This window comes from Oncorhynchus clarkii, chromosome 13 (genome assembly GCF_045791955.1).
Source record: "Oncorhynchus clarkii lewisi isolate Uvic-CL-2024 chromosome 13, UVic_Ocla_1.0, whole genome shotgun sequence".
NCBI lineage: Eukaryota > Metazoa > Chordata > Actinopteri > Salmoniformes > Salmonidae > Oncorhynchus > Oncorhynchus clarkii.
In genome coordinates this window covers 9,458,911-9,530,999 of record NC_092159.1, presented here as the reverse complement: position 1 = coordinate 9,530,999, position 72,089 = coordinate 9,458,911, and the positions used below count along the sequence as shown (strand labels likewise).

Here is a 72,089-nt window from a genome sequence, read left to right as displayed (position 1 = left end):
GTGTGTGTGTGTGTGTGTGTGTGTGTGTGTGTGTGTGTGTGTGTGTGTGTGTGTGTGTGTGTGTGTGTGTGTGTGTGTGTGTGTGTGTGTGTGCCCCCTTGACAAATACTGAGCTATATTGTCTGCTACAAAAGATGGGAAGTCCATTGTACATGGTGTTTCACATGAAGACTTTATGCTATTTTAAGAGCTCTGAGAGCAACAGAGTGACAGTAAGAGTGAGAGTGATGAGTTGATATACTTATTTTCCACCATAATTTGCAAATAAATTCATTAAAAATCCTACAATGTGATTTTCTGGATTTTGTTTCTCATTTTGTCTGTCATAGTTGAAGTGTACCTATGATGACAATTACAGGCCTCTCTCATCTTTTTAAGTGGGAGAACTTGCACAATTGGTGGCTGACTAAATACTTTTTTGCCCCACTGTATGGATAACAGGCTACATTAGACTATATATTGATAACAGGCTACATCAGACTATATATTGATAACAGGTTACATTAGAATATATATGGATAACAGGCTACATTAGACTATATATGGATAACATGCTACATTAGACTATATATGGATAACAGGCTGCATTAGACTATATATGGATAACAGGCTACATTAGACTATATATGGATAACAGGCTACATTAGAATATATATGGATAACAGGTTACGTTAGACTTGATATTGATAACAGGCTACATTAGACTATATATGGATAACAGGCTACATTAGACTATATATGGATAACAGGCTACATTAGACTATATATGGATAACATGCTACATTAGACTATATATGGATAACAGGCTACATTAGACTATATATGGATATCAGGCTACATTAGACTATATATGGATAACAGGCTACATTAGACTATATATGGATAACAGGCTACATTAGACTATATATGGATAACAGGCTACATTAGACTATATATGGATAACAGGCTACATTAGACTATATATGGATAACATGCTACATTAGACTATATATGGATAACAGGCTACATTAGACTATATATGGATAACAGGCTACATTAGACTATATATGGATAACAGGCTACATTAGACTATATATGGATATCAGGCTACATTAGACTATATATGGATAACAGGCTACATTAGACTATATATGGATAACATGCTACATTAGAATATATATGGATAACAGGCTACATTAGACTATATATGGATAACAGGCTACATTAGACTATATATGGATAACATGCTACATTAGACTATATATGGATAACAGGCTACATTAGACTATATATGGATAACAGGCTACATTAGACTATATATGGATAACAGGCTACATTAGACTATATATGGATAACATGCTACATTAGACTATATATGGATAACAGGCTACATTAGACTATATATGGATAACATGCTACATTAGACTATATATGGATAACATGCTACATTAGACTATATATGGATAACATGCTACATTAGACTATATATGGATAACATGCTACATTAGACTATATATGGATAACAGGCTACATTAGACTATATATGGATAACAGGCTACATTAGACTATATATGGATAACATGCTACATTAGAATATATATGGATAACAGGCTACATTAGACTATATATGGATAACAGGCTACATTAGACTATATATGGATAACAGGTTACATTAGAATATATATGGATAACAGGTTACATTAGACTATATATTGATAACAGGCTACATTAGACTGCATATGGATAGTCTGATTATTTTCCAGTTTGGAATGTTGTTATTAGCCCAACAGTATTAAGGTCATTATTATTAGGATGGTGCAGTAATGTTGAGATGCCAGTAGGAGGAGCTCTAGTCTAGAACACTGGAACCTTCAGTACCACTTTGATGCAGCTGATGAGGAGAGTAAATTGAATGTGTTTGTAGAATAGAATGAATGACATCATGGAACTGACCAAATGTAAATGGAACTTTGACCTGTTCCATGTAGAACTCAGAGGGACAAGACAACACATTCTAATATATTATAAGAGGAAGGAAAGGACTTTTCTGTATCATCTACTTTAAATATGTATCAACCACAGAACTGACACTTACTAGCAGTTCCAACTCACTACCAGTAAGTTAACTCACTGTACAAGACCTCTCCCCTTCACTTCACTCTGTAAGTACTCTTGACAATATCTGTCACGTTCTGACCTTTATTTCCTTTGTTTTGTCATTATTTAGTATGGTCAGGGCGTGAGTTGGGGTTGTCAGGGCGTGAGTTGGGGTGGTCAGGGCGTGAGTTGGGGTGGTCAGGGCGTGAGTTGGGGTGGTCAGGGCGTGAGTTGGGGTGGTCAGGGCGTGAGTTGGGGTGGTCAGGGCGTGAGTTGGGGTGGTCAGGGCGTGAGTTGGGGTGGGCAGGGCGTGAGTTGGGGTGGTCAGGGCGTGAGTTGGGGTGGTCAGGGTGTGAGTTGGGGTGGTCAGGGCGTGAGTTGGGGTGGTCAGGGTGTGAGTTGGGGTGGTCAGGGTGTGAGTTGGGGTGGTCAGGGCGTGAGTTGGGGTGGTCAGGGCGTGAGTTGGGGTGGTCAGGGCGTGAGTTGGGGTGGTCAGGGCGTGAGTTGGGGTGGTCAGGGTGTGAGTTGGGGTGGTCAAGGCGTGAGTTGGGGTGGTCAGGGCGTGAGTTGGGGTGGTCAGGGCGTGAGTTGGGGTGGTCAGGGCGTGAGTTGGGGTGGTCAGGGCGTGAGTTGGGGTGGTCAGGGTGTGAGTTGGGGTGGTCAGGGCGTGAGTTGGGGTGGTCAGGGCGTGAGTTGGGGTGGTCAGGGCGTGAGTTGGGGTGGTCAGGGCGTGAGTTGGGGTGGTCAGGGCGTGAGTTGGGGTGGTCAGGGTGTGAGTTGGGGTGGTCAGGGCGTGAGTTGGGGTGGTCAGGGTGTGAGTTGGGGTGGGCAGTCTATGTTTGTTTTTCTATGATTTTGGGGATTTCTATGTTTCGGCCTAGTATGGTTCTCAATCAGAGGCAGGTGTCAGTAGTTGTCTCTGATTGAGAATCATACTTAGGTAGCCTGGGTTTCACTGTTTGTTTGTGGGTGATTGTCTATGTTAGTTGCTTGTGTCAGCACAGTTCTTATGATAGCGTCACGGTCGTTATTTGTTTATTGTTTTAGTACAGTTTACTTTGTGTTTTTTGTCATCTATTAAATGATGCATTCACACCACGCTGCGCTTTGGTCCGCTTCTTACGACGATCGCGACATATCTTGAAATATAGTTTATTTGTTTTTAGTCATATAGTGCTGTGTGTCTGTGCGTGCGTCATTGCTGTTTATCCTCACAGCTTGGGGATAGGTACTATGATTGAACCTGGTTGTCACGTCATCTAGGAGTAGTGGGTTTGGAGTCAGAGAGCAGAGGCTTCGGACAATCGGATTTTAGTCCGGTACAAATGGTGACGCCAAGACACTAGGAGCATAAAACTGACCTGCCCAAACACAGGACCCAAACACAGGGCCCAAACACAGGACCCAAACACAGGACCCAAACACAGGGCCCAAACACAGGGCCCAAACACAGGACCCAAACACAGGACCCAAACACAGGACCCAAACACAGGACCCAAACACAGGGCCCAAACACAGGACCCAAACACAGGGCCCAAACACAGGGCCCAAACACAGGGCCCAAACACAGGACCCAAACACAGGACCCAAACACAGGACCCAAACACAGGACCCAAACACAGGGCCCAAACACAGGACCCAAACACAGGGCCCAAACACAGGGCCCAAACACAGGACCCAAACACAGGACCCAAACACAGGACCCAAACACAGGGCCCAAACACAGGACCCAAACACAGGGCCCAAACACAGGTCCCAAATACAGGACCCAAACACAGGACCCAAACACAGGACCCAAACACAGGACCCAAACAGTCTGGAGAAAATAAAGTACAAATGCACAAACTAACAGAGGATCCCGCACAAACATAGTCGGGCCTAACAGCCGTAAATAGACATAAATCAAGAAACAAAATAAGAGACAGGTGCAACCAATAAGACCAAACAAACAGAAAGGAAAAGGGGATCGGTGGCGACTAGTAGACCGACGACGACGACCGCTGAGCGCCGCCCGAACAGGCAGGGGAGACACCTTCAGTGGGAGTCGTGACCCTGGTGGTCAGTCTTTAGTCACTGGCTGTTTAGCCTCACAGCTTGGGGATAGGTGCTATCATTGAACCTGGTGGTCAGTCTTTAGTCACTAGCTGTTGAGCCTCACAGCTTGGGGATAGGTGCTTGAGGATAGGTGCTATCATTGAACCTGGTGGTCAGTCTTTAGGCTGCTGTACAGCTTGGGGATAGGTGTTATCATTGAACCTGGTGGTCAGTCTTTAGTCACTGGCTGTTTAGCCTCAGCTTGGGGATAGGTGCTATCATTGAACCTGGTGGTCAATCTTCAGTCACTGGCTGTTTAGTCTCACAGCTTGAGGATAGGTGCTGTCATTGACCCTGGTGGTCAGTCTTTAGGCTGCTGTACAGCTTGACGGACCGTAGAGGATTGAACATTTATCCTCCTATATTTGGGGTTCTGAGAATAAAACAGCTTCAGAACAATCAATGTTGAAATATGTGTTTACAGTTCTACAGATCTGTTCAATAAGTGATTGTTGTTGTTGTTGATGATGACTATTGTATACATTAGGAAATTTATTTTGTATCACACAACATGTCATCTTAAATAGACAGATGTAGACAGACATGCAACACATCACACACATTACATACATAGTGCAATAGACTTACAGACAGTATTCACATAGACAACCATATAGCACAATACAACACAACACAATATGAGCCTGGTTCATTTTCAGTAATGAGGCCCTGTACCCCATTTACAGTTTATACTTTAATGTATCAGGTGGAGTTATTCACCAGCTATAGAGTGAGTTGTTGTTTATGTTTCTAAGACTGCAGTGTGGGAGATGCAACAATGTCCTTGAGAACAGCAGGAAGTGTGTTGGTGGTCTTTCTCTGGTCTGTAGCAGGTACGGGCTCATTCATATCTTTAAGTTGCCCAGTTTGTCAAACTACAGACATTTCTAAAAGCATAACCATTTTTATGTTCTACTGTCGACACATTCGGCATCTCCACTTCACTTTAAATAGTTATCTTTCACACCTCACTGAGTGATGCTTATCTGTGGTTTCCATTCACACTCAACTCAGCAACTATGGAAACAAAGTGTTAGTGTGAGTCACAAGACCTTGAACTTAATGTAACATCCTTGTGATGTCTAACTGTGTTTCAGTTGTACTGGGGCAGAATGTCTGGAGTGTTACATACACCACTCAGAGTATCTGTACCTTGAAGGGGTCAACAGTGGAGCTGACCTGCTCTTACACATATCCCAGTGGTACAGTCACAACAACCTTGTGGTTCACTAAAGTTTATGATGTGGAGAATTATGTGAGTCTGTTAGATGACCCAGACTACAAAGGACGTGTGACGTACCGTAGTGATAGGACGAATGGCCACACCCTGACAATCACAGACCTGAGAGAGAGAGACTCAGCTACGTACAAGTTCAGATTTATAACAGATCAGACCAGAGGGAAATATTTTGGCAAACCTGGAGTCACTTTGTCTGTTACAGGTACAGTGATATTATATATATAATGCTAATCTGTTTAATTGGTTCTGGAAAATTGTGTTGATTTGTATTGAAATAATATAATTAATATGTAAGTATGTGTAAAATAGGAATGTCTGAATTAATAATTTGAGAACGTCCACTCCTGCCTCATTTGAACTAGACAACAGGTCATTGATGGATTTAATGTTGTTATCTACTCCAGACCTGCAGGTGAAGGTGATCACTACATTGTTGTCAACGACACTGACCTGTAGCACCACCTGTACTATGACTGACAACCCCACCTACATCTGGTACAGGAACAGTAAGATTGTACAAGAGGACTCCTCCCCCTCGTACTCAGTCTACTTTAAAACTGAAGACAGCTTCTACTGTGCTGTAAAAGGCATCAATTCTCCTGCAGTGTGTGAGTGTGACTAAATACACTTTTAAAGTCAAAATCATCCAATACATCATTGGTCAGTGTTGATGTTTAGTGAAACAGACATGAGATAGAGCTACTATTCCATTTAGATTAATGGTGGTTGATTTTACAGTTCTAAATACTGACACCATTTCATAATGAGAAGACTAACTTTCACGATGTTATCCAGACGGCCCAAAGAACACCTCAGTGTCAGTCAGTCCCTCTGGTGAAATAGTGGAGGGCAGTTCAGTGACTCTGACCTGCAGCAGTGATGCCAACCCACCTGTGGACAAATACACCTGGTACAAGATAACATATAAGAAAATGTCAATGAGACATTCTGGACAGAGTTACACTATCCATAACATCAGCTCTGAGGACAGAGAGGGATACTACTGTGAGGCTCTGAACATTATAGGGAGAGAACATATCCCTGTCCATATTAATGTTACATGTAAGTATGACACATTCTGTCCATTGTTGGTGCTCTGTAATTTTACAGATTTCATTCTGACATCATGCATTAATTAACCCATGACCCTGCAGCAGTGTTTCCCTGGGTTCCTGTGGTGGGGGTGGGGGCTGTCCTGACTGCTGGAGCTCTGCTACTCACCATCTACTGCACTCTGAAGAGGTGACTCTTTCATTTACATATGCTGTCTAAGTAACATATCAACTTCCACTAGAGGTCAGTAGAGAGCAGAACTCAATCTGTCCCTCATTACAGGAGACCCACAGGAGGAAGTGATACCACTGCAGACACACAGGTAATAATGTCAACAACCAAAGTTATTTCAATCCTAATACCATTGACAGTAAGCAAATTAATTTACATAACAATTTGAAGGGAGGGGTTCGTAAAGAGGGGTTCGTGCTCATTCAGTGTCTTCTTTCAGAATGTGAGAGACTCTCCCAGTGACACAGCCCCTCAGATAGATGCTGAGCCCTCCGATTATGAGAACTGGAGCGAACCACCACAGGACCTGGACAGTGACACAGACCCTCAGATAGATGCTGAGCCCTCCGATTATGAGAACTGGAGAGAACCACAAAAGAACCTGGACTGAAGAGAACCACCACAGAACCTGGACCAAAGAAAACCACCATACAACTTGGACTGAAGAGAACCACCACAGAACCTGGACTGAAGAGCAACAGCATCAAACCAAAGCTAGGCCTCACAATGCTATTATCTTACTATCATAATGCTTTATAGTCTAGAAGGTTTGAGACAATGAGCTTTAACTGTTGAGTTGAGTGTCTGGAGCATTAGCATTTGTGGGTTAATTTACAGGTTCAAAATGTCAATTTATCTGTTTACTATCTATAGATTGTATTGCTTATCTTTTTTATGGGATTTTGCCAATTTCAGATTTTTTATAACATATAAAGTTTTGTCTTGTCTTAGTGACACAAAAATGAATAATATTGACAAGAGATTTTAAATATTTGTATCTCTGGAGATGCTCCTGATGTTTTAAAATATGTTTTACTTTGTATTGCTGTCAGTCATTACTGGTCATTTTATATTTTATATTATGTAATACTATATTCTTCAGTGTCATGATATTGCTTGTTTCATTATCAAATAATTAATAATTACGTATTTTAGACACATTGAATACAGTATAAGCATCATGTTGTAAATAAGCTCAAAGGTAGACAATAAATAGACAACAAAGAAATTGATTGTTTGACTAACATGCATTGATTCATAACTAAATCCATTCTGCTCGTTTCTTGTATTTCTTCCTATTGGAGACATGATGGAACCATTGAACCACATAGCTAGGCTATAGGCAGGTCAGGGATACTACATTACTGTCTGGAGATACACTGTCAAAGATCAACACCAAGCACTGTTCATCACCTCCCCGTCTCCCCCCTCTCTCCCCCCCCCCTCTCCCCTCTCTCCCCCCCTCTCTCCCCCCCTCTCCCCCCCCCCTCTCTCTCCCCCTATCTCTCCCTCTCACCCCCTCTCTCTCCCTCCCTCCCCCCCTCTCTCCCCCTCTCTCCCCCTCTCTCCCCCTCTCTCTCTCTCTCTCTCTCTCCCCCTCTCTCTCTCTCTCTCTCCCCCTCTTACAGATTACAAATTACAGATAACTGACAGAAGGTGGGGATGGGAGCACTTGTGTGGAGGTGCTTGTGTTTTCATACTGTTTGTGTGTCACTCTCCCAGGCCCAGGAGGATGGCTCCCATCAATGGTGATGAGTGTTTCTTCTGGAGGACCACTGGCTGCCTGTATGGTGACAAATGTCGCATCAAACACAAGCCTGACCATAGAGGAAGAGACAGGAAACCATGGCAACCCTGAACACCCTGACAACCCTGACCACCCTTACCACCCTGACTACCCTGACCACCCAGACCACCCAGACTACCCTGACCACCCAGACTACCCTGACTACCCTGACCACCCAGACCACCCAGACTACCCTGACCACACTGACCACCCAGACTACCCTGACCACCCTGACTACCCTGACTACCCTGACCACCCTGACCACCCTGACCACCCTGACTACCCTGACTACCCTGACCACCCTGACCACCCAGACTACCCTGACCCACTGACCACCCTGACTACCCTGACTACCCTGACCACCCTGACCACCCTGACCACCCAGACTACCCTGACCACCCTGACTACCCTGACCACCCTGACCACCCAGACTACCCTGACCACCCTGACCCACTGACCACCCTGAACACCATGTACCGTCCAGATATAACAGAGGGAATAAGAAGAGGAGGAAGAGTAAGAACAGAATAATGAATATGAAGATTGAGGTAGAGGAATAGGGACCGTGTACCTACCTTAAAAGGGAACAGGAAGCTTGGACAGAATGGGGGTGTTGGGGGGTGCCACCACTTTTGTAGTCCTCTGACACACAGCACAGACAGAACACTGGACATACAGTATGAGTGTGTCAATCAAAGTGAAGAGGAGTGCTCCTCTGATTTCTTTTCCCCGCTCCCTCAGCCTGAGCTGATTTTGAATTGAATTGCAGATTAATATAGGGCCTGTTCCAGGCAGACTATATTACAGTCGCCTGCCAGATCTCACAATGCCTGGATAGGTGTTTGTGTTTAAGATATCAGTTAACCTGCGTTTCCTGACTGCGTAATCAATGATGTGGCACACAACCATTGGTTGCTGCGCACAGCTTGACTGCAATATAGTCAGCCTGGAACGCCCTCAGTGTCCATGTGGTGTTCTAACATCCACACCAGACCACCTTAACTGAAACAAGTAGTGTGCTACTGTGGATATTGGATCAAGGCCCGTATCTTCAGTTCAGTGATGTTATACTGTACATGATGTTCAGTGGACTAATTCAATTCAAGTTGACTAAAGTGACAATATGAGGAGCACAGAATGATTGATTGAGAGCATCAATGTAAAAAGACAATCTGTCTGTATCCTCTCAGCATGTGGGGGAGCTGAGTGTACAAATGACTACTGGTTTATTATGTCAATCAGTTGTATTCATTCATAATAAAATACAGTTGTATCAAATCAGATGTAGTGTCATTATTAATGTAATGTCATTATTCAGAAAGGCTATGGATACTGGTGTTATAAAAACCAAAACTGTTTTACCAACATGTTTGGGGAACGAACAGCACCCACACCAGAACTAGTGTTTCTCAAACCTCTCAGGAGGGACCCATCTATCCACTCTCCATATTGTAGCCACCAATGAAGAAATACAAGTAGCCTATGACATATCAGACAGACATTTCTTGTAAAGTCCCTCTCTCTCCTCATGAAGATGTTCACACATTTCTTAAAGCCCTTCACTGATGTGTTCGTTGCCAGGAAGAGGCATCATGAAGACAGGAAGCCAGCTCTGCAGCACCTTTCAGCCCCTCAGTACATCTAGTTGCTGTCAACCACAGAACTCACACCATTCTGTTTCATTCTCTGTTTGGACAGTGAGCTCACCTCCCCTCTCTCTCCTCACGCTGTAAGTACGCTTGATGATGTCTATCTTTTCAATAGTATTTGTTTCTAGTCATCAAACTTCTGCCAGGCATAACAATGTTTTTATACTGCTGTTTTGTTTGTTAACCTAGATATATATAATGTAGACCAACATACAGTATGTTTCTCTGTTAACCTAGATATATATAATGTAGACCAACATACAGTATGTTTCTCTGTTAACCTAGATATATATAATGTAGACCTACATACAGTTTGTTTGTCTGTTAACATAGACATACATAATGTAGACCTACATATAGTTTGTTTGTCTGTTAACCTAGACATAGATAATGTAGAAAATTTGAGTATGAATTGTGTTTTGCATGTGAATCTATGCTTAAGATATTTGGATGGTGTTTCATGTATTTTGGATTAATATTTGACATGCATTTTAAGTGCAGAAAAACAGCATGGGCTGTGCCATTCAGGGTTGTCTCCATTTTAAAGTAGTTCATTTTTTCGTATTCGGTGAGATTGATGACGTGGTTTCAAGTATAAGACTTGTGCATGCAATAGATTTGTTGGGAAGACTTTTTTGTAAGAGTGAAAGTAGGAGTAATAGTGATAGAGTGGATACTTCATAAGAGCCTTAGGAGTAGTGTTAACATGAGACACAGTGATGGTGGGTTGTGTTTAGGAGTAGTATTAACATGAGACACAGTGATGGTGGATTGTGGTTAGGAGTAGTATTAACATGAGACACAGTGATGGTGGGTTGTGTTTAGGAGTAGTATTAACATGAGACACAGTGATGGTGGGTTGTGTTTAGGAGTAGTATTAACATGAGACACAGTGATGGTGGGTTGTGTTTAGGAGTAGTATTAACATGAGACACAGTGATGGTGGATTGTGGTTAGGAGTAGTATTAACATGAGACACGGTGATGGTGGGTTGTGTTTAGGAGTAGTATTAACATGAGACACAGTGATGGTGGGTTGTGGTTAGGAGTAGTATTAACATGAGACACGGTGATGGTGGGTTGTGTTTAGGAGTAGTATTAACATGAGACACAGTGATGGTGGGTTGTGTTTAGCATTAGTATTAACATGAGACACAGTGATGGTGGGTTGTATTTAGGAGTAGTATTAACATGAGACACAGTGATGGTGGGTTGTGTTTAGGAGTAGTATTAACATGAGACACTGTGATGGTGGGTTGTGTTTAGGAGTAGTATTAACATGAGACACAGTGATGGTGGGTTGTGTTTAGGAGTAGTATTAACATGAGACACAGTGATGGTGGATTGTGGTTAGGAGTAGTATTAACATGAGACACGGTGATGGTGGGTTGTGTTTAGGAGTAGTATTAACATGAGACACAGTGATGGTGGGTTGTGGTTAGGAGTAGTATAAACATGAGACACGGTGATGGTGGGTTGTGTTTAGGAGTAGTATTAACATGAGACACAGTGATGGTGGGTTGTGTTTAGCATTAGTATTAACATGAGACACAGTGATGGTGGGTTGTATTTAGGAGTAGTATTAACATGAGACACAGTGATGGTGGGTTGTGTTTAGGAGTATTATTAACATGAGACACAGTGATGGTGGGTTGTGTTTAGGAGTAGTATTAACATGAGACACAGTGATGGTGGGTTGTGTAGAATTAGTATTAGCCTTGTGCGTGGAGGAGGCACCGGATAGAACGGACCGTGGAGGCGCACTAGAGGTCTCCAGCACCGAGCTCGCCCAACCCTACCTGGCTGGATACTCCCTGTAGCCAGGCCAGTGCGGCGAACCGGGGACACCATGCTTAGGGCTGGTGCAATGTACCCCAGCCTGAGGAGACGCACTGGAGACCAGGTGCGCTGAGCCGGCTTCATGGCACCTGGCTCGATGCCCAATCTAGCCCGATACGAGGCGCTGCGCTGTAAAGCACCGGGGACACCGTGCGCCTCACGGCATAACACGGTGCCTGCCCGCTCCACCTCTCTCCACTGTAAGCACGGGGAGTTGGCTCAGGTCTCCTACCTGACTTAGCCACACTCCCCGTGTGCCCCACCCCAATAAATTTTTTAGGGCTGCCTCCTCATACCACCGATATTCCTGCTGTACCCAGGGTCCCTTGCCGTCCAAAATCTCCTCCCATGTCCAGTAGTCTGCGATTTTGTCCGCTGCCCGTTACCACACTGCTCGTATGAAGGAGAAGACCAAAGCGCAGCGTGGTAAGTGTTCATCTTGTTTTTAATAAGGAAATGTGAACACTGAAAAAAAAACAATTTAACGACAAACGAACAGTCCTGAACGGTGAAATGAAACACAGAACAGAAAAAAATCACCCACGAAACACTGGTGGGAAAAGGCTACCTAAGTATGATTCTCAATCAGAGACAACTAACGACACCTGCCTCTGATTGAGAACCATACCAGGCCAAACGCAAAATACAACATAGAAAAACAAACATAGACAACCCACCCAACTCACACCCTGACCATACTAAAACAAAGACATAACAAAATAACTAAGGTCAGAACTTGACAGGTCGGTTGTGTTTAGGAGTAGTATTAACATGAGACACAGTGATGGTGGGTTGTGTTTAGGGGTAGTATTAACATGAGACACAGTGATGGTGGGTTGTGTTTAGGAGTAGTATTAACATGAGACACAGTGATGGTGGGTTGTGTTTAGGAGTAGTATTAACATGAGACACAGTGATGGTGGGTTGTGTTTAGGAGTAGTATTAACATGAGACACAGTGATGGTGGGTTGTGTTTAGGAGTAGTATTAACATGAGACACAGTGATGGTGGGTTGTGTTTAGGAGTAGTATTAACATGAGACACAGTGATGGTGGGTTGTGTTTAGGAGTAGTATTAACATGAGACACAGTGATGGTGGGTTGAAACGTGTCCTTTCCAACAATGCAGAGTTAAAGATAAAAATAGAGTGCATTCGGAAAGTATTCAGACCCCTTGACTTTTTCCATATTTTGTTACGTTACAGCCTTATTCTAAAAAGGATTCAATTGCTTTTCCCCCTCATCAATCTCCACACAATTATCCATAATAATAAATACAAAAACAGTATGTTATACAATTTTGAAAATGTATTAAAAATGTAAACTGAAATATCACATTTCCATAAGTATTAAGACCTTTTACTCAGTACTTTGTTGAAGCACCTTGTCAGCGATAACAGCCTTGAGTCTTCTTGGGTATGATGCTACAAGCTTAGCAAACTTGAATTTGGGGAGTTTCTCTCATTCTTCTCTGCAGATCCTCTCAAGCTCTGTCAGGTTTGATGGGGAGCATCGCTACACAGCTATTTCAGGTCTCTCCAGAGATGTTCGATCGGGTTTGTCCTGCCTTTGTCTTGGCTGTGTGCTTAAGGTCGTTGTCCTGTTGCGAGGTCCTGAGCGCTCTGGAGCAGGTTTTCATCAAGGATCTCTCTCTACTTTTTTCATCTTTCCCTCAATCCTGACTGATCTCCCAGTCCCTGCAGCTGAAAAACAACCCCACACCATTATGCTGCCACCACCATGCTTCATCGTAGGGATGTGCCATGTAACCTCCAGACGTGACACTTGGCTATTGAGGCCAAAGACTTCCATCTTGGTTTCATCAGACCAGAGAATCTCATTTAGGTGCCTTTTGGCAAGTTCAAGCTGGCTGTCATCTGGCTTCCATTTGGCCACTCTACAATAAAGGCCTGATTGTGCTGCAGAGATGGTTGTCCATCTGGAAGGTTCTCCCATCTCCACTGAGGAACACTGGAGCTCTGTCAGAGTGACCATCGAGTTCTTGGTCACCTACCTGACCAAGGCCCTTCTCCTCCGATTGCTCCGTTCTTCCATTTAAAAATGATGGAGGCCACTGTGTTCTTGGGGACCTTCAATGCTGCAGACATGTTTTGTACCCTTCCCCAAATCTTTGCCTAGACCCAATCCTGTCTCGGAGCTCTACAGACAATTCCTTCGTCGTCATGGCTTGGTTTTTTTCTCTGACATGCATAGTCAACTGTGGGACCTTATAAAGACAGGAATTTACCACAGGTGGACTCCAATCACATTTTAAGGACGATCAATGGAAACATGATACACCTGAGCTCAATTTCGAATCTCATAACAAAGGTTGTGAATACTTGTGTAAAAAAAAACGTTTTTGCTTTGTCTTTATGGTGTATCCTGTGTAGAATGATGAGGGAAATGGTTTATTTATTCCATTTTAGAATAAGGCTGTAATGTAACAAAATGTCAAAATAGGTAAGGGGTCTGATTACTTACACTGTGTAAATGTTTTGAGGGAAATAGTGACACAAGGAATAAATTCAGAGAGAATAACGAATATCAATAACGAGTAAAAATAACATCTGTTTCACAGTACCGAGTCGTTGTGCAGGGTTACGAGGTAATTAAGGTGTTTATGTACATACATATAAGAGAAAGGGGGATACCTAGTCAGTTGCACAACTGAATGCATTCAACTGAAATGTGTCTTCTACATTTAAATCAACCCCTCTGAATCAGAGAGGTGCATGGGGCTGTATTATTGGACGTAATCGATGCCCGGGAGCAGTTGTTGTTTTGGGTTAACTGCCTTGATCAAGGGCAGAACTGCAAAATTTACTGCTTTTGCCAGTTCAGGAAGTCAAAACAGCAACCTTTACTGGCCCAACGCTCTTAACCGCTAGGCTACCTGCTGCCCCATAGGTAGAGGTAAAGTGACGGCATCAGAATAGATAATAGACTAAGTGAGCATAGAAGTAATTTACTGTAGCTCGTCTGGTGGACTTGTGTCACTGGGCAGCTCGCGGCTGGATTTCCCTTTGTAATCCATGATAGTTTGCAAGCCCAGCCACATGCTTCTCGCTTCAGAGCCAGCATAGTAGGATTCAGCCTTAGTCCTGTATTGACGCGTTTCCGGTTTGATTGCTCTTTGGAGGTTGTAGCAGAATTTCTTTAACCGTCCGGATTAGTGTCCCGTTGCTTGAAAGCGGAAGCTCTAGCCTTCAGCTCTGTGCAGATGTTTCCTGTAATCCATGGCTTCTGGTTGGTACGTCTGTAGGTCACTGTGGTGACAATGTCGGCGATGCACTTATTAATGAAACGGTGAAAGACGTGGTCAATTCCTCAATGTTATTGGATGAATCCAGGAACTTATTCCAGTCTCTGCTAGTGAAACAGTCCTGTAGCTGAGCATCCACTTGATCGGACCACTTCTGTATTGAGTGTGTCTCTGGTACATCCTGTTTGAGTTTTTGCTTGTAGGCAGGAAGCAGGAGGATAAAAATATGGTCTGATTTGCCAAAGGGAGGGCTTTTTATGCATGTGTAGAGTATAGGTGAACTAGAGTTTTGTTGCCCCTAGTTGCACAGGTGAGGTTCAAAAAGGAGGAGCACAGGTGAGGTTGAAAAAGAAGGAGCACAGGTGAGGTTGAAAAAGAAGGAGCACAGGTGAGGTACAAAAAGGAGGAGCACAGGTGAGGTTCAAAAAGAAGGAGCACTGTTTTTGGTTCTAGATAGAATTATTTTTTTGTTCCAGGTAGAACCTTTTTGTGTTCCATGTAGACCCTCTGTGGAAAGGGTTCTTCATGGAATCCAAAAATGTTCTACCTGGAAAGATAAAGGGTTCTTCAAAGTGTTATCCTATGGGGAGAGCCAAATAACCCTCTAAGGTTCCAAATAGCACCATTTGTTTTCTAAGAGTGTAGACAAATCAACAAGATGTATATCCACGTCCTCGTTCAGCCACGACTCTGAGAAACATATATTACAGTTATTCAGGTCCTGTTGACAGGAGAGGCTCGAGCTCTTCCAGTTTGTTGGTCTATTTGGGGGTCTATTTGATGACTGACGTAATCTCATCAGGATGCCTGCTCGCTTGACTCTCTGTTGCCGGGGATCAGGGTTGCCGGGGATCAGTGTCTGGTCCGTAGTAAATAGTGTACTACTTTTAACTAGGGCACATAGGGTGCCATTTGGGACACATTCAGTGTAACAGAATATCACCGTGGCATTATATTACTGCCCAAATGTATAAGGACATCGTTTGAAGAGAGGACGCTGCAGTAATGTTGAGATGCCAGTAGGAGGAGCTCTTGTCTAGAACACTGGAACCTTCAGTAGCACTATGATGCAGCTGATGAGGAGTGATGGGTTTCAGTCACATTTTGCCTGTTTTAAAAATGTAGGTCCACTCCTCAACATAAGAAATATAACTGTGCTGACTTTCGTCCATTTTCAATTTACACTGAAATGCTTCCTATTCACAAGAGACCTCACCACACATAGAATAATGCAGTCCTGAACTACAGTCAAAGTATAGCCGTGTGTGTGTGTGTGTGTGTGTGTGTGTGTGTGTGTGTGTGTGTGTGTGTTTGTATGGTTTTACTATCCTTGTGTGGACCAGATGTCCTGACAAGGACTGTAAAACAAAGTTGGACAAGTGGGTGCATTTCACAGGTCCCCACAAGTAACAAGGCTATTTTTGGTTGAGATTAGGATGAAGAGTTAGATTTAGAGGTTAGAGGTTAAGGTTAGGATTAAGATTAGGGTTAGTGGTTAGGTAAAACATGTTTTGAATGGGAATAACTGTTTTGGTCCAGGACAGTAACACAACATTTTGTCTGTGTTTGTCATTAGTTTACTCCAATTAGAGGAGAGGAGGTAGGGTAAGGGGAACATAATAAAGATTCAGATTGTTTAATAGTCACATGCACAGGTTTGCAGGTGTAATTGCAGGGTACAGTGATAATCTTAGGCTTGGAGCTCCAACATGCAGGACTATTGAAATAAAATGATGAAAAATGGAAATGAAAACAACAGAAATAGAACTAGCACTATATAGATAATAACTCTGGCAGTGATGAATAATGACCATTGGGGTGGAGGCTATAGAGGGGGTGGGGTGGAATGACCATAGGGGGAGCAGCAGCATGATCCTTGGGGTGGAGGCTGTAGAGGGGGTGGGGTGGAATGACCATAGGGGGAGCAGCAGCATGATCCTTGGGGTGGAGGCTGTAGAGGGGGTGGGGTGGAATGACCATAGGGGGAGCAGCAGCATGATCCTTGGGGTGGAGGCTGTAGAGGGGGTGGGGTGGAATGACCATAGGGGGAGCAGCAGCATGATCCTTGGGGTGGAGGCTGTAGAAGGGGTGGGGTGGAATGACCATAGAGGGAGCAGCAGCATGATCCTTGAGTGGAAAATATATTTACAAAAAATACATATAAAAACTGAAACGGCCTCTCACTGTCAACTGCGTTTATTTTCAGCAAACTTAACATGTGTAAAAATTTCTATGATAACAAGATTGAACAACTGAGACATAGACTGACCAAGTTCCACAGATATGTGATGTATAATGTGACCCTGAACAAAGGGAATAATGTGACCCTGAACAAAGGGGGGGTCAAAATCAAAAGTAACAGTCAGTATCTGGTGTGGCCACCAGCTGCATTAAGTACTGCAGTGCATCTCCTCCACAGGGACTGCACCAGATTGGCCAGATCTTGCTGTGAAATGTTACCTCACTCTTCCACCAAGGCACCTGCAAGTCCCCATTTCTGGGGGGAATGGCCCTAGCCCTCACCCTCCAATCCAACAGGTCCCATACGTGCTCATTGGGATTGAGATCCGGGCTCTTCGCTGGCCATGGCAGAACACTGACATTCCTGTCTTGCAGGAAATCACACAAAGAAAGAGCAGTATGGCTGGTGGCATTGTCATGCTGGAGGGTCATGTCAGGACGAGCCTGCAGGAAGGGTACCACATGAGGGAGGAGGATGTCTTCCCTGTAAAGCACAGCGTTGAGATTGCCTGCAATGAAAACAAGCTCAGTCCAATGATGCTGTGACACACCGCCCCAGAACGTGACGGACCCTCCACCTCCAAATCGATCCCGCTCCAGAGTACAGGCCTCGGTGTAACTCTCAGTCCTTTGATGATGAACGCGAATGCGACCATCAACCCTGTTGATACAAAACTGCGACTCGTCAGTGAAAAGCTCTTTTTGCCAGTCCTGTTTGGTCCAGTGACGGTGGGTTTGTGCCGATAGGTGACGTTGTTGCTAGTGATGTCTGGTGAGGACCTATCTTACAACAGGCCTACAAGCCCTCAGCCCAGCCTCTCTCAGCCTATTGCGGACAGTCTGAGCACTGATGGAGGAATTGTGCATTCCTGGTGTAACTCGGGCAGTTGTTGTTGCCATCCTTTACCTGTCCTGCAGGTGTGATGTTCGGTTGTACCGATCCTGTGCAGGTGTTGTTACACGTGGTCTGCCACTGGGAGGATGATCAGCTGTCCATCCTGTCTTCCTGTAGCGCTGTCTTAGGCGTCTCACAGTACGGACATTGCAATTTATTGCCTTGGCCACATCTGCAGTCATCATGCCTCCTTGCAGCATGCCTAAGGCACGTTCACGCAGATGAGCAGGGATCCTGGGCATCTTTCTTTTGGTGTTTTTCAGAGTCAGTAGAAAGGCCTCTTTAGTGTCCTAAGTTTTCATAACTGTGACCTTAATTGCCGATAGTATGTAAGCTGTTAGTGTCTTAACGACCGTTCCGCAGGTGCATGTTGATTAATTGTTTATGGTTCATTGAACAAGCATAGGAAACAGTGTTTAAACCCTTTACAATGAAGATCTGTGAAGTTATTTGCATTTTTACAAATAATCTTTGAAAGACAGGGTCCTGAAAAAGGGACTTTTCTTTTTTTGCTGAGTTTATATGACATATATGATGTATACTGTATATATACTAATATATATTAAATATAATGTATATATATATTTATATTTGATATGTATTGTATACATTCACAACAATTATAAATAGGGAATTGGAAAAGATTCAGACAATTTCATTGATTGAAGCCACAATCTATCTGCAATATTGAAGCTGAACAACCCCCTTAAAAAAGTGTGTGTGTGTGTCACTTGCTGTTTATCCTCACAGCTTGGTGATAACAGCTATCATTCAACCTGGTGGTCAGTCTTTAGGCTGCTGTACAGCTTGGTGATAGCAGCTATCATTCAACCTGGTGGTCAGTCTTTAGGCTGCTGTACAGCTTGGTGATAGCAGCTATCATTCAACCTGGTGGTCAGTCTTTAGGCTGCTGTACAGCTTGGTGATAGCAGCTATCATTCAACCTGGTGGTCAGTCTTTAGGCTGCTGTACAGCTTGGTGATAGCAGCTATCATTCAACTTGGTGGTCAGTCTTTAGGCTGCTGTACAGCTTGACGGACCGTAAAAGATGGAACATTTATCCTCCTATATTTGTGGTTCTGAGAATAAAACAGCATCAGAACAATCAGAAATATGTGTTTACAGTTCTACAGATCTGTTCAATAAGTGATTGTTGTTGTTGTTGATGATGACTTTATTGTATCCATTAGGACATTGTTTTGCATCATACATCATGTCATCTTAAATAGACAGATGTAGACAGACATGCAACACATCACACATGTTACATACATAGTGCAATAGTCTTACATACAGACAGTATTCACATAGACAACCATATAGCACAATACAACACAATATGAGCCTGGTTCATTTTCAGTAATGAGGCCCTGTACCCCATTTACAGTTTATACTTCAATGTATCAGGTGGAGTTATTCACCAGCTATAGAGTGAGTTGTTGTTTATGTTTCTAAGACTGCAGGGTGGGAGATGCAACAATGGCCTTGAGAACAACAGGAAGTGTGTTGGTGGTCTTTCTCTGGTCTGTAGCAGGTATGGTCTCATTCTTATATTTTTGTTGCTCTGTTTATCAGTCTACAGACATTTCTAAAAGCATAACCATTTTTATGTTCTACTGTCGACACATTTGGCGTCTCCACTCCATTTTAAACAGTTGTCTTTCTCATCTCACTGAGTGAAGCTTATCTGTGGTTTCCATTCACACTCAACCAAAGAGTATCAATGTCTCAACTATGGAACAAAGTTTTAGTGTGAGTCACAAGACCTTGAACTTAATGTAACGTCCTTGTGATGTCTAACTGTGTTTCAGTGGTACTGGGTCAATATGGCTGGAGTGTTACATACACCACTCAGAGTATCTGTACCTTGAAAGGGTCAACAGTGGAGATGTCCTGCACTTACACATATCCTAGTGGTTATATCGTCACATCAACCTTCTGGTTCACTAAAAATGATGCTGAGGGGAATCCTGTTAGTCTGAGTGGTGAGCCAGACTACAAAGGTCGTGTGATGTACCATAGAGATAAGAAGAATGGCCACACCCTGACAATCACAGACCTGAGAGAGAGTGACTCAGCTACGTACATGTTCAGCTTTATAACAGATCAGACCAGATGGAGATATACTGGCAGTCCTGGAGTCACTCTGTCTGTAACAGGTAACATTCTATATACTGGCAGTCCTGGAGTCACTCTGTCTGTAACAGGTAACATTCTATATACTGGCAGTCCTGGAGTCACTCTGTCTGTTACAGGTAACATTCTATATACTGGCAGTCCTGGAGTCACTCTGTCTGTTACAGGTAACATTCTATATACTGGCAGTCCTGGAGTCACTCTGTCTGTTACAGGTAACATTCTATATACTGGCAGTCCTGGAGTCACTCTGTCTTTAACAGGTAACATTCTATATACTGGCAGTCCTGGAGTCACTCTGTCTGTAACAGGTAACATTCTATATACTGGCAGTCCTGGAGTCACTCTGTCTGTTACAGGTAACATTCTATATACTGGCAGTCCTGGAGTCACTCTGTCTGTAACAGGTAACATTCTATATACTGGCAGTCCTGGAGTCACTCTGTCTGTTACAGGTAACATTCTATATACTGGCAGTCCTGGAGTCACTCTGTCTGTTACAGGTAACATTCTATATACTGGCAGTCCTGGAGTCACTCTGTCTGTCACAGGTAACATTCTATATACTGGCAGTCCTGGAGTCACTCTGTCTGTTACAGGTAACATTCTATATACTGGCAGTCTTGGAGTCACTCTGTCTGTTACAGGTAACATTCTATATACTGGCAGTCTTGGAGTCACTCTGTCTGTCACAGGTAACATTCTATATACTGGCAGTCTTGGAGTCACTCTGTCTGTCACAGGTAACATTCTATATACTGCCAGTCCTGGAGTCACTCTGTCTGTAACAGGTAACATTCTATATACTGGCAGTCCTGGAGTCACTCTGTCTGTAACAGGTAACATTCTATATACTGGCAGTCTTGGAGTCACTCTGTCTGTAACAGGTAACATTCTATATACTGGCAGTCCTGGAGTCACTCTGTCTGTTACAGGTAACATTCTATATACTGGCAGTCTTGGAGTCACTCTGTCTGTCACAGGTAACATTCTATATACTGCCGGTCCTGGAGTCACTCTGTCTGTAACAGGTAACATTCTATATACTGGCAGTCCTGGAGTCACTCTTTCTGTAACAGTTAACATTCTATATCCTGGCAGTCCTGGAGCCACTCTGTCTGTAACAGGTAACATTCTATATACTGGCAGTCCTGGAGTCACTCTGTCTGTAACAGGTAACATTCTATATACTGGCAGTCCTGGAGTCACTCTGTCTGTAACAGGTAACATTCTATATCCTGGCAGTCCTGGAGTCACTCTGTCTGTAACAGGTAACATGCTGTATACTGGCAATCCTGAAGTCACTCTGTCTATAACAGGTAACATTCTATATACTTGCAGTCCTGGAGTCACTCTGTCTGTAACAGGTAACATTCTATATACTGGCAGTCCTGGAGTCACTCTGTCTGTAACAGGTAACATTATATATACTGGCAGTCCTGGAGTCACTCTGTCTGTAACAGGTAACATTCTATATACTGGCAGTCCTGGAGTCACTCTGTCTGTAACAGGTAACATTCTATATACTGGCATTCCTGGAGTCACTCTGTCTGTCACAGGTAACATTCTATATCCTGGCAGTCCTGGAGTCACTCTGTCTGTAACAGGTAACATTCTATATACTGGCAGTCCTGGAGTCACTCTGTCTGTAACAGGTAACATTCTATATACTGGCAGTCCTGGAGTCACTCTGTCTGTAACAGGTAACATTCTATATACTGGCAGTCCTGGAGTCACTCTGTCTGTTACAGGTAAGATTCTATATACTGGCAGTCCTGGAGTCACTCTGTCTGTAACAGGTAACATTCTATATACTGGCAGTCCTGGAGTCACTCTGTCTGTAACAGGTAACATTCTATATACTGGCAGTCCTGGAGTCACTCTGTCTGTTACAGGTAAGATTCTATATACTGGCAGTCCTGGAGTCACTCTGTCTGTAACAGGTAACATTCTATATACTGGCAGTCCTGGAGTCACTCTGTCTGTAACAGGTAACATTCTATATACTGGCAGTCCTGGAGTCACTCTGTCTGTAACAGGTAACATTCTATATACTGGCAGTCCTGGAGTCACTCTGTCTGTTACAGGTAAGATTCTATATACTGGCAGTCCTGGAGTCACTCTGTCTGTAACAGGTAACATTCTATATACTGGCAGTCCTGGAGTCACTCTGTCTGTAACAGGTAACATTCTATTGTCTGATGTCTGATGTTCTGTTTAATCTTCATTGTCCCTTTAGGTCTAGAAATGGTCTTAATTTGTATTAATCTAATAAAATAATGAGCTGGTGCACACCCATATAAAATGATTTAGTGTCGAGGTGCTGACTAATGGAGAATAAACTGGAAGCTCTAACAACAAAGAGAGTCACACTCCATGTGTATAACCTCCCAGTCATTTGTTGCTTAAAATACACCAATGTTTCGACATCACCTTCTTCAGGGTAACTGTATTGCATCATGTGACGACACTAGACAACAGGTGATTCAAGTTGATGTTGTCTACTCCAGACCTGCAGGTGAAGGTGACTCCTTATTCACAGACGTCAACATGGAAGACACTGACCTGTAGCACCACCAGCTGTCCTCTGACTGGTAACCCCACCTACATCTGGTACAAGAACGGACAGGTTGTAACTGAGAACACTTTACCCTACTCAGTCTACCCTAATGCTGTGGACAGCTACTTCTGTGCTGTAAAAGACCAAGAGGATCTTCACTCTCCTGCAGTGTGTGAGTGTTTATTTCATTCATACTGTAATACTGTTTAACCTCTGTGTGTTTTGGTTTCACTATGAGAACTTTGAGCATTTCTAGAAAGAACTGAGAATACAATCCAGTTGACCTCTTGTTATGTCACTGTGTTTCAGGTGTTCAGGGTCAGAGCTGCTACAGAGTGACTTACACCAAGAGGATAATCTGTGCCCTGAAGGGGTCAACAGTGGACATATCCTGTACTTATGTTGGTTATTATTACACAACATCATCATTCTGGTTTAGAAGTGATAAGTCGACCCCTGAAGACCTAACCACTGACCCAGGGTATGCAGGTCGTGTGGAGTACACTGGAACATACAGAGGTCCCTTCACCCTGAGAATCACAGATCTGAGAGAGGAGGACTCAGCTGAGTATCGCTTCACTTTTAAAACAGACAACTTTGAATGGGGTCATAGTTTCCCAGGAACAACTCTGACTGTCACAGGTAATACTACACTTACAGAACATGATGATATACTGGTAATACTACACTTACAGAACATTATGATATACTGGTAATACTACACTTACAGAACATGATGATATACTGGTAATACTACACTTACAGAACATTATGATATACTGGTAATACTACACTTACAGAACATTATGATATACTGTCACTACTTTATCTCTAGTTGTTGGAGGTTGAAATGATGAGGTTTGTTCTTTCATGTTGTTATTCTCTCTTCATTCAGACCTGCAGGTGAAGGTGACTCCTGGCACCGTGACAGAAGGATCATGGGTTATACTGACATGTAGCACCACCTGTACTCTGACTGAAATCCCCAACCCCACCTACATCTGGTACAAGACTGGAGAATATCTATTTTCTGACTCCTCTCCCCAGTATCAATACTCAGTCAGTAGAGGAGGTTCTGACAGCTACTCCTGTGCCTTAAGAGGCCATGACAGACTCAGCTCTCCTGAAGTCACAGTGGGTGAGTGTTGTGATTTACCTCCAGAGTTTTACCTCCAGAGATTTCCTCTCTTATGGTAAACAGACTTGATATTTTCAGTCAATTCAGATTGCTGATTTATAAGTAACTATAGCTCATTACTATCTAACATGTTAGTCATACTGAGAATCATACAAATAAGCTAATACCATCACCTTCTTCACCATCACTGTCATGATCATCATCATCATCATCATCATGTGCTTCATCATTTGTTCCAGATACTTCTTCTCTGAGCTGCTTAAGGGTGACCTACACCAGTATAGGCATCTGTTCCTTGATACCATCCGTGGACCTGCCTTGCACTACCATATATCCCACAGGTTAGACTCTGTTTTAAGTCTGGTAGATTCATTGTGTCAACTACAGAAGGAAACCAGAAAGTGTGTTTTTATTTGCTCTCATTCAGACCTGCAGGTGAAGGTGACTCCTGACACAGAGGCAGGGAAAAGGACACTGACCTGTAGCACCACCTGTACTCTGACTGGTAACCCCACCTACATCTGGGACAATAACGGACAGTCTCTTGCTTGGCTCACTTCCCAACAACACTCTGTCTGGAGTTCTGAAACAGAGAGTTACTCCTGTGCTGTTAAAGGCCATGAGGATCTCCGCTCTCCTGCAGTGTGTGAGTCTGGATTCTATTGGGATAATTTGTAGCTAACCTTTCTTTATAACAAAGTAAGGCAACTTTCTAACTTCAAGGTATATCTGAACAAAACTATTTCATGTATTTTCAGGTGTTCAGGGTCACAACTGCTGGAGGGTGACTTACACCAAGAGGAGAATCTGTGTCTTGAAGGGCTCCACAGTGGACATATCCTGCTCTTACACTCATCCCACTAGTTATATAGAACAAGGTTCATTCTGGTTTACACAGAAACACCCTGTAGATGTCAGGTCATATCCAGAGTCTGCAGGTCATGTGGAGTACAATAGGAACACAGAGAACCACCACACCATGACAATAACACACCTGACAGAGAAGGACTCGGCTGAATACAAATTCAGATTACTAACGACAGATGAGGGGAGATTTTCTGGCCTTCCTGGTGTGATGTTGACTGTCACAGGTAATACTCCACCTACAGTTATTACTGTAATAGGACAAGTCTAATCACATGACAAGCCAGTCTGGAGTCAAATATGACTGATGTTTCCTCTTAGATATCCTGTTGGAGATGGATCCTATGTCTGTGTCAGAGGGGGAGAGAGTCACACTGAGATGTAGAACCAAATGTACAGTCGGTCTCAACCCCACCTACATCTGGTACAAGAACGGACAAAGTCTGACCAACCCAGTCACCAGTTATAACAGCCTGATCCTAGACCCAGTCACCAGTTATAACAGCCTGATCCTAGACCCAGTCAGCAGTGAGGATGCAGGGAACTACTCCTGTGCTGTAGAAGGCTTAGAGAGAATCCTCTCTCCAGAAGAGACTCTCACTGTCAGATGTGAGTACATGGGGTGTTGATATATCTACAGTGAAAGTCATTGATATCATCTCTGTAATATATGGTTCTACATGTCAGTGTAATATACTAATCTCTACTAATTTACATCATCGCTCTAATACATGGTTCTACATGTCAGTGTAATATACTAATCTCTACTAATTTACATCATCTCTGTAATACATGGTTCTACATGTCAGTGTAATATACTAATCTCTACTAATTTACATCATCTCTCTAATACATGGTTCTACAGTCAGTGTAATATACTAATCTCTGCTAATTTACATCATCTCTATAATACATTGTTCTACATGTCAGTGTAATATACTAATCTATACAATTTTACATAATCTCTGTAATACATGGTTCTGCATGTCAGTGTAATATACTAATCTATACTAATTTACATCATCTCTTGCTTACTTACATGGTATATGAGTTCTTATTTGTTCTGTCATCTTCAACACCAGATGGCCCAAAGAACACCTCAGTTTCAGTCAGTCCCTCTGGTGAAATAGTGGAGGGCAGTTCAGTGACTCTGACCTGCAGCAGTGATGCCAACCCACCTGTGCAGAGTTACACCTGGTACAAGAAGAACGTAACCTCACCAAAAGCATCAGGACAGAGTTACAGCATCACTAACATCATCTCTGAGGACAGAGGAGAATATTACTGTGAGGCTGAGAATAAATATGGACGTCTCAACTCTTCTTCTGTGTCTGTGGACGTTCAGTGTAAGTTCACCTAACTTCATCTTTTAATCAGAGGATCACATTTAAATTCATATTTCAATAACAAGAAAAACACTATTTAATACACTGTTGTTACATATTGTCCACCAGACGGCCCAAAGAACACCTCAGTGTCAGTCTGTCCCTCTGGTGAAATAGTGGAGGGCAGTTCAGTGACTCTGACCTGCAGCAGTGATGCCAACCCACCTGTGGACAAATACACCTGGTACAAGAAGAACGTAACCTCACCAAAAGCATCAGGACAGAGTTACAGCATCACTAACATCATCTCTGAGGACAGAGGAGAATATTACTGTGAGGCCCAGAATAGAAGAGGATCTATGAACTCTACAGCTCTGATGATCATTGTAGCAGGTAAAGTTACATCTTCAATACAAATTGACAGGTTTCAAGCTGATCTTAATCATTGTGTTTTGACTGATTACACTTTGGTTTATAATTATGTGTTGTCTTATGATGTCACAAGTTTTATAAGAACCCAAAGTATTAACACGTATTGTGTTGATATTCTATAATGTGTTCGATTTTAGATTATAAGAACATGACATGTACTCATATCATCCATATTTTATTATAGGGAAACAAATATCAGTTCTGACTGCAGCTGTAGGAATCATTGTTGTTGTTCTGGTTCTCATCCTCTGTCTCTCTGGACTCATGTGGTTCAGGTGAGTGAGATGGCATATATTTTTATATAATTTCACTTTAGTCATTGTACATTTGAATTTGTTCTTAACTAACTTGCCTAGTTAAATACAAATAAATAAAAGTAACTTAATTTATTAATATCTTCATACATTCATTCATTTACAAAACAGGAAGAAGAACTCCACATCCACCTCCAACACAAGAGACACAGCAGATGATGGACAGGTGAGTCTGTTGGAATCAGAAGGTGACTGTGATGACTGTGTATTCTTTGTGGAACATTTCCACTCCTCATGTTGTCTGTTCTCTCTCTCCATCAGGGAGACTCTAGTCCAGTGTATGACAATGTCTCAAACATGGCCATGACCCCTACTGCAGCACAGACAGAGTCCACATACGACCAGGATGATGTTCACTACGCCAGCGTCCACTTCTCTCACTCCAAAAAACAGGAAGTGCCTCTGTACTCCACCGTCCAAGTGCCTCAGCCCCAGAAACAGGATGAGGATGTCCAGTACGCTGCTGTGAAATTCAACCTCCCCTGTTCTGCCACCCAGTGAGCACATTCTGCCATTACAACAACATAGTCAATACGAGAACATAGGGAACACACAGCATTAAAGGAGAAGTTTGCTTGTTTACAACCAAATCTGGATGGGGGGGGGGGGGTGGGGGGGGTGGAAAGTTGAATCTCATTTACTGCATTTCTACACAATTAAAACACTTTTAAATGGTATTTGGAAAACAGAAAAAAACAAGCAAAAATCACCTCAGTCCATTATCACCTCGGCTGCTGAAGGTTATCTCACCTCAGTCCATTATCACCTCAGCTGCTGAGGGTTATCTCACCTCAGTCCATTATCACCTCGGCTGCTGAGGGTTATCTCACCTCAGTCCATTATCACCTCGGCTGCTGAGGGTTATCTCACCTCAGTCCATTATCACCTCGGCTGCTGAGGGTTATCTCACCTCAGTCCATTATCACCTCGGCTGCTGAGGGTTATCTCACCTCAGTCCATTATCACCTCGGCTGCTGAGGGTTTTCTCACCTCAGTCCATTATCACCTCGGCTGCTGAGGGTTATCTCACCTCAGTCCATTATCACCTCGGCTGCTGAGGGTTATCTCACCTCAGTCCATTTTCACCTCGGCTGCTGAGGGTTATCTCACCTCAGTCCATTATCACCTCGGCTGCTGAGGGTTATCTCACCTCAGTCCATTATCACCTCGGCTGCTGAGGGTTATCTCACCTCAGTCCATTATCACCTCGGCTGCTGAGGGTTATCTCACCTCAGTCCATTATCACCTCGGCTGCTGAGGGTTGGCTCACCTCAGTCCATTATCACCTCGGCTGCTGAGGGTTGTCTCACCTCAGTCCATTATCACCTCGGCTGCTGAGGGTTGTCTCACCTCAGTCCATTATCACCTCGGCTGCTGAGGGTTGTCTCACCTCAGTCCATTATCACCTCGGCTGCTGAGGGTTGTCTCACCTCAGTCCATTATCACCTCGGCTGCTGAGGGTTGTCTCACCTCAGTCCATTATCACCTCGGCTGCTGAGGGTTGTCTCACCTCAGTCCATTATCACCTCGGCTGCTGAGGGTTGTCTCACCTCAGTCCATTATCACCTCGGCTGCTGAGGGTTGTCTCACCTCAGTCCATTATCACCTCGGCTGCTGAGGGTTGTCTCACCTCAGTCCATTATCACCTCGGCTGCTGAGGGTTGTCTCACCTCAGTCCATTATCACCTCGGCTGCTGAGGGTTGTCTCACCTCAGTCCATTATCACCTCGGCTGCTGAGGGTTGTCTCACCTCAGTCCATTATCACCTCGGCTGCTGAGGGTTGTCTCACCTCAGTCCATTATCACCTCGGCTGCTGAGGGTTGTCTCACCTCAGTCCATTATCACCTCGGCTGCTGAGGGTTATCTCACCTCAGTCCATTATCACCTCGGCTGCTGAGGGTTATTTCAGCTCAGTCCATTATCACCTTGGCTGCTGAGGGTTATTTCAGCTCAGTCCATTATCCCCTTGGCTGCTGAGGGTTATCTCACCTCAGTCCATTATCACCTTGGCTGCTGAGGGTTATCTCACCTCAGTCCATTATCACCTTGGCTGCTGTAGGTTAATTCACCTCAGTCCATCTACAAACACATAACCTATTAGCTATACAGTTGTAATGTTATACACCTGAAAGGGAGGAAATATGGGAAATGATTCACACTGACACACTAATCAGAGAAGAAATAAAAACATGTGACATTTTTAGAACTGTGTTGTTTGCATGTTGATAGTATTATAATGTAGAACTATAGGGAAGATCCCTGTGGAGACGTTTATATTGAAACATATCATATATATATATATATATATATATATATATATACAGTGCCTTGCGAAAGTATTCGGCCCCCTTGAACTTTGCGACCTTTTGCCACATTTCAGGCTTCAAACATAAAGATATAAAACTGTATTTTTTTGTGAAGAATCAACAACAAGTGGGACACAATCATGAAGTGGAACGACATTTATTGTATATTTCAAACTTTTTTAACAAATCAAAAACTGAAAAATTGGGCGTGCAAAATTATTCAGCCCCCTTAAGTTAATACTTTGTAGCGCCACCTTTTGCTGCGATTACAGCTGTAAGTCGCTTGGGGTATGTCTCTATTTTTGATTTGTTAAAAAAGTTTGAAATATCGATACTTTCGCAAGGCACTGTATACATATGGAAGATAGGTCCTGTGAAGATGTTCATATTGAAAAATGTATTTTTTTTATGTTCCTAAAGTGTTTGATTAGATTAGTACAGATTTTCACAGGGGACCCCACATGGGGCCCTGACCCCAAGTTTGGGATCCACTGTAAAAACCTCTCTCTCTGCTTGCTTCCTCTCTCTCTTGGTCTCCTCTACTTCTACCTGCATTGCAGCCTGCCTCAGCCTCTCCACTGAGCCCCACATCACTGTCTGTCTCAGTAGCCTGTTCTCTGTAAAGGACTTAGTAGTGTATGGTTTGCTCCTGCTGAGGTTGGCTCCATTTAACGTAAGCTTCTTACTTCGTCCTTCTAGCTGGCTAACATGCTAACATGCTAACATGCTGACCAGACTGGACACGTCCTTCTAGCTGGCTAACATGCTGACCAGACCGGACACGTCCTTCTAGCTGGCTAACATGCTTACCAGTCCGGACACGTCCTTCTAGCTGGCTAACACACTAACCAGACACGTCCTTCTAGCTGGCTAACATGCTAACATGCTAACATGCTGACCAGACCGGACACGTCCTTCTAGCTGGCTAACACACTGACCAGACCGGACACGTCCTTCTAGCTGGCTAACATGCTAACATGCTGACCAGACCGGACACGTCCTTCTAGCTGGCTAACATGCTGACCAGACCGGACACGTCCTTCTAGCTGGCTAACATGCTAACATGCTGACCAGACCGGACACGTCCTTCTAGCTGGCTAACATGCTGACCAGACCGGACACGTCCTTCTAGCTGGCTAACATGCTGACCAGACCGGACACGTCCTTCTAGCTGGCTAACATGCTGACCAGACCGGACACGTCCTTCTAGCTGGCTAACATGCTAACATGCTGACCAGACCGGACACGTCCTTCTAGCTGGCTAACATGCTGACCAGACCGGACACGTCCTTCTAGCTGGCTAACATGCTGACCAGACCGGACACATCCTTCTAGCTGGCTAACATGCTGACCAGACCGGACACGTCCTTCTAGCTGGCTAACATGCTGACCAGACCGGACACGTCCTTCTAGCTGGCTAACACTCTGACCAGACCGGACACGTCCTTCTAGCAGGCTAACATGCTGACCAGACCGGACACGTCCTTCTAGCTGGCTAACATGCTGACCAGACCGGACACGTCCTTCTAGCTGGCTAACATTCTGACCAGACCGGACACGTCCTTCTGGCAGGCTAACATGCTGACCAGACCGGACACGTCCTTCTAGCTGGCTAACATGCTGACCAGACCGGACACGTCGTGTGTGCGAACGTCACAAAATAAATGTAGAAATCCATGTTATTAAATTATAGCACCCACACTGCTCCCGCACGCCAAGGAGCATCTCCTCATTGGTTTATAGAAGCAGGTACCCACGTGTCATCTCCTCATTGGTTATACCCACGTGGGTGATTGAAAGACTAACTTTTTTGCCGGTCTTCGTGGTAATACTATGAAAGTTTAGATGCGATCACCATATAAGTTCAAAGATGAAAAGGCCTAGAAGGAGGAGAGATGACTAGAAATGATTCAGTTGGCCGTTTATGTGTAGATTAATTGTCGGAGTAGAGGACCTTGTGCATTTCAGGTAAAATAACAACTCAATGTTTAAATCCCAGGACAAATTATTTAGCAAGTGCAAGCTCACTAGCCAAATTGCCATACATGTTCAATGCTTTTCGACCTGTCCCCAAATTAATGTCATTTGTTTTGATATTTTAACCTGCGTGTCGTGATCGCGTTTGGTGTGGGGGGGAAAAATAAATGTATGCACGATAGCGCACGATGGCGCAAAGCCGGTTTGGGTTCCGTGTAGGTAAAATTAACCAGACCCTTCAATGTTCCTGCAATAGAAATGTCAGCTGGCAGCTATGCCCCCGACCTGACTGACACATCTATGAGCGACTACTTACCAGTTTGTGCACTCATTCTCCGAGAGTGATGTTTTTGTTTGGTGGATTTCTGTAGAAGCGGCAGGAGTTGCGAGATAGATTTTTAAAAAATGCCTTTTGTTTGGCATCTCGCAAACAGATTGTCAGCAGAGCTATCTGCTAGTTGGGGTATTTCGTTTCACGTCGCCCTCGGCCTGTTCAGCGAGAAGGGGAATTAGCCGTTTGAGAGAATGGTGAATGTGCTGCTGAAAAGGAAATCAGGGAGGAAGATCCGGGGGCAAACATAACGAACAAATCACAGTTCATGATTCCAATCGTTCGCAAAGAGGCAGGAGCGATTAGTCAGATCAAGAAAATAAACTGGGAGCAATGTTTAGATGTTCATTTCTTTATTTTCATTTATTCATAATTATTCATTTTCTTTGTGTACAGTATATGTATTAGGCTATTATTATTATTTTCAAAATAAACATTCGGTGTCCTCATATGTAGTTACGGCCATGTGCTCATTGGAGGAGTAGACAATGATGATGTCATAAATAATGCATATTCTGCTTTAAGGTAATTCATGCCTCAACACCATAAACAGGACGAGGATCTGCAATAAACTGCTGTGAAATGTAACCGCCTCACTGCTGCCCCCCTGTGACCATATTCTGCATTAAGGTCATTCATATGCTGCTGCTTATTGTAGGAGATGTCATCAATACGCAAAACAGTTGACCCCTAGTGACTACTAGTGATGTCATTTCCTTAATCTACCAACCCAAAAATGGACATCTCAAGACAATTACCATGACATGACTATAATGAGGGAGTAATGAGTTCCAAATGGCACTCTATTCCCTATTTAGTGCACTACTTTTGACCGAGCCCTATAGGCCCTGGTCAAACGTAGTGCACTATAAAGGGTATAGGGTTTCTTTGTTTCATTTCTGTTTCTCTCTCCTCAGACCAGCAGCAGCACAAGCAGCTGAGGTGGATGCCTCTGAGATCTACAGTACAGTCAACAAACCCAGAACCAAGAAGACTTGAACATAACAAACCCAGAACCAAGAAGACCTGAACACAACAAACCCAGAAACAAGAAGACATGAACAGAACAAGTTTGACAAAAACCTTGTATAAATATAAATATAAATAAAACCTTGTATCAGGGGTTTGTGGTATGTGTCCAATATACCACGGCTAAGGGCTGTATCCAAGTACTCAGTGTTGCGTTGTGCATAAGAACAGCCCTTAGCCATGGTATATTGGCCATATACCACACCTCCTCAGGCCTTATTGCTTAAGTTTATAATAGCAATAACAAACTTCAGGGGTTTGTGGTATATGGACAAGGGCTGTTCTTGAGTGAATATGCCGTGGTATATTGACCATATACTGCAATCCCCTGAGGTACCTTATTGCTATTATAAACTGGTTACCAACATAAATTGAACAGTAAACAAGTATTTTTGCATCATACCCGTGGCATATTGTCTGATATTGTTACGGTTTTCTTCGGTTGAAGTAGAGTCGGACCAAAATGCAGCGTGGTAATTTTCATACAAGTTTAATAATGATGAAAAAACGAACAATACAAAAACAACAAACGGAACGTGAAAACCTATACCGCCTATCTTTTTTAATTTTTTTTTTAGAAAAAATAATTTATCACATTCAATACCATTCATTCTTTACAACTCATCATTTTCATTCATACTTCAATAATGGTATTTTAATTTAACTAAACAAGAAACCCCAAACAAAACCTCAGGGGAGCATCTTCCCTCCCCGTCATCCTACAAACTACCTTTCCCTATCTCCCCGTCCCTAATCTATCCCCTTACAAATCTAAATGACACCCAGCCCTAAACCCCCCTTCCACCTCTCCCGGGCAGCATGCTGCCCCCACTTCCTCTCCTCCCTCTTCATCCTCCCCTTCAAATCTCCTTCCACCCTCCTTACTATCCCTTCCATCCCCCCAATCTCTCCCTGTCTTCACCATGTTCTGCCTGGCTTCCCACAGCCCCCGTTTAAAGAGACTCATGAGAAGCCAGAGCAGAAACCTGTCCCTATCCGTCCCTCTCGCTCTCCCTACACCTCTCTCTAACCTGGCCTACGTCAATACAAAATCCCCCCTTACCAAACCTAACAACACCCGTGCCCTAGCCCATACTACTCCGGCAAAGGCACAGTCCCAAAAGACATGGCGCACAGTCTCCTCCCTGCCACAAGAGGATCTTGGACAGGTGGGGGATTGCACCAAACTATACCGGTACATGATGGAACGTACCGGCAAGCACTTATGGAGGCTCAACCAATTCAGGTCCTTGAGCCTGTTGTCCAGACCCCGCGCCTGCACTCCCTCCCAGACCACTTCCGAGATGCCCACTACAGGTGCCGGACTCCCTGCCTTTCTGACCTCCTCGTACAGGTGCCTGTGATCTGAACCTACTCGGGCAACTTCAACCTCAGGGTGCGCACGCAGCCACTTGGCCGCATGACCAAAGTGCCACGGCAGCTGTTCCGCCCGAGGACCCGTGTTAGACCACACCATTACACTTCTCGCCTGATACGAGAAGAACACCCGCAGGAGGTAACCGGACGGGTGTATCACTGGATGAGCAAGCTCCGTTAACAAGAAAGAAACAAAAATTGCGTCCAGCTTGAGGGGGAAATGTGGTACCCCCCTACCTCCCTCCCCGATGGGACAGAGCATGCGCGCCCTGGCGACCCACTTGCACCTGCCACTCCACATGAACTGAAACACAAGCCTCACTAGAGGCCTCCTCAGACTAGCCGGCAATGGGTAGATGTACGCCAAATACAAAAGAGACGGCAACACATCTACCTTTAGGACCAGGACTTTGCCCATAAAAGACAAATACCTAGCCTTCCACATTGCTAGCTTCCTCTGTACCACTGCGATACGCATGTTCCAGTTTAGCGTCGCTGAGCCGGAGGTCTCAAAATGGACCCCGAGAGTCCTCAGGGCCCCCTCACAGAGAGATAACCCTCCGGGCACATCCGTTCTACCGCACCATCTTCCGAAAAACTTGACGGAAGACTTTGCATGGTTCAGAACTGCTCCCGACGCTCGGGTGAAATCCCCAAAGATGGCAAGGGACCTTGTCAGGCACGAGTCCTTGCACAGCAGCAAGGAAGTGTCGTCGGCGTACTGCGTCATCTTAACACGCAGCCCACCACTTCCAGGGATCAACAAGCCTTCCACCCCTGTGTCTGCCCTAATGGCAGCCCCCAGAGGCTCCATGTACAGAACGAAGAGGAGAGCCGAGAGTGGGCACCCCTGCCTGACCCCAGACGAGAGGTCAAAAACGTCACCCAAGTGACTATTTACACAAACTCGGCACCCCGCTCCGACATATAATGTACGAATCCATCCTATGAACTTCTCCCCAAATCCTAATCGACCTAACACTCTGTATAAAAAGGATCTATTCACGCGATCAAAGGCTTTCGCCTGATCTAGCGCTGCTACCATTAAAGGCAGTCCTCTATCTTCAACCCAAGCGATGGAGTCCCTGATTAACTGTAGGTTCCATCTAATAGAGCGGTCCTCTACCCCGCACGTCTGATCCTCATGGACGACGTAGGGAAGGGCTGTGCGCAACCGGTCTGCTAAAACCTTTGCAAGTAGCTTGTAATCTACACACAGCATGGTCAACGGCCGCCAGTTGCCAAGGTCTGTTACTTCCCCCTTCTTATATAAAAGTGACAGCACACCAACAGCCATTGATCCCCACGGGACCCCCGTCTCAAGGATGGCCTTCAAGACTTCGAGGACCACTGGTCCAAGTATACCCCAAAACTTGAGATAAAACTCAGCAGGCAGCCCATCCATCCCAGGCACTTCCCTTTTCCCATCCTCCTAAGAGCGCTCTCAACCTCTTCTAGTGAGATCTGGGCCTCCATAACTTCTCTAATGTCCTCCGGCAACCGCCTGGACAAGTGTTCTAAAAACACATTTCCCTGCTCTACATCTATTTCCCTTTCCTTAAATAAACCTTGGAAATGATCAGTTGTCACCCTGACCATATCCTCTGGTTCTCTAACTATACTACCATTTTCTTCCCTAACGCCATGCATTACCTTCCTACTCTGTCTGGCCCTAACCGACGTAAAGAACATAGCAGAACAAGTCTCATTGTGTTCTAGAAAGCCACTATGCGCACGCTCCAGGAAAGCTCGAGCCTTCCGCTCCTGCAACTCCCTGAGCTGCGCCTTTAGGGTTGCGGATCTCTCCCAGTCAAACGACCCGCCGAGTTTGCCTGCCTCGTACTCGAGTTCAATTAACCTTTGGATACGATCCACCTCCCTCCTCTCCTCCCTTTTTTTCCTCTTGCAATACCCTATTATAAAAGCCCTAATCCTCACCTTAACTAATTCCCACCACTCTAACACCCCCTCGCACATGGACCGGAGGCCTTCAAGCCTCCAAAAGAAAACAAAAAACCCGTCAACAAAAGCCTGCTCCTCCAGCACATCCCGATCTAACTTCCAGTACCCCCTACCAAAGAGGCAGACTGGCGACCACACCTGCAGTAACACCCCGTCATGATCCGAAAAGAAAACAGGCAACAGCCGCCCAGACAACTTACCCAAAGACCTGGGTACAAAAATATAGTCGAGCCTCCGCGCAACCCCCCTGGAGTTGCGTCATGTAGGACCGGCCATTTTCGGAGTAGTGCCACCATCAACCAGACCATGGCAAGCCATTAGCCCGGTGATGGCGCCTGCACTGCTATCCCCCCCTATTCCTAAATCTGTATTAAAATCCCCCCCTATCACTAATTTCCTATTTGTGACACACAGGGGCGCCAGACAGTCCACCATCTCCCTCCTGTCTGCCACCACCTGTGGCCCATACACCACCACTAATCTAAATTTACAATCCCTTATCGTGACATCCACCCCTATAACCCTCCCCTGCATCACCACAAAAGAACCCTCCACTTTTACGTCTCTGTGCCCACACAAAATCCCTACCCCCGATGAGTGCACCCCCCCAATACCCCAAACCGACTCCCCTTTGTCCCACTCCTTCTTAAACCTACTAACATCCCCTCCATCCCTCAGGTGAACCTCCTGTAAAAAACAAAAATCAAACCCCACACCCTCCAAATAACTAAAAACCGCCCTCCTCTTAACAAAATCCCTTAAACCCCTTACATTTAAACTAACAAAAGTAAAATTAGACCCCATGAAAGAATAAAATAAAAACATGTAATACACTCAAATACTAAACCCAGACAGAAAAAAACAAAAACAGGAGACTCACCCGATGCTCCCCTGCTCCATATCTACCGGTGATAACACCATCTGTACTCCCGACGTCCCCCCCTCTTCCTCCATCTCACCAACCCAGGATGCAGGAATAGTGTTTGGCTCCGGGGTGCCCTGCACCCTGGGTCTACCCCCACACTCCTCCCCCTCCCCAGCGCTGCAGCTGTTTTGGAAAAAAATAGGGGAGGCTGAGTCCCCAAACAAAAAACTCCCCACCTCCTCCTGCACCCAGTCCTGAGTCTTGTTAGGTGTGTCCCCACCCAAAAGAAGTTGAGGGCCTGGGGAAACCAGCAGCAACCCAGAGGTTTCTCTCACCCCCATCACTCTCTTGGCCATCCCCTCCCTCTCACTGTCGGCCAATCGCACCCTCCTCTTCATTCTCTTCTTTGGTGATGGCGGCAGTGGAGAGATACCACCCTCCCCCCCCGCCAGCTCCTCCACCATACCCCTCATCTCTTCCACCAGGGCACTTTCCCCCCACTCCACTTGCTCTTCCACCGTCTCCTTCTCCACCACTCCTCCCTCGCTTTCTTCTCTCTCATGCTCCTCCACTCGCTTGCCTTCTTCTGCCACTTTTCCTGGTTCTCCTACTCCCGTGCCTTCCGTTTCCTTCTCTCTTCCATCCACCACTTCTTGCTCCTCCTCCTTCCTTGCGACCCTCCCCTCTGGACCTGTACTCTGGTCATGAGGCATTCTTCCTTCCCCTCCTCTTCTTCCCCCATCCTCCGCTCCTGCCCCCCCCCAGCCACAGACGCGTATGACCTCTGACGAGCCGGACACCCCCGCCACAGGTGTGCTAACGAGCCACACCCGTGGCACGCCTTAGGCTCGTCACAATCCTTCGCCTCGTGCTCCCCAGATCCACAAAATCTGCATTTTCTTGCGCTGCACGAGGCGAAGATGTGGCCATAGGCCATACAGCGCCTGCAAAATGGAGGCTGACGTGCATAAAACAACGTCCCCCTGTCAGCCCCCAGGGAGAACATAGCAGGAGGATGGAGGTAGCCACCATGTCCCTTTGGATCCTCCCTGAGGAGGGCCTGGAAGCCTCTCCTCCCATTCCAAAACCCAAGGGAGTCTTTGAGGTGCCTTGCTGAGGAGACGTTATCCATGTATCTCCCCAGAAAGGCCCTCACCTCTTCATCCTTAACGTATGGGTTGTAAATATTGACAGTTACAACCCTAAAGTTGTTCCTCGCCAGGCTTGTTATTTCATAGTAGCACATCGGCCTCTCACCTCCCACTGCTCTTGCCCTTCTCAGGATATCATCGTGTTTCTCCTCTGTATGTAGTGCCACGTCGTATGCTCCCTCCAACGAGTTGCCTTGGAAGCAAAACACGTCCTTCACCGTCAGTTTTAAAATCCCCATCAAGATTGTCTTTCCAAAAGTTTCCCGTCCTAAAGGCTCCAACTCCTTTTCCTTCCAAGCAAACCGAATCGTGTTGGCCAGCCAAATCCCAGGGACCGACGTGTTGATGTATTTTGCACCATCTCCGCAAGGAGAATGGCGCTCGTTCTCTTCTCTTCCAAAACAATGAAAAAAGAAAAACCAAAGTGACTGAGCCCTATTTTTTTTTTAAATAAAAAATAGTTTATTATCATCAATACCATTCATTCTTTACAACTCATAATTTCCATACAAACTCAAATAGTGGTATTTTAATTTAAACAAAACAAAAACCCCAAACAAAACCTCAGGGGAGCATCTTCCCTCCCCGTCATCCTACAAACTACCTTTCCCTATCTCCCCGTCCCTAATCTATCCCCTTACAAATCTAAATGACACCCAGCCCTAAACCCCCCTTCCACCTCTCCCGGGCAGCATGCTGCCCCCACTTCCTCTCCTCCCTCTTCATCCTCCCCCTCAAATCTCCTTCCACCCTCCTCACTATCCCTTCCACCTCCCAATCTCTCCCTGTCTTCACCATGTTCTGCCTGGCTTCCCACAGCCCCCGTTTAAAGAGACTCATGAGAAGCCAGAGCAGAAACCTGTCCCTATCCGTCCCTCTCGCTCTCCCTACACCTCTCTCTAACCTGGCCCACGTCAATACAAAATCCCCCCTTACCAAACCTAACAACACCCGTGCCCTAGCCCATACTACTCCGGCAAAGGCACAGTCCCAAAAGACATGGCGCACAGTCTCCTCCCTGCCACAAGAAGATCTTGGACAGGTGGGGGATTGCACCAAACTATACCGGTACATGATGGAACGTACCGGCAAGCACTTATGGAGGCTCAACCAATTCAGGTCCTTGAGCCTGTTGTCCAGACCCCGCGCCTGCACTCCCTCCCAGACCACTTCCGAGATGCCCACTACAGGCGCCGGACTCCCTGCCTTTCTGACCTCCTCGTACAGGTGCCTGTGATCTAAACCTACTCGGGCAACTTCAACCTCAGGGTGCTCATGCAGCCACTTGGCCGCATGACCAAAGTGCCACGGCAGCTGTTCCGCCCGAGGACCCGTGTTAGACCACACCATTACGCTTCTCGCCTGATACGAGAAGAACACCCGCAGGAGGTAACCGGACGGGTGTATCACTGGATGAGTAAGCTCCGTTAACTTCTTGAGAATACTTGACACGCAGACGTCCCAAGTATGCCCCTGGAAATGCAAATGCGCTACGCTAAATGCTAAATGTACTCGTTACAACTCAATCTTTGATCAAAATTCACAAGCAGGGTATTGAATTAAAGCTACACTCGTTGTGAACCTAGCCAGCAAGTCAGATTTTTAAAATGCTTTTCGGCGAAAGCATCAGAAGATATTATCTGATAGCATGCACCCCCCAAATTGCCAGCTCGACACGTAAACAACAGATTTTGCGATAGCCGGCGCTACCCAAAACGCAGAAATAAAATATAAAACATTCATTACCTTAGACGAGCTTCTTTCTTGGCACTCCTATATGCCCCATAAACATCACTATTGGGTCTTTTTTTCGTTTAAATCGGTCCATATATACCCAAAATAGCTTTGTATGGAAGTTGTGTCATTCAGAAAAAATCATCGTTTTTAAACGCTGCGTAATTTTTTTAAATTAAAAAGGTCGACGATAAACTTTCACAAAACACTTCGAAATCCTTTTGTAATCCAACTTTAGGTATTAGTAAACGTTTATAATCTATCAAAATGATTACAGGGCGATGTCTCTTCAATAGGTCTTCACTTCAAAAACCATGCCATCTGATCTCTCCCTCAACTGCATCCGGGTGAAGACTGGGAAAATGGAGGTCAGACAGAAGGATTTTCCAACAATTAATTCAATTGAAAATTAGGACAATGGCGCCATCGTGCGGAATTTGTATGAATTGCAGGCAGATTCCCATTAAATTCTGTTCTCTTTTAACAACTGGTGGAAGTGACTTATGGAAATTATTTTTTGCTTTCAGAGAGCAGTTTTTCTTGCGTTTTTCAATGAAACACACAATCTGTTATAGTCACAGCCGTGATTTAACCAGTTTTATAAACTTCAGAGTGTTTTCTATCCACACATACTAATCATATGCATATACTATATTCCTGGCATGAGTAGCAGGACGCTGAAAAGTTGCGCGATTTTTAACAGAATTTTCAAAAAAGGAGGGGGTAGAAGTAAGAGGTTTTAACAAGAAAGAAAGAAATTGTGTCCAGCTTGAGGGGGAAATGTGGTACCCCCCTACCTCCCTCCCCGATGGGACAAAGCATGCGTGCCCTGGCGAACCACTCGCACCTGCCACTCCACATGAACTGAAACACAAGCCTCACTAGAGGCCTCCTCAGACTAGCCGGCAATGGGTAGATGTACGCCAAATACAAAAGAGACGGCAACACATCCACCTTTAGAACCAGGACTTTGCCCATAAAAGACAAATACCTAGCCTTCCACATTGCTAGCTTCCTCTGTACCACTGCGATACGCATGTTCCAGTTTAGCGTCGCTGAGCCGGAGGTCTCAAAATGGACCCCGAGAATCCTCAGGGCCCCCTCACAGAGAGATAACCCCCCGGGCACATCCGTTCTACCGCGCCATCTTCCGAAAAACTTGACGGAAGACTTTGCATGGTTCAGAACTTCTCCCGACGCTCGGGTGAAATCCCCAAAGATGGCAAGGGACCTTGTCAGGCACGAGTCCTTGCACAGCAGCAAGGAAGTGTCGTCGGCGTACTGCGTCATCTTAACACGCAGCCCACCACTTCCAGGGATCAACAAGCCTTCCACCCCTGTGTCTGCCCTAATGGCAGCCCCCAGAGGCTCCATGTACAGAACGAAGAGGAGAGCCGAGAGTGGGCACCCCTGCCTGACCCCAGACGAGAGGTCAAAAACGTCACCCAAGTGACTATTTACACTAACTCGGCACCCCGCTCCGACATATAATGTACGAATCCATCCTATGAACTTCTCCCCAAATCCTAATCGACCTAACACTCTGAATAAAAATGATCTATTCACGCGATTAAAGGCTTTCGCCTGATCTAGCGCTGCTACCATTAAAGGCAGTCCTCTATTTTCAACCCAAGCGATGGAGTCCCTGATTAACTGTAGGTTCCATCTAATAGAGCGGCCCTCTACCCCGCACGTCTGATCCTCATGGACGACGTAGGGAAGGGCTGTGCGCAACCGGTCTGCTAAAACCTTTGCAAGTAGCTTGTAATCTACACACAGCATGGTCAACGGCCGCCAGTTGCCAAGGTCTGTTACTTCCCCCTTCTTATATAAAAGTGACAGCACACCAACAGCCATTGATCCCCCCGGGACCTCCGTCTCAAGGATGGCCTTCAAGACTTCGAGGACCACTGGTCCAAGTATACCCCAAAACTTGAGATAAACTCAGGCGGCAGCCCATCTATCCCAGGCACCTTCCCTTTTCCCATCCTCCTAAGAGCGCTCTCAACCTCTTCTAGTGAGATCTGGGCCTCCATCACTTCTCTAATGTCCTCCGGCAACCGCCTGGACAAGTGTTCTAAAAACACATTTCCCTGCTCTACATCTATTTCCCTTTCCTTAAATAAACCTTGGAAATGATCAGTTGTCACCCTGACCATATCCTCTGGTTCTCTAACTATACTACCATTTTCTTCCCTAACGCCATGCATTACCTTCCTACTCTGTCTGGCCCTAACCGACTTAAAGAACATAGCAGAACAAGTCTCATTGTGTTCTAGAAAGCCACTATACGCACGCTCCAGGAAAGCTCGAGCCTTCCGCTCCTGCAACTCCCTGAGCTGCGCCTTTAGGGTTGCGGATCTCTCCCAGTCAAACGACCCGCCGAGGTTGCCTGCCTCGTACTCGAGTTCAATTAACCTTTGGATACGATCCACCTCCCTCCTCTCCTCCCTTTTTTTCTTCTTGCAATACCCTATTATAAAAGCCCTAATCCTCACCTTAACTAATTCCCACCACTCTAACACCCCCTCGCACATGGACCGGAGACCCTCAAGCCTCCAAAAGAAACCATAAAACCCGTCAACAAAAGCCTGCTCCTCCAGCACATCCCAATCTAGCTTCCAGTACCCCCTACCAAAGAGGCAGACTGGCGACCCCACCTGCAGGAGCACCCCGTCGTGATCCGAAAAGAAAACAGGCAACAGCCGCCCAGACAACTTACCCAAAGACCTAGGTACAAAAATATAGTCGAGCCTCCGCTCAACCCCCCTGGAGTTGCGCCATGTAGGACCGTCCATTTTCGGAGTAGTGTGCAGACCACCATCAACCAGACCATGGCAAGCCATTAGCCTGGCAATGGCGCCTGCACTGCTATCCCCCCCTCTTCCTAAATCTGTATTAAAATCCCCCCCTATCACTAATTTCCTATTTGTGACACACAGGGGCGTCAGACAGTCCACCATCTCCCTCCTGTCTGCCACCACCTGTGGTCCATACACCACCACTAATCTAAAATTACAATCCCTTATCGTGACATCCACCCCTATAACCCTCCCCTGCATTACCACAAAAGAATCCTCCACTTTAACCTCCCTGTGCCCACACAAAATCCCTACCCCCGATGAGTGCACCCCCCCAACACCCCAAACCGACTCCCCCTTGTCCCACTCCCTCTTAAACCTATTAACATCCCCTCCATCCCTCAGGTGAACCTCCTGTAAAAAACAAAAATCAAACCCCACACCCTCCAAATAACTAAAAACCGCCCTCCTCTTAACACAATCCCTTAAACCCCTTACATTTAAACTAACAAAAGTAAAATCAGACCCCATGAAAGAATAAAATAAAAACATGTAATACACTCAAATTCTAAACCCAGACAGAAAAAAACAAAAACAGGAGACTCACCCGATGCTCCCCTGCTCCATATCTACCGGTGATAACACCATCTGTACTCCCAACATCCCCCCCTCTTCCTCCATCTCACCAACCCAGGATGCAGGAATAGTGTTTGGCTCCGGGGTGCCCTGCACCCTGGGTCTACCCCCACAATCCTCCCCCTCCCCAGTGCTGCAGCTGGATTGGAAAAAAATTGGGGAGGCTGAGTCCCCAAACAAAAAACTCCCCACCTCCTCCTGTACCCAGTCCTGAGTCCTGTTAGGTGTGTCCCCACCCAACAGATATTGAGAGCCTGTGGAAACCAGCAGCAACCCAGAGGTTTCTCCCACCCCCATCACTCTCTTGGCCATCCCCTCCCTCTCACTGTCGGCCAATCGCTCCCTCCTCTTCATTCTCTTCTTTGGTGATGACGGCAGTGGAGAGATTACCCCCCCCCCCCCCCCCCGCCAGCTCCTCCACCATACCCCTCATCTCTTCCACCAGGGCACATTCCCCCCAGTCCACTTGCTCTTCCACCGTCTCCTTCTCCACCACTCCTCCATCGCTTTCTTCTCTCTCATGCTCCTCCACTCGGTTGCCTTCTTCCGCCGCTTTTCCTGGTTCTCCTACTCCCGTGCCTTCCGTTTCCTTCTCTCTTCCTTCCGCCGCTTCTTGCTCCTCCTCCTTCCTTGTGGCCTTCCCCTCTGGACCTGTACTCTGATCATGAGGCGTGCTTCCTTCCCCTCCTCTTCTTCCCCCATCCCCCGCCCCTGCTCCCCCCCCAGCCGCAGACGCATATGACCGCTGACGGGCCGGGCACCCCCGCCACAGGTGTGCTGACGAGCCACACCCATGGCACGTCTTAGGCTTGTCACAATCCCTCGCCTCATGATCCTCAGATGCACAAAATCTGCATTTTCTTGTACTGCATGAGGCGAATATGTGACCGTAGGCCATACAGCGTCTGCAAAATGGGGGCTGACGTGCATAAAACAACGTCCCCCTGTCAGCCCCTAGGGAGAACATAGCAGGAGGATGGAGGTAGCCACCATGTCCCTTTGGGTCCTCTCTGAGGAGGGCCTGGAAACCTCTCCTCCCATTCCAAAACCCAAGGGAGTCTTTGAGGTGCCTTGCTGAGGAGACGTTATCCATATATCTCCCCAGAAAAGCCCTCACCTCTTCGTCCTTAACGTAAGGGTTGTAAATGTTGACAGTTACAACCCTAAAATTATTCTTCGCCAGGCTTGTTATTTCGTAGTGGCACATCGGCCTCTCACCTCCCACTGCTCTTGCCCTTCTCAGGATATCATCGTGTTTTACCTCTGTATATAGTGCCACGTCGTATGCTCCCTCCAACGAGTTGCCTTGGAAACAAAACACGTCCTTCACCGTCAGCTTTAGAATCCCCATCAATATTATCCTTCCAAAAGATTCCCGTCCTAAAGGCTCCATCTCCTTTTCCTTCCAAGCAAACCGAATCGTGTTGGCCAGCCCAATCCCAGGGACCTACCGTGTTGATGTATTTAGCACCATCTCCGCAAGGAGAATGGCGCTCGTTCTCTTCTCTTCCAAAACAAGTGAAAAGAAAAAAACAAATGACTGAGCCCTATCTGGTGCAAACAAACACTGAGACAGGAAGATTCAGCCACAAAACACTCAAAGAATATGGCTGCCTAAATATGGTTCCCAATCAGAGACAACGATAAACAACTGCCTCTGATTGAGAACCACTCCAGACAGCCATAGACTTTGCTAGAGAACCCCACTGAACCACAATCCCAATACCTATGAAAACCCCTATGAAAACCCCAAGACAAAACACACCACATAAATAAACCCATGTCACACCCTGGCCTGACCAAAATAATAAAGAAAACACAAAATACTAAGACCAGGGCATGACAGATATACAGTATACACTTCTGAAATGCTGTTACAGCCAATCAGCATCTAGGACCCAAACCACCCAGTTTATAATAGTATGTAATAATATTTTCCATCCAGCAGACACTTTTATCCAAATTCACTCAGTCATTACAGTCATGTTCAAATACATGTATGGTATGTGTACTCCCAGCAGTGTCACGCTCGTTAAAATGGACGGTCCAAGGCACAGCGTGAGTTGGGTTCCACATATTTATTTGCAGTGAAACTTAAACCAAAAACAAGAAACATACAACGACCGTGAACTACGTGGTGCTGAATGCACTCACACAAAACAATATCCCACAAAGCAGGTGGAAACAGGGAACCCTTAAGTATGATCCCCAATTAGAGACAACGAACATCAGCTGCCTCTAATTTGGAACCATACTAAGAGCACCAACATATACATTAAAAGACTAGAACACCACCTAGTCACGCCCTGACCTACAACACCACAGAGAACCAAGGGCTCTCTATGGTCAGGGCGTGACAAGCAGGAATTGAACCCATGTACCATGCTGTACAAACTGGGCCACACAGAACTACTCTATTCACACTTAGAGTAGGAGTTCGGATCTAGGGTCAGTTTTGCCTTTTAAACTATGATGAATAAGTAGGACCTTAACATTTATTTTTTAATTGTAAACATTTCTGATTGCAGCATTTTATATAACTATATATGTTTGTATGTTATATTTCTGAAGTAGACAACCTCAAGGTCCAGTTGTATTCTATATAACTATATATGTTTGTATGTTATATTTCTGAAGTAGGCAACCTCAAGGTCCAGTTGTATTCTATATAACTATATATGTTTGTATGTTATATTTCTGAAGTAGACAACCTCAAGGTCCAGTTGTATTCTATATAACTATATATGTTTGTATGTTATATTTCTGAAGTAGACAACCTCAAGGTCCAGTTGTATTCTATATAACTATATATGTTTGTATGTTATATTTCTGAAGTAGACAACCTCAAGGTCCAGTTGTATTCTATATAACTATATATGATTGTATGTTATATTTCTGAAGTAGGCAACCTCAAGGTCCAGTTGTATTCTATATAACTATATATGTTTGTATGTTATATTTCTGAAGTAGGCAACCTCAAGGTCCAGTTGTATTCTATATAACTATATATGTTTGTATGTTATATTTCTGAAGTAGACAACCTCAAGGTCCAGTTGTATTTTATATAACAATATATGTTTGTATGTTATATTTCTGAAGTAGACAACCTCAAGGTCCAGTTGTATTTTATATAACAATATATGTTTGTATGTTATATTTCTGAAGTAGGCAACCTCAAGGTCCAGTTGTATTCTATATAACTATATATGTTTGTATGTTATATTTCTGAAGTAGACAACCTCAAGGTCCAGTTGTATTCTATATAACTATATATGTTTGTATGTTATATTTCTGAAGTAGACAACCTCAAGGTCCAGTTGTATTTTATATAACTATATATGATTGTATGTTATATTTCTGAAGTAGACAACCTCAAGGTCCAGTTGTATTCTATATAACTATATATGTTTGTATGTTATATTTCTGAAGTAGGCAACCTCAAGGTCCAGTTGTATTCTATATAACTATATATGTTTGTATGTTATATTTCTGAAGTAGACAACCTCAAGGTCCAGTTGTATTTTATATAACTATATATGTTTGTATGTTATATTTCTGAAACAATCATCAGACTTGTGAGACTATATGCTGTATGAAGCTTAGAACCAGAACGTCATTATATCTGCTTCTATTATATTGTATTACTTCACATGGTACTATTAGATGATACACGTAGTATAAGTTTGGTATATTTTATAGTTTTTATGTCCAGGAAAGAGTTCTGCTTGATGCAAGGTTTCTTATCGCTTTTATCAAATGTTGTTGTTGTTTTAAGCTGGTGTGTGAAGTGTGACTTTAATGAATAAACTTCATCGTCATTGTTTTCACCTTGTTATAACATTATCTTCAATGGAGACAAAATGGAAAGCTTTCAAAATCACACCTCTTCTACTGTACAGTACATACAGTAACTACAAATAAGAAATGTACATTGGTTTGGAGAGCAATAGTGGTTAATTCACCTTCATCACCGTCATCATGAATGCACAAAATATACAGACACTTTCAGAAGGAGCAATAGGCGGCAGGTAGCCTAGTGGTTAGAGCATTGGACCAGTAACCGAGAGGTTGAAAGATCAAATCCCTGAGCTGACAAGATAAAAATCTGATGTTCTACCCCTGACAAGGCAGTTAACCCACGGTTCCTAGGCTGTCATTGAAAATAAGAATTTGTTCTAAACTGACTTGCCTAGTTAAATAAAGGTAAAAAAATAATAATATCCGACACACAACCAGTTACATAAAATATTATTCATCGTCATTTCTAAAACACACAGACACAATATGACATAACATGGATGTTTGGAGTGTGGAGGGTAATTCAGTCAGTGAGGGCATTCCATTCCAGAACACAGAGAGATGGAACATTCTGGAATGTTCGATGATTGATAATAATACATCTCACAGTTAACAAATTCAGACCAAACAGTGAGATTATTGATGGTTTAAAGACTTTTGTTCTTCGAAGAATAACAGTCCACCATTTTGTCCAACTAGTAGTTAGAGAATATAATAGATCATTGTTTAGTGAGAATAAAATACATCATTGTTTAGTGAGAATAAAATACATCATTGTTTAGTGAGAATAAAATACATCATTGTTTAGTGAGAATGGGATGTCATATAGAATGAGTGCTATGGTCTCCAACATGGCGTGGCTCTTGACCCCCTAACTGTTCACTGACCTTCCAAGGTAGGCGTCTCTCTTTGGGGACATAGAGGGTTAGAAGGGAGAATGGAGATCCCATGGAGAGGTACCTTTTATCATACTCATACCCAAATAACGTTGGTTTATTTTATTTCACCTTTATTTTAACATGGAGTACATATTGAGAACTAGGTCTCTTTTTCAAATGTGCCCTGTATAATACACCATACATATACACATTATACACTATATACAGTACCATTCAAAAGTTTGGACACACTTACTCATTCCAGGGTTTGTACTAGTTTTACATTGTAGAATAATAGTGAAGATTAACACATATGGAATCATGTAGTAACCAAAAAAGTGTTAAACAAATAAAAATATATTTAATATTTGAGATTCTTCAAAGTAGCCACCCATCAAGCGCTGTGTGTATCAAGAATGGTCCACCACCCAAAGGACAACTGTGGGAAGCATTGGAGTCAACATGGGCCAGCATCCCTGTGGAATGCTTTCGGCACCTTGTAAGTCCATGCCCTGACAAATTGAGGCTATTCTGAGGGCAAAAGTGGGGGGTGCAACTCATTATTAGGAAGGTGGCCTTAATGTTTTGTACACTCAGTATATATACACAACATGAACAAAAGTATGTGGACACCTGCTCACAGAACATTTCATTCCAAAATCATGGGCATTAATATGGAGTTGGTCCCCCCTTTGCTGCTATAACAGCCTCCAATCTTCTGGGAAGGATTTCCACTAAATGCTGGAACATTACTGCAGGGACTTGCTTCCATTCAACCACAACAACATTTGTGAGATTGGCGACTGATGTTGAGCGATTAGGCCTGGTGAAGCGTGATTCAGCCCTCCAGAGAGCGCGATTCCACCACTCCAACTGAGAATTAACAAGGCCTCCGCAGTCTGTAGGGCCGTAGGGAGACTGGGCAGAGGGAGGAGATGGCAGGACTTAGAGAAACGATCCACAACGACCAGGATCGTGGTGTTTCCCTGTGAGGAGGGGAGATTGGTGATGAAATCGACCGATAGGTGCGACCATGGCCGTTGTGGAACGGGTAAGGGGTGTAGCTTACCTCTGCGCAGGTGCCTAGGAGCCTTACATTGGGTGCACACCGAGCAGGAGGAAACATAAACCCTCACGTCATTGGCCAAGGTAGGCCACCAGTACTTCCCACTCAAACAGCGCACCGTCTGACCGATGCCTGGAGGACCAGAGGAGGGTGACGTGTGGGCCCAGTAGATCAACCGGTCACGGACAGCAGACGGAATGTACAGACGCCCAGCGGGACACTAGAGGGGAGCGGGCTATGCACGTAACGCCTGTTCAATGTCCGCGTCCAGATCCCATACTACTGGCGCCACCAGTCAGGAGGCCAGGAGTATGGGGGTAGGATCCATGGGCCGCTCCTCTGTGTCATACAGCCGGGACAGCGCGTCTGCCTTCACATTCTGGGAACCTGGTCTGTAGGAAAGGGTGAAAACAAAATGGGTAAAAACATGGCCCACCTTGCCTGACGAGGATTCAGTCTCCTCGCTGCCCGGGTGAACTCCATGGTGTGGTGGTCCGTCCAGATTTGAAAAGGGTGTTTAGCCCCCTCAAGCCAATGTCTCCACGCCTTTAACGCCTTGACAACAGCCAACAACCTAACATCATATTTTCGCTCTGCCGGGCTGAGCTTCCTCGAGAAGAAGGCACAGGGGCGGAGCTTCGGTGGCGTGCCCGAGCGCTGAGAGAGCACGGCTCCTATACCAGCCTCGGACTCGTCCACCTCCACTGTGAACGCCAAAGAGGGATCTGGATGGGACAGCACGGGAGCCGAGGTAAACAGAGCCCTTAGGTGACCAAAAGCCCTGTCCGCCTCAGCCAACCACTGCAAACGTACCCATTTCAGCAGTGAGGTAATGGGAGTCGCTACCTGACCAAAACCACAGATAAACCTCCGGTAGTAATTGGAAACCCTAGAAACCGCTGCACCTCCTTTACCGTGTTGGGAGTCGGCCAATTACGCACGGCTGAAATAAGGTCACTCTCCATCTCCGCCCTGAGGTGGAAATGCGGTACCCTAGGAAGGAGACGGACTGCTGGAAGAACCTGCATTTCTCAATTCAGGCAGAGGAAAAACAGCCGGAAGCAACTGCATCTCAACACTCGTGCCCAAGGGAAAAAAGCAAAAGCGCACAAATACACAAAAGGTACAAAATACAGAACCACAGGTACAACATTACCCGGCACACAACCAGCCTGTAGCGTCACACCAGTGACGTCGCCCGCTGAAGCCGGTCCCTCCCCTTGTTCGGGCGGAGTTCGGCGGACGACGTCACCGGTCTTCGAGCCATCGCCACTCCACCTTTCATTTTCCATTTGTTTTGTCTTGTTTTCCCGCACTCCTGGTTTACATCCCCTCATTACTCTACGTGTATATTATCCTCTGTTCCCCTCATGTCTGGGGGGAAATGTAGGACCCATTTTAATACAGTAACCTTCCTTTTCTGATGTACTGGTCTGGTCTTCATGCATGTTAAGGACTTAAAGAGGAAGGAAAGGACTGTTCTGTGTCATCTACTTTAAATGTATGTATCAACCACAGAACTGACACTTACTAGCAGTTCCCACAGTCAGTTGACTCACTGTACAAGACCTCTCCACTTCACTCTGTAAGTTCTCTTGACAATGTCTTGAAATATAGTTTTTAGTTTTTTACATGGGCCTTCACTACAGATGGTGTCTGTGTGTGTGTGTGTGTGTGTGTGTGTGTGTGTGTGTGTGTGTGTGTGTGTGTGTGTGTGTATGTGTGTGTGTGTGTGTGTGTGTGTGTGTGTGTGTGAGTCACTTGCTGTTTATCCTCACAGCTTGGGGATAGGTGCTATCATTGAACCTGGTGGTCAGTCTTTAGGCTGCTGAACAGCTTGATGGACCGTAGAGGATTGAACATTTATCCTCCTATATTTGGGGTTCTGAGAATAAAACAGCTTCAGAAAAATCAATGTAGAAATGTGTGTTTACAGTAATACTGTTGATGTTGAATAAGTTATTGTTGTTGTTTATAATGATGATGATGACTATTGTATATATATGACAGGTATGGTCTCATTCATAACTTAGAAGGTTTGTCAATCTACAGACATGTGTATTACATTTGCTTGTGTTCTGTTAGGCATCTCCACTTCACTTTAAATAGTTATGTTTCACACCTCACTGAGTGATGATTATCTGTGGTTTCCAATATGGCAACAAAGTGTGGACAAACCCTACCTTCAGTGTGAGCCAGAATACAGTGCCTTGCGAAAGTATTCGGCCCCCTTGAACTTTGCGACCTTTTGCCACATTTCAGGCTTCAAACATAAAGATATGTATTTTTTGGTGAAGAATCAACAACAAGTGGGACACAATCATGAAGTGGAACGACATTTATTGGATATTTCAAACTTTTTTAACAAATCAATAACTGAAAAATTGGGCGTGCAAAATTATTCAGCCCCTTTACTTTCAGTGCAGCAAACTCTCTCCAGAAGCTCAGTGAGGATCTCTGAATGATCCAATGTTGACCTAAATGACTAATGATGATAAATACAATCCACCTGTGTGTAATCAAGTCTCCGTATAAATGCACCTGCACTGTGATAGTCTCAGAGGTCCGTTAAAAGCGCAGAGAGCATCATGAAGAACAAGGAACACACCAGGCAGGTCCGAGATACTGTTGTGAAGAAGTTTAAAGCCGGATTTGGATACAAAAAGATTTCCCAAGCTTTAACTTCTTGAGAATACTTGACACGCAGACGTCCCAAGTATGCCCCTGGAAATGCAAATGCGCTACGCTAAATGCTAAATGTACTCATTACAACTCAATCTTTGATCAAAATTCACAAGCAGGGTATTGAATTAAAGCTACACTCGTTGTGAACCTAGCCAGAAAGTCAGATTTTTAAAATGCTTTTCGGCGAAAGCATCAGAAGCTATTATCTGATAGCATGCACCCCCCAAAATGCCAGCACGACACGTAAACAACAGATTTTGCGGTAGCCGGCGCTACCCAAAACGCAGAAATAAAATATAAAACATTCATTACCTTAGACGAGCTTCTTTCTTGGCACTCCTATATGCCCCATAAACATCACTATTGGGTCTTTTTTTCGTTTAAATCGGTCCATATATACCCAAAATAGCTTTGTATGGAAGTTGTGTAATTCAGAAAAAATCATTGTTTTTAAACGACAATTAATTCAATTGAAAATTAGGACAATGGCGCCATCGTGCGGAATTTGTATGAATTGCAGGCAGATTCCCATTAAATTCTGTTCTCTTTTAACAACTGGTGGAAGTGACTTATGGAAATTATTTTTTGCTTTCAGAGAGCAGTTTTTCTTGCGTTTTTCAATGAAACACACGATCTGTTATAGTCACAGCCGTGATTTAACCAGTTTTATAAACTTCAGAGTGTTTTCTATCCACACATACTAATCATATGCATATACTATATTCCTGGCATGAGTAGCAGGACGCTGAAAAGTTGCGCGATTTTTAACAGAATTTTCGAAAAAGGAAGGGGTAGAAGTAAGAGGTTTTAAACATCCCAAGGAGCACTGTGCAAGCGATAATATTGAAATGGAAGGAGTATCAGACCACTGCAAATCTACCAAGACCTGGCCGTCCCTCTAAACTTTCAGCTCATACAAGGAGAAGACTGATCAGAGATGCAGCCAAGAGGCCCATGATCACTCTGGATGAACTGCAGAGATCTACAGCTGAGGTGGGAGACTCTGTCCATAGGACAACAACCAGTCGTATATTGCACAAATCTGGCCTTTATGGAAGAGTGGCAAGAAGAAAGCCATTTCTTAAAGATATGCATAAAAATTGTTGTTTAAAGTTTGCCACAAGCCAGCTGGGAGACACACCAAACATGTGGTCTCCTACCAGGTCTCCTACCTGACATAGCCATACTCCCTGTTAGCCCCCCCCCCCAAGAAATGTTGGGGGCTGACTCTCGGGGTTCCATCCGCTCTGCCGTGCAAGTTCCTCATAATGCCACCTCTCTGCTTTTGCTGCCTCCAGCTCGGCCTTGGGGCGGCAATATTCTCCTGGCTCTGCCCAGGGTCCTTTCCCGTCTAGAATCTCCTCCCAAGTCCATTTCTCCAAGTAGTGCAGCCTCTCCCACTGCTGCTGCTGCAGATTAAGTACTGTATATTCATTAGGTCCTAACCTATGGATTTCACATGACTGGGCAGGGTCACAACCATGGGTGGGCTTGGGAGGGCATAGGCCCACCCACTGGGGAACCAGGCACAGCCAATCAGACTGAGGTTTTCCCAACAAAAGGGCTTTATCACAGACAGAATTACTCCTCAGTTTCATCAGCTGTCTGGGTGGCTGTTCTCAGATGATCCCGCAGGTGAAGAAGCCGGATGTGGAAATCCTGGGCTGAATGTAAAAAACACACAATCCTCCCCAAAATAAAAACTAAATAGATCCCTAATACATCACTGTAAAACTGTATACAATGTATATCAGTGTTGGTTTCATTTCATAATATGAGAACTGTTAGCATTTCTAGAAAGAACTGAGAATACAATCTGTTGACCTCTTGTTATGTCACTGTGTTTCAGGTGTTCAGGGTCAGAGATGCAACAGAGTGACTTACACCAAGAGGAGAATCTGTGTCTTGAAGGGGCCAACAGTGGACATATCCTGTACTGTTGGTTATTATTCCACCACATCATCATTCTGGTTTAGAAGTGATAAGTCGACCCCTGAAGACCTAACCACAGACCCAGGGTATGCAGGTCGTGTGGAGTACACTGGAACATACAGAGGTCCCTTCACCCTGAGAATCACAGATCTGAGAGAGGAGGACTCAGCTGAGTATCGCTTCACTTTTAAAACAGACAACTTTGACTGGGGTCATAGTTTCCCAGGAACAATTCTGTCTGTCACAGGGGATAAATACTACACTGTATGATACAACTGTAAATCATATTGAATTACAGGAGAAAATAAATTAACCATCCTGTTAACACAGAGGTGTATGTGGTTTTATACATATTGTTTCAGGTATGCATGTGAAGGTGACTCCTGCTGCAGAGGGACAGAAGAGACTGACCTGTAGCACCACCTGTACTCTGACTGACAACCCCACCTACATCTGGTACAAGAACGGACAACGTCTAGATGAGCCCACTTCCCAACAATACTCTAGTAATACCCTAGTAGTGTTGGGTCATTCTGTGGACAGTTACTCCTGTGCTGTAGAACACCATGAGGACCTCCACTCTCCTGCAGTGTGTAAGTATGAATTAAACTACTATTCTACTTAGAAAGTATCAATCATTTAAGGTCAATAAGAAGGATATTACTGCTTTATCTATCAATATTCATAATTACATAGAAATTACAGACAATGTCATAGATGTATGCATGTCTATAGTTAGAATGTTCAGTACATCAGACACTTGAAGAATAGTTTAGTAGACACTCAAGTCCTAAAGTATCTACAAATGTATTATTGTTCATGTTTTGTGTAAGTGATTGTTTTAGATAGTTCTCTGACTTTAGATATGATTTATTTTTGACATGATGTCATTTGAGGTAGTATACTACAATCCTGACCCTCTGACAAATTCTGCTTTACTAGATGCTCCAAAGAACCCCTCAGTGTCAGTCAGTCCCTCTGGTGAAATAGTGGAGGGCAGTTCAGTGACTCTGACCTGCAGCAGTGACGCCAACCCACCTGTGGACAAATACACCTGGTACAAGAAGAACGTAACCTCACCAAAAGCATCAGGACAGAGTTACAGCATCACTAACATCATCTCTGAGGACAGAGGAGAATATTACTGTGAGGCTGAGAATAAATATGGACGTCTCAACTCTTCTTCTGTGTTTGTGTATGTTCAGTGTAAGTACACCTAACCTTGACAATCACACAGGTCAACAAAAATAAAGAATCATTAGTAATATTACACACTTATCATACCATATGACATAGTATTAGTAATATTACACACTTATCATACCATATGACATAGTATTAGTAATATTACACACTTATCATACCACATGACATAGTATTAGTAATATTACACACTTATCATACCATATGACATAGTATTAGTAATGTTACACACTTATCATACCACATGACATAGTATTAGTAATATTACACACTTATCATACCATATGACATAGTATTAGTAATATTACACACTTATCATACCATATGACATAGTATTAGTAATATTACACACTTATCATACCACATGACATAGTATTAGTAATATTACACACTTTTCATACCATATGACATAGTATTAGTAATATTACACACTTATCATACCATATGACATAGTATTAGTAATATTACACACTTATCATACCATATGACATAGTATTAGTAATATTACACACTTATCATACCACATGACATAGTATTAGTAATGTTACACACTTATCATACCGTATGACATAGTATTAGTAATATTACACACTTATCATACCATATGACATAGTATTAGTAATATTACACACTTATCATACCATATGACATAGAATTAGTAATATTACACACTTATCATACCATATGACATAGTATTAGTAATATTACACACTTATCATACCATATGACATAGTATTAGTAATATTACACACTTATCATACCATATGACATAGAATTAGTAATATTACACACTTATCATACCATATGACATAGAATTAGTAATATTACACACTTATCATACCATATGACATAGTATTAGTAATATTACACACTTATCATACCATATGACATAGTATTAGTAATATTACACACTTATCATACCATATGACATAGTATTAGTAATATTACACACTTATCATACCATATGACATAGTATTAGTAATATTACACACTTATCATACCATATGACATAGTATTAGTAATATTACACACTTATCATACCATATGACATAGTATTAGTAATATTACACCCTTATCATACCATATGACATAGAATTAGTAATATTACACCCTTATCATACCATATGACATAGAATTAGTAATATTACACACTTATCATACCATATGACATAGTATTAGTAATATTACACACTTATCATACCACATGACAGAGTATTAGTAATATTACACCCTTATCATACCACATGACATAGTATTAGTAATATTACACACTTGTCATACCATATGACATAGAATTAGTAATATTACACCCTTATCATACCATATGACATAGAATTAGTAATATTACACACTTATCATACCATATGACATAGAATTAGTAATATTACACCCTTATCATACCATATGACATAGAATTAGTAATATTACACACTTATCATACCATATGACATAGTATTAGTAATATTACACCCTTATCATACCATATGACATAGTATTAGTAATATTACACCCTTATCATACCATATGACATAGAATTAGTAATATTACACCCTTATCATACCATATGACATGGAATTAGTAATATTACACACTTATCATACCATATGACATAGAATTAGTAATATTACACCCTTATCATACCATATGACATAGTATTAGTAATATTACACACTTATCATACCATATGACATAGTATTAGTAATATTACACACTTATCATACCATATGACATAGTATTAGTAATATTACACACTTATCATACCATATGACATAGTATTAGTAATATTACACACTTATCATACCATATGACATAGTATTAGTAATATTACACACTTTTCATACCATATGACATAGTATTAGTAATATTACACACTTATCATACCATATGACATAGAATTAGTAATATTACACACTTATCATACCATATGACATAGAATTAGTAATATTACACACTTATCATACCATATGACATAGTATTAGTAATATTACACACTTATCATACCATATGACATAGTATTAGTAATATTACACACTTATCATACCATATGACATAGTATTAGTAATATTACACACTTATCATACCATATGACATAGTATTAGTAATATTACACACTTATCATACCATATGACATAGTATTAGTAATATTACACACTTATCATACCATATGACATAGTATTAGTAATATTACACCCTTATCATACCATATGACATAGAATTAGTAATATTACACCCTTATCATACCATATGACATAGAATTAGTAATATTACACACTTATCATACCATATGACATAGTATTAGTAATATTACACCCCTATCATACCACATGACAGAGTATTAGTAATATTACACCCTTATCATACCACATGACATAGTATTAGTAATATTACACACTTGTCATACCATATGACATAGAATTAGTAATATTACACCCTTATCATACCATATGACATAGAATTAGTAATATTACACACTTATCATACCATATGACATAGAATTAGTAATATTACACCCTTATCATACCATATGACATAGAGTTAGTAATATTACACACTTATCATACCATATGACATAGTATTAGTAATATTACACCCTTATCATACCATATGACATAGTATTAGTAATATTACACCCTTATCATACCATATGACATAGAATTAGTAATATTACACCCTTATCATACCATATGACATGGAATTAGTAATATTACACACTTATCATACCATATGACATAGAATTAGTAATATTACACCCTTATCATACCATATGACATAGTATTAGTAATATTACACACTTATCATACCATATGACATAGTATTAGTAATATTACACACTTATCATACCATATGACATAGTATTAGTAATATTACACACTTATCATACCATATGACATAGTATTAGTAATATTACACACTTATCATACCACATGACATAGTATTAGTAATATTACACACTTTTCATACCATATGACATAGTATTAGTAATATTACACACTTATCATACCATATGACATAGTATTAGTAATATTACACACTTATCATACCATATGACATAGTATTAGTAATATTACACACTTATCATACCACATGACATAGTATTAGTAATGTTACACACTTATCATACCGTATGACATAGTATTAGTAATATTACACACTTATCATACCATATGACATAGTATTAGTAATATTACACACTATCATACCATATGACATAGAATTAGTAATATTACACACTTATCATACCATATGACATAGTATTAGTAATATTACACACTTATCATACCATATGACATAGTATTAGTAATATTACACACTTATCATACCATATGACATAGAATTAGTAATATTACACACTTATCATACCATATGACATAGAATTAGTAATATTACACACTTATCATACCATATGACATAGTATTAGTAATATTACACACTTATCATACCATATGACATAGTATTAGTAATATTACACACTTATCATACCATATGACATAGTATTAGTAATATTACACACTTATCATACCATATGACATAGTATTAGTAATATTACACACTTATCATACCATATGACATAGTATTAGTAATATTACACACTTATCATACCATATGACATAGTATTAGTAATATTACACCCTTATCATACCATATGACATAGAATTAGTAATATTACACCCTTATCATACCATATGACATAGAATTAGTAATATTACACACTTATCATACCATATGACATAGTATTAGTAATATTACACCCTTATCATACCACATGACAGAGTATTAGTAATATTACACACTTATCATACCACATGACATAGTATTAGTAATATTACACACTTGTCATACCATATGACATAGAATTAGTAATATTACACCCTTATCATACCATATGACATAGAATTAGTAATATTACACACTTATCATACCATATGACATAGAATTAGTAATATTACACCCTTATCATACCATATGACATAGAATTAGTAATATTACACACTTATCATACCATATGACATAGTATTAGTAATATTACACCCATACCATATGACATAGAATTAGTAATATTACACACTTATCATACCATATGACATAGTATTAGTAATATTACACCCTTATCATACCATATGACATAGAATTAGTAATATTACACCCTTATCATACCATATGACATAGAATTAGTAATATTACACACTTATCATACCATATGACATAGAATTAGTAATATTACACCCTTATCATACCATATGACATAGTATTAGTAATATTACACACTTATCATACCATATGACATAGTATTAGTAATATTACACACTTATCATACCATATGACATAGAATTAGTAATATTACACCCTTATCATACCATATGACATAGTATTAGTAATATTACACACTTATCATACCATATGACATAGAATTAGTAATATTACACCCTTATCATACCATATGACATAGTATTAGTAATATTACACACTTATCATACCATATGACATAGTATTAGTAATATTACACCCTTATCATACCACATGACATAGTATTAGTAATATTACACACTTATCATACCATATGACATAGAATTAGTAATATTACACCCTTATCATACCATATGACACACTATCATACCATATGACATAGTATTAGTAATATTACACACTTATCATACCATATGACATAGTATTAGTAATATTACACACTTATCATACCACATGACATAGTATTAGTAATATTACACACTTATCATACCATATGACATAGTATTAGTAATATTACACCCTTATCATACCACATGACATAGTATTAGTAATATTACACACTTATCATACCATATGACATAGAATTAGTAATATTACACCCTTATCATACCATATGACATAGTATTAGTAATATTACACACTTATCATACCATATGACATAGTATTAGTAATATTACACACTTATCATACCATATGACATAGTATTAGTAATATTACACACTTATCATACCATATGACATAGTATTAGTAATATTACACACTTATCATACCATATGACATAGTATTAGTAATATTACACACTTATCATACCATATGACATAGTATTAGTAATATTACACACTTATCATACCATATGACATAGTATTAGTAATATTACACACTTATCATACCATATGACATAGTATTAGTAATATTACACACTTATCATACCATATGACATAGTATTTACACACTTATCATACCACATGTAATATTACACACTTATCATACCATATGACATAGTATTAGTAATATTACACACTTATCATACCACATGACATAGTATTAGTAATATTACACACTTATCATACCATATGACATAGTATTAGTAATATTACACACTTATCATACCATATGACATAGTATTAGTAATATTACACACTTATCATACCATATGACATAGTATTAGTAATATTACACACTTATCATACCATATGACATAGTATTAGTAATATTACACACTTATCATACCACATGACATAGTATTAGTAATATTACACACTTATCATACCATATGACATAGTATTAGTAATATTACACACTTATCATACCATATGACATAGTATTAGTAATATTACACACTTATCATACCACATGACATAGTATTAGTAATATTACACACTTATCATACCATATGACATAGTATTAGTAATGTTACACACTTATCATACCACATGACATAGTATTAGTAATATTACACACTTATCATACCATATGACATAGTATTAGTAATATTACACACTTATCATACCATATGACATAGTATTAGTAATATTACACACTTATCATACCACATGACATAGTATTAGTAATATTACACACTTATCATACCATATGACATAGTATTAGTAATATTACACACTTATCATACCATATGACATAGTATTAGTAATATTACACACTTATCATACCATATGACATAGTATTAGTAATATTACACACTTATCATACCACATGACATAGTATTAGTAATGTTACACACTTATCATACCGTATGACATAGTATTAGTAATATTACACACTTATCATACCATATGACATAGTATTAGTAATATTACACACTTATCATACCATATGACATAGAATTAGTAATATTACACACTTATCATACCATATGACATAGTATTAGTAATATTACACACTTATCATACCATATGACATAGTATTAGTAATATTACACACTTATCATACCATATGACATAGAATTAGTAATATTACACACTTATCATACCATATGACATAGAATTAGTAATATTACACACTTATCATACCATATGACATAGTATTAGTAATATTACACACTTATCATACCATATGACATAGTATTAGTAATATTACACACTTATCATACCATATGACATAGTATTAGTAATATTACACACTTATCATACCATATGACATAGTATTAGTAATATTACACACTTATCATACCATATGACATAGTATTAGTAATATTACACACTTATCATACCATATGACATAGTATTAGTAATATTACACCCTTATCATACCATATGACATAGAATTAGTAATATTACACCCTTATCATACCATATGACATAGAATTAGTAATATTACACACTTATCATACCATATGACATAGTATTAGTAATATTACACCCTTATCATACCACATGACAGAGTATTAGTAATATTACACCCTTATCATACCACATGACATAGTATTAGTAATATTACACACTTGTCATACCATATGACATAGAATTAGTAATATTACACCCTTATCATACCATATGACATAGAATTAGTAATATTACACACTTATCATACCATATGACATAGAATTAGTAATATTACACCCTTATCATACCATATGACATAGAATTAGTAATATTACACACTTATCATACCATATGACATAGTATTAGTAATATTACACCCTTATCATACCATATGACATAGTATTAGTAATATTACACCCTTATCATACCATATGACATAGAATTAGTAATATTACACCCTTATCATACCATATGACATGGAATTAGTAATATTACACACTTATCATACCATATGACATAGAATTAGTAATATTACACCCTTATCATACCATATGACATAGTATTAGTAATATTACACACTTATCATACCATATGACATAGTATTAGTAATATTACACACTTATCATACCATATGACATAGAATTAGTAATATTACACCCTTATCATACCATATGACATAGTATTAGTAATATTACACACTTATCATACCACATGACATAGTATTAGTAATATTACACACTTATCATACCATATGACATAGTATTAGTAATATTACACCCTTATCATACCACATGACATAGTATTAGTAATATTACACACTTATCATACCATATGACATAGAATTAGTAATATTACACCCTTATCATACCATATGACATAGTATTAGTAATATTACACACTTATCATACCATATGACATAGTATTAGTAATATTACACACTTATCATACCATATGACATAGTATTAGTAATATTACACACTTATCATACCATATGACATAGTATTAGTAATATTACACACTTATCATACCATATGACATAGTATTAGTAATATTACACACTTATCATACCATATGACATAGTATTAGTAATATTACACACTTATCATACCACATGACATAGTATTAGTAATGTTACACACTTATCATACCATATGACATAGTATTAGTAATATTACACACGTATCATACCATATGACATAGTATTAGTAATATTACACACTTATCATACCACATGACATAGTATTAGTAATATTACACACTTATCATACCATATGACATAGTATTAGTAATATTACACACTTATCATACCATATGACATAGTATTAGTAATATTACACACTTATCATACCATATGACATAGTATTAGTAATATTACACACTTATCATACCATATGACATAGTATTAGTAATATTACACACTTATCATACCACATGACATAGTATTAGTAATGTTACACACTTATCATACCATATGACATAGTATTAGTAATATTACCCACTTATCATACCATATGACATAGTATTAGTAATATTACACACTTATCATACCACATGACATAGTATTAGTAATATTACACACTTATCATACCATATGACATAGTATTAGTAATATTACACACTTATCATACCATATGACATAGTATTAGTAATATTACACACTTATCATACCATATGACATAGTATTAGTAATATTACACACTTATCATACCATATGACATAGTATTAGTAATATTACACACTTATCATACCATATGACATAGTATTAGTAGGCCTGTATTTAAATAATTGTTTCATTTTCTTCTTCCCTGGTTTCTTCTATGTCATATCTCCACCTTGCATTTATAACCTCATGATACTACAGCATTGTTTCTCTGGGTTCCTGTGATGGGGGTGGGGGCTGCCCTGACTGTTGGAGCTCTTCTTGTCACCATCTACTGCTATATGAAGAGGTGAGAGCCATTTACATATACTCTATTCGTAACATATCAACTTCCACTAGAGGTCAATAGAGAGCAGAACTCACTCTGTCCCTCATTACAGGAGACACACAGGAGGAAGTGATAGCACAGCAGACAGACAGGTAATATGGTCAACAACCAAAGCTATTTCAATCCCAATGCCACAGACATAGACAGTAAGTGAATTAATTAATGTATTTGTGCTCTATACAGTATTGAGAGTATTTGTGTTTCTCTCTCTCTCTCTCTCTCTCTGTCTCTCTGTCTCTCTCTCTCTCTCTCTCTCTCTGTCTCTCTGTCTCTCTGTCTCTCTGTCTCTCTGTCTCTCTGTCTCTCTCTCTCTCTCTGTCTCTCTCTCTGTCTCTCTCTCTCTCTCTCTCTCTCTCTCTCTCTGTCTCGCTCTCTCTCTCTCTCTCTCTCTGTCTCTCTGTCTCTCTCTCTGTCTCTCTCTCTCTGTCTCTCTCTCTCTGTCTCTCTGTCTCTCTCTCTGTCTCTCTCTCTCTCTCTGTCTCTCTGTCTCTCTCTCTGTCTCTCTCTCTCTCTCTCTCTCTGTCTCTCTCTCTCTCTCTCTCTGTCTCTCTGTCTCTCTCTCTGTCTCTCTCTCTCTCTCTCTCTCTCTCTCTCTCTCTCTCTCTCTCTCTCTCTCTCTCTGTCTCTCTCTGTCTCTCTCTCTGTCTCTCTCTCTCTCTGTCTCTCTCTCTGTCTCTCTGTCTCTCTCTCTCTCTCTCTCTCTCTCTCTCTCTCTCTCTCTCTCTCTGTCTCTCTCTTTCTCCCCCACAGAGTGTCCATCCAGACCCCAACAGTGACATGTACACATCTCTGAACATGAAGACCAGGTCTCCAGAGTATGACACCCTGGCAGTAAGTGTGTTATAATGCAGTCTGTGTGTCTGTGTACATACAAGTGTTAGAGGGAGGGGTTTGTAAAGTGCTCATTCAATGTGTCTCCTTTCAGAATGTGAGGGACTTCGCAGTGACACAGCCCTCAGATACATGCTGAGACCTACGATTATGAGAAATTAAGAGAACCACCACAGAACCTGGACAGAAGAGAACCACCACAGAGCCTGGACTGAAGAGAACCACCACAGAACCTGGACTGAAGAGAACCACCACAGAACCTGGACTGAAGAGAACCACCACAGAACCTGGACTAAAGAGAACCACCACAGAACCTGGACTGAAGAGAACCACCACAGAACCTGGACTAAAGAGAACCACCACAGAACCTGGACTGAAGAGAACCACCACAGAGCCTGGACTGAAGAGAACCACCACAGAACCTGGACAGAAGAGAACCACCACAGAGCCTGGACTGAAGAGAACCACCACAGAACCTGGACTAAAGAGAACCACCACAGAACCTGGACTAAAGAGAACCACCACAGAACCTGGACTGAAGAGAACCACCACAGAGCCTGGACTGAAGAGAACCACCACAGAACCTGGACTGAAGAGAACCAAAACAGAACCTGGACTGAAGAGAACCACAAAAGAACCTGGACTGAAGAGAACCACCACAGAACCTGGACTGAAGAGACCCACCACAGAACCTGGACTGAAGAGAACCAAAACAGAACCTGGACTGAAGAGAACCAAAACAGAACCTGGACTGAAGAGAACCACAAAAGAACCTGGACTGAAGAGAACCACCACATAACCTGGACTGAAGAGAACCACCACAGAACCTGGACTGAAGAGAACCACCACAGAACCTGACTGAAGAGCAACAGCATCAAACCAAAGCTAGGCCTCACAATGCTATTCTCTTACTATCATAATGCTTTATAGTCTAGAAGGTTTGAGACAATGAGCTTTAACTTCTGAATAAGTGCTGGAATTTAGATTGTTCTCCTAATGATAAATACAGTATGTGCACTACCATTCAAAAGTTTGGGGTCACTTAAAATGTCCTTGTTTTTGAAAGAAAAGCAAAAAATATTGCCTATTAAAATAACATCAAATTGATCAGAAATGCAGTGTAGACATTGTTAATGTTGTAAATTACTATTCTACCTGGAAAATGCAGATGTTTTATGGAATATCTACAAAGGCGGACAGAGGCCAATTATCAGCAACCATCACTCCTGTGTTCCAATGGCACGTTGTGTTAGCTAATCCAAGTTTATCATTTTAAAAGGCAAATTAATCATTAGAAAACCATATTGTAATTATGTTAGCACAGCTGAAAACTGTTGTGCTCGCTGATTAAAGAAGCAATGAAACTGGCCTTCTTTAGACTAGTTGAGTATCTGGAGCATCTGCATTTGTGGGTTCATTTACAGGTTCAACATGTCAACTTATCTGTTTACTATCTATAGATTGTATTGCTTATCTTTTTTATGGGATTTTGCCAATTTCAGATTTTTTATAACATATAAAGTTATGTCTTGTCTTAGTGACACAAAAATGAATTATATTGACAAGAGCTTTTAAATTTTTGTATCTCTGGAGTTGTTCCTGATGTGTTAAAATATGTTTTACTTTGTAATGCTGTCAGTCATTACTGGTCATTTTATATTTTATATTATGTAATACCATATTGTTCAGTGTCATGATATTGCTTGTTTCATTATCAAATAATAAATAATGACGTATTTTAGACACATTGAATACAGTATAAGCATCATGTTGTAAATAAGCTCAAAGGTAGACAATAAAAAGACAACAAATAAATTGATTGTTTGACTAACATGCATTGATTCATAACTAAATCCATTCTGCTCGTTTCTTGTATTTCTACCTATTGGAGACAGGATGGAACAATTGAACCACATAGCTAGGCTATAGGCAGGTCAGGGATACTACATTGCTGTCAGGAGACACTGTCATAGATCAACACTGTTCATCACCTCCCCGTCTCCCCCCTCTCTCCCCCCCTCTCCCCCCTCTCCCCCCCTCTCTCCCCTCTCTCTCCCCTCTCTCCCCTCTCTCCCCCCCTCTCTCCCCTCTCTCCCCACCTCTCTCCCCTCTCTCCCCCCCTCTCTCCCCTCCTCTCCCCCCTCTCTCCCCCTCTCCCCCCCCTCTCTCCCCTCTCTCTCCCCTCTCTCCCCTCTCTCCCCCCCTCTCTCCCCTCTCTCCCCCTCTCTCCCCTCTCTCCCCCCCTCTCTCTCCCCCTCCCCTCTCTCTCCCCCTATCTCTCCCTCTCACCCCCTCTCTCCCCCCCTCTCTCCCTCCCTCCCCCCCTCTCTCTCCCCTCTCTCCCCCCTCTCTCTCTCTCTCTCTCTCTCCCCCTCTCTCCCCCTCTCTCCCCCCCTGTTAATTAACAGACACTCTTATCCAGAGCGACTTACAGGACTTTCAGAGTTCCACATTCTAATTATATCTCCCCTCACCTACAGTACAGAACATAGAATTATAATGTAGAACTGTGATACTCTATCTCCCCTCACCTACAGTACAGAACATAGAGAGCATCACAGTTCTACATTATAATTCTATCTCCCCTCACCTACAGTACAGAACATAGAGAGCAACACAGTTCTACATTATAATTCTATCTCCCCTCACCTACAGTACAGAACATAGAGAGCAACACAGTTCTACATTATAATTCTATGTGCTGTACTGTAGGTGAGGGAAGATCGTATCAGAGTTCTACATTCTAATTATACATTCTGTACTGTAGGTGTAGGGAGAGAGTATCAGAGTTCTAATTTTATCTAATTTTAGCTCCCCTCATCTCCCCTCATCTACAGTAAATAACATAGAAATAGAATGTAGAACTATAATACTCTCAATGTTTAGTCTCTCACTAGTTGTGGTTATATGTGTGGTGAGATAGAGAGTATCAGAGATCTACATGAGAGATTATGTGGCTTTGTCAACATCAAGAATACCAACATGGCAGCTCTCGCCTTGGAGAGGCTCCAGGTGAGAGGTGGGATGAAACATAATGCTGTCAAATGCCTTCAACTATGTGAGATGTGCTTTCAATTATTTAGCTTGAACTTTAGGAGATTGTACTTTTGGGAATATGCTATTGGTTCCTTTGTACTATTGTGACAATGCTATTGGTTCCATGTATTTTGACAGTGGATGCTGTGGTATGTATTTTGACAGTGGATGATGTTGTATGTATTTTGACAGTGGATGATGTTGTATGTATTTTGACAGTGGATGATGTTGTATGTATTTTGACAGTGGATGATGTTGTATGTATTTTGACAGTGGATGATGTTGTCTGTATTTTGACAGTGGATGATGTTGTATGTATTATGACAGTGGATGATGTTGTATGTATTTTGACAGTGGCTGCTGTTGGTCCTCCTGTCCAGGGGGTGGAGCTGGAGAGCACCAGGCTGGTGATTTGGTACCCAGACCGCTAGGTCCTCTCCTCAGAGGACCAACCTCCAACCTAGACCTCAACACCTCCTCAGCCTCCCAGTACGCCGCCACAGGGTAAGGACATCCGACTATCTGTCAAAACATCAACTATATATTATAAACGTATATAAGCATTTATAATGTTGTATTCTAAATTGTTACTAATCTATGGGCCATGAATTGTATAAAATTACAGATAACTGACAGAAGGTGGGGATGGGAGCACTTGTGTGCAGGTGCTTGTGTTTTCATACTGTTTGTGTGTCTCTCTCCCAGGCCCAGGAGGACGGCTCCCATCAATGGTGATGAGTGTTTCTTCTGGAGGACCACTGGCTGCCTGTATGGTGACAAATGTCGCATCAAACACAAGCCTGACCATAGAGGAACACCCTGACAACCCTGACCACCCTGACTACCCTGACCACCCAGACCACCCAGACTACCCTGACCACCCTGACCCACTGACCATCCAGACTACCCTGACCACCCTGACCACCCTGACCACCCTGACTACCCTGACCACCCTGACCACCCTGAACACCCAGACTACCCTGACCACCCTGACCACCCTGACCACCGTGACCACCCAGACTACCCTGACCACCCAGACCCACTGACCATCCAGACTTCCCTGACTACCCTGACCACCCTGACCACCCTGAACACCCAGACTACCCTGACTACCCTGACCACCCAGACCACCCAGACTACCCTGACCACCCTGACCCACTGACCACCCTGGCCACCACGCACCATCCAGATATAACAGAGGGAAGAAGAAGAGGAGGAAGAGGAAGAACAGAATAATGAATATGAAGATTGAGGTAGAGGAATAGGGACCGTGTACCTACCTTAAAAGGGAACAGGAAGCTTGGACAGAATGGGGGTGTTGGGGGGTGCCACCACTTTTGTAGTCCTCTGACACACAGCGCAGACAGCACACTGGACATACAGTATGAGTGTGTCAATCAAAGTGAAGAGGAGTGCTCCTCTGATTTATTTTCCCCGCTCCCTCAGCCTGAGCTGATTTTGAATTGAATTGCAAATGAATATAGGGCCTGTTCCAGGCAGACTATATTACAGTCGCCTGCCAGATCTCACAATGCCTGGATAGGTGTTTGTGTTTAAGATATCAGTTAACCTGCGTTTCCTGACTGCGCAATCAATGATGTGGCACACAACCATTGGTTGCTGCGCACAGCTTGACTGCAATATAGTCAGCCTGGAACGCCCTCAGTGTCCATGTGGTGTTCTAACATCCACACCAGACCGACCACCTTAACTGAAACAAGTAGTGTGCTACTGTGGATATTGGATCAAGGCCCGTATCTTCAGTTCAGTGATTTTATACTGTACATGATGTTCAGTGGACTAATTCAATTCAAGTTGACTAAAGTGACAATATGAGGAGCACAGAATGATTGATTGAGAGCCTCAATGTAAAAAGACAATCTGTCTGTATCCTCTCAGCATGTGGGGGAGCTGAGTGTACAAATGACTACTGTTTTATTATGACAATCAGTTGTATTAATTCATAATAAAATACAGTTTAATCCAATCAGATGTAGTTTCATTATTGAATGTCATTTTAATCTGTATCTTTATCTGCCGCCACGTGGCATATCTTTATATGAACGTTTCCCTCTGATTGGATTGTCTGAATTTACTGGTCAAGTGACAATTAAATTAAAAAAACGACATTGATGAAAGATGTGAAACCCTCTACCCTGGCAAAGACATAGACCGTATCTAGGAAAACGATTTAGGCTTTGACTCTTCCTCTCTGCCCCTGTTTCTCTCTGCCCCTGTTTCTCTCTGCCCCTGTTCCTCTCTGCCCCTGTTTCTCTCTCCCCCTGTTCCTCTCTGCCCCTGTTTCTCTCTCCCCAGGTTCCTCTCTGCCCCTGTTCCTCTCTGCCCCTGTTCCTCTCTGCCCCTGTTCCTCTCTGCCCCTGTTCCTCTCTGCCCCTGTTTCTCTCTGCCCCTGTTCCTCTCTGCCCCTGTTCCTCTCTGCCCCTGTTCCTCTCTGCCCCTGTTCCTCTCTGCCCCTGTTCCTCTCTGCCCCTGTTCCTCTCTGCCCCTGTTTCTCTCTGCCCCTGTTCCTCTCTGCCCCTGTTCCTCTCTGCCCCTGTTCCTCTCTGCCCCTGTTCCTCTCTGCCCCTGTTCCTCTCTGCCCCTGTTCCTCTCTCCCCCTGTTTCTCTCTGCCCCTGGCCCCTGCACTTACTGGCTGCGTCCCTATTCTCCACCCTTCACAAAGTGTGCACTAACAATTAATCACCAATCACACACACAAACACACACACACAAACACAAAGACACACACACGCACACAGAGGCAGTGTTAACTGAGTGGTCTCATTTCAGGTTTAGAGTTCAGACCCTGTGAAGAAGAAGGGAGACTCACTAACATGGGACATGATCACAATTTTTTTTAGAATGATTATTTCTATTCATTGAAATGACCCCAGTTTAACACTGTATGTGTGTGTTCTCCTCCAGAGAAGGGTATTCAGTTGTTTAAGCAGGGCCAGTACTCTCAGGATGTGGACATGTTCTCAGAGTCTATCCACTGTGACCCCAATGACCATAGATACACAGCACCTTAAAGCTTGACCTCTAACCAATGACCCCAAACAGAACAGGTACACAACACAAAATACCACTATACTCCCATCAATCTCTCTCTCTATCACCCCCTGTCGCTCTCTCGCTCACTCCCCACTCTCTCGCTCTTCCTTTTCTTTCTCTCTTCCATCTCTCTCTCTCTCTCTCTCTCTCTCTCTCTCTCTCTCTCTCTCTCTCTCTCTCTCTCTGGTTCTTTGGGAATAATTGCTACAGCTAAGGGTGTTTGGAGCTCTACTCCTCTTACTTCAGATGCTCAGAAGTCCATCCAGCTTGCTCCTGATTGGCTAAAGGGATACTTCCACAAAGGGAGTGTACTAATACAGGGTTGAAGGGTTGAAGGTCACAATCTGAGCTTTCTACTGTAAATGTGGACATTGCTCTGTGTGTGTGTGTCTGTCTGTCAGAAATCTGACTCTTTTTCCTCCCCTCTTCTCTCTCCAGCGGTATGTTGAGGCAGACAGGGCCATGTAACACAGTGGAGGCTCCTCAGAGGAGGAAGGAGAGCAGAAGGACAGCATTCTGTAGGTTAGCACCATGGTGTAGCTGGAGAACAGTTAGATTCCGTCCTCCTCTGGGTATATTGATTTCAATACAAAATCTAGGAGGCTCATGGTTCTCAACCTCTTCCATAGACTTACACAGTAATTATGACAACTTCTGAACGATATCCTCCAACCTATCAGAGATCTTGCTGCATGAAGTGACATGTTGTCCACCCAATCAAAGGATCAGAGAATCAATCTAGTACTGAAAGCATAAGATGCAGCTAGCTAACACTGCAGTTCATACAATGTGGTGAGTAGTTGACTCAGAGAGAGAGAAAAACAGTAGTTGAACAGTTTTGAACAAACACAGTACTTCCAAACACAGTACTTCCAAACACAGTACTTCCAAACACAGTACTTCCAAACACAGTACTTCCAAACACAGTACTTCCAAACACAGTACTTCCAAACACAGTACTTCCAAACACAGTACTTAGCTATCAAATGCAGCTATCTAGTTTAGCCTACTGAAACACCCTGCTCAAACAGAGGGATGCTATATTAGCTAGCTGGCTATGATGATCCAACACAACACTGGAACTCTTCCAAGTCAAGGGAAGCTTTTGGTTTTACTAATTTATTGCCACCGGGGCTCGCCTGTCTAAGTGCTAAACAGCTTACTGACTGTTCACAGTAACTTTAGCTCATGATTTTAGCTGGTTTACTAACACTTTAGTTCTATTAGCTATGTTGACTATGACATTACTTTCGCTAATATGGTGACAACAATATAGAATGTGTGTAGTGGTTTGGCTTGGAAAGGTTTTTTTGCCTGGTCACATAGAGCTGATGCGTTGTACATTGCTACTATAACAACCTCCACTCTTTTCTGGGAAGGCTTTCCACTAGATGCTGGAATATTGCTGTGGGGACTTGTTTACATTCAGCCACAAGAGCATTAATGAGCTTGGGCACTGTTGTTGGGCGATTAGGCCTGGCTTGCAGTCGGCGTTCCAATTCATCCCAAAGGTTTTTGATGGGGTTGAGGTCTGGGCTCTGTGCAGGCCATTCAAGATCTTCCACAATGATCTTGACAAACCATTTCTATATGGACCTTGCTTTGTACACTGGGGCGTTGTCATGCTGAAACAGGAAAGTGTCTTCCAAAAACTGTTGCCACAAAGTTGGAAGCACAGAATTGTATAGAAAGTCATTGTATGCTTTAGCGTTAATATCTCTCTTCACTGGAACTAAGGGATCTAGCCCGAACCATGAAAAAGAGACCCGCAAAACCCAGATTCATCCATCTGACTGCCAGATGGTGAAGCGTGATTCATCACTCCAGAGAACGCGTTTCCACTGCTCCAGATTCATCCATCTGACTGCCAGATGGTGAAGCGTGATTCATCACTCCAGAGAACGCGTTTCCACTGCTCCAGATTCATCCATCTGACTGCCAGATGGTGAAGCGTGATTCATCACTCCAGAGAACGCGTTTCCACTGCTCCAGATTCATCCATC

At 42.6% G+C, this 72,089-nt stretch overlaps 2 protein-coding genes across 2 annotated transcripts in view; both read left to right on the top strand.

The window, feature by feature from the left end:
* The window catches only part of LOC139424226 (sialoadhesin-like), a 19,173-nt gene extending 12,088 nt beyond the window's left edge, over nucleotides 1-7,085 (top strand). The window contains exons 9-10 of the mRNA XM_071175905.1: nucleotides 6,206-6,344; nucleotides 6,935-7,085. Coding sequence (XP_071032006.1) covers nucleotides 6,206-6,344; nucleotides 6,935-7,085 — 290 coding nt within the window. The remainder of the gene's footprint in view (nucleotides 1-6,205; nucleotides 6,345-6,934) is intronic.
* A 4,745-nt stretch (nucleotides 7,086-11,830) lies between these two features.
* On the top strand, nucleotides 11,831-54,666 carry LOC139424225 (hemicentin-1-like). Its single transcript, XM_071175904.1, has 18 exons — nucleotides 11,831-11,971; nucleotides 12,108-12,174; nucleotides 19,960-20,307; nucleotides 22,795-23,016; nucleotides 23,154-23,486; nucleotides 24,410-24,628; nucleotides 24,741-25,073; nucleotides 25,168-25,455; nucleotides 25,929-26,192; nucleotides 26,301-26,564; nucleotides 26,788-26,878; nucleotides 27,029-27,083; nucleotides 27,179-27,414; nucleotides 49,101-49,223; nucleotides 49,396-49,580; nucleotides 53,364-53,657; nucleotides 53,809-54,039; nucleotides 54,389-54,666. Exons 1-18 carry the CDS (start codon nucleotides 11,831-11,833, stop codon nucleotides 54,664-54,666), a joined length of 3,972 nt encoding a protein of 1,323 aa, XP_071032005.1.
* Nucleotides 54,667-72,089: the final 17,423 nt, after the last annotated feature.

Coding starts and splice junctions, on each gene's coding strand:
- LOC139424225 (XM_071175904.1), top strand. CDS start 11,831: ATGGCACCTGGCTCGATGCCCAATCTAGCCCGATACGAGGCGCTGCGC. Junction 26,879..27,028: donor TCTGGACTCATGTGGTTCAG/GTGAGTGAGATG, acceptor TTTACAAAACAG/GAAGAAGAACTCCACATCCA. Junction 54,040..54,388: donor CCTCCACTCTCCTGCAGTGT/GTAAGTATGAAT, acceptor CTGCTTTACTAG/ATGCTCCAAAGAACCCCTCA.